At 39.3% G+C, this 70,438-nt stretch overlaps 6 protein-coding genes and 1 pseudogene across 11 annotated transcripts in view; 1 reads left to right on the plus strand and 6 right to left on the minus strand.

Annotated features, from left to right (window-relative positions):
- The window catches only part of zgc:174895, an 8,235-nt gene extending 7,530 nt beyond the window's left edge, over nt 1–705 (minus strand). For 2 of the 4 annotated variants that reach the window (XM_063492758.1, XM_063492756.1), the window contains exons 1-2: nt 604–705; nt 227–271 (exon numbers count right to left, since the gene is read on the minus strand). Coding sequence is in view for 3 of the 4 variants with exons in the window: in XM_063492756.1 (XP_063348826.1) it covers nt 227–236 (10 nt within the window). In the remaining variant the exon portion in view is untranslated. The remainder of the gene's footprint in view (nt 1–226; nt 272–603) is intronic. The other 2 variants (XM_063492757.1, XM_063492755.1) reach the window with 1 other exon arrangement.
- A 2,393-nt stretch (nt 706–3,098) lies between these two features.
- proca1 (protein interacting with cyclin A1) lies at nt 3,099–6,439 on the plus strand. Its single transcript, XM_063493512.1, has 4 exons — nt 3,099–3,745; nt 3,831–3,963; nt 4,308–4,442; nt 4,547–6,439. Exons 1-4 carry the CDS (start codon nt 3,244–3,246, stop codon nt 6,249–6,251), a joined length of 2,475 nt encoding a protein of 824 aa, XP_063349582.1. The 5' UTR covers nt 3,099–3,243; the 3' UTR covers nt 6,252–6,439.
- Nucleotides 6,440–11,127: 4,688 nt separating this feature from the next.
- LOC134641421 (dehydrogenase/reductase SDR family member 11-like) lies at nt 11,128–13,265 on the minus strand (annotated as a pseudogene).
- Nucleotides 13,266–15,298: 2,033 nt separating this feature from the next.
- On the minus strand, nt 15,299–20,932 carry LOC134641267 (dehydrogenase/reductase SDR family member 11-like). The gene is made up of 7 exons (XM_063493610.1): nt 20,683–20,932; nt 19,555–19,764; nt 19,308–19,402; nt 16,136–16,265; nt 15,935–16,027; nt 15,589–15,654; nt 15,299–15,490 (listed from the first exon to the last, which is right to left on the minus strand). The coding sequence occupies exons 1-7, from the start codon at nt 20,812–20,814 to the stop codon at nt 15,452–15,454; spliced, it is 765 nt and encodes a 254-aa protein (XP_063349680.1). The 5' UTR covers nt 20,815–20,932; the 3' UTR covers nt 15,299–15,451.
- A 2,991-nt stretch (nt 20,933–23,923) lies between these two features.
- On the minus strand, nt 23,924–37,052 carry LOC134640526 (dehydrogenase/reductase SDR family member 11-like). Of its 2 annotated transcripts, XM_063492386.1 has the most exons (13): nt 36,920–37,052; nt 32,259–32,468; nt 32,020–32,114; nt 31,203–31,332; nt 30,991–31,083; nt 30,843–30,908; nt 26,882–27,037; nt 25,883–26,092; nt 25,435–25,529; nt 24,627–24,756; nt 24,369–24,461; nt 24,219–24,284; nt 23,924–24,104 (listed from the first exon to the last, which is right to left on the minus strand). In XM_063492386.1, the coding sequence occupies exons 1-13, from the start codon at nt 37,049–37,051 to the stop codon at nt 24,066–24,068; spliced, it is 1,515 nt and encodes a 504-aa protein (XP_063348456.1). In that variant the 5' UTR covers nt 37,052; the 3' UTR covers nt 23,924–24,065. The 2 variants fall into 2 exon arrangements, with proteins under 2 accessions (XP_063348456.1, XP_063348457.1); XM_063492387.1 differs by lacking the exons at nt 23,924–24,104; nt 24,219–24,284; nt 24,369–24,461; ... (2 more) ...; nt 25,883–26,092; nt 26,882–27,037 and adding an exon at nt 29,798–30,727.
- A 188-nt stretch (nt 37,053–37,240) lies between these two features.
- On the minus strand, nt 37,241–52,002 carry LOC134640527 (dehydrogenase/reductase SDR family member 11-like). Of its 2 annotated transcripts, none has more exons than XM_063492388.1 (7): nt 51,755–51,996; nt 45,497–45,706; nt 45,118–45,212; nt 42,163–42,292; nt 41,934–42,026; nt 41,782–41,847; nt 37,241–37,345 (listed from the first exon to the last, which is right to left on the minus strand). In XM_063492388.1, the coding sequence occupies exons 1-7, from the start codon at nt 51,884–51,886 to the stop codon at nt 37,328–37,330; spliced, it is 744 nt and encodes a 247-aa protein (XP_063348458.1). In that variant the 5' UTR covers nt 51,887–51,996; the 3' UTR covers nt 37,241–37,327. The 2 variants fall into 2 exon arrangements, with proteins under 2 accessions (XP_063348458.1, XP_063348459.1); XM_063492389.1 differs by lacking the exon at nt 37,241–37,345 and adding an exon at nt 37,752–41,667 and having other exon boundaries at nt 51,755–52,002.
- A 795-nt stretch (nt 52,003–52,797) lies between these two features.
- On the minus strand, nt 52,798–58,145 carry LOC134641125 (dehydrogenase/reductase SDR family member 11-like). The gene is made up of 7 exons (XM_063493356.1): nt 57,900–58,145; nt 56,646–56,855; nt 56,438–56,532; nt 55,338–55,467; nt 55,145–55,237; nt 54,996–55,061; nt 52,798–54,123 (listed from the first exon to the last, which is right to left on the minus strand). Exons 1-7 carry the CDS (start codon nt 58,029–58,031, stop codon nt 54,094–54,096), a joined length of 756 nt encoding a protein of 251 aa, XP_063349426.1. The 5' UTR covers nt 58,032–58,145; the 3' UTR covers nt 52,798–54,093.
- Nucleotides 58,146–70,438: the final 12,293 nt, after the last annotated feature.

Genomic DNA, 70,438 nt, shown 5'->3' on the forward strand with positions numbered 1-70,438 from the left:
TACCATTTTTCCACCCATGCACTCCTCTACACCACTGATGGTACTGACTACACACACAACATAGTTTGTGCAAAGTTTCTTTTTTCTGTTTTATTTACTTAAAATAGTTTGGATGACATCCCTATGCATCTCTGGGGTTTTTTCATTTAAGTTAATGCTGTTAATTGCATTGCTTCATTTCAAATCCATATTGGTGGTATTGAAAGTTATGAAAACAAACAAATACCTGTGGGCATGACTGTAGTTATGCGTTGCCAGTCTATCGGGAAACCTAGAAAATATAAGAAAACACCTACACTTTGTTTATTTATTTATTTTCCCAGCTCTGAAACAGACAGAGTCTGAATGAGCTGTTCTGGTTTGCAGCCTGCTGCAGCAGCAAAAGCAGAGAAATACCAGCTTCAGCTTGCATCGTCATTGCTGTCTACAGCTGCCTTTCATTTCCATTTCCTGTTTATCGCTACTATATATAAATATATATTCTAACATTGGTGTAACTGCACTTATTCTTATCTTCTGGAGACACTGCTGGTCTGCAGCTGATCTGTCGGTGGCTGTCAGAAAGTGGAGTGTAACTTATCAATATGTTTCATCCAGACTCACCTTTTCTGTTTCACTCTGCCTTGTTACTTGACTCCACATGAACGCACAGTGAACAGCGGGACTATTAGGCTCTTTATTTTTCCCAAACCCCTCCTGCAGCGACAACATTAATTCATGAGAACACCCCCGCCCCACTCAACACTTGGTCGAATGTTGCCTCTGGTGATTTTACATCACTTCTCTCCACCTTCCAGAAATCCGATTTCAGTGCCTTGAGTGGGCTGGATCTCCGCCTCTAGAGCTCAGAGTAAGACCAGCCATGTGATATAACACTGGGCTGATTAGAAACTTGCCCTGCCAAGACCTTTTTCCCTCCCTGTGAGGAAAACTCAGTTGTAGAAATATGCTGTGCATCATTCTCTTAGTTTGGGAAAATATTAAGAGGGTTTTTGTTGATATCAGACATGAATAAACAATAATTTCACACATGAAATTTGTTCCCTTATTGAGGTGATCACATAATGTGAATAAACAGTGCAACTACTGATATATTATTAGTCAAATGAAAGTTTTTACTCATCTGTCAGATATACTATATCATATTGTGTGAAGGATTATAAGATATATGACTAAATTTTTGAACCACTAAAAAAAAAATATACTGTATTAAAGTGGAAATATCAGGGAAAAATACCCATCCCGTCTTTTGTCCCAAATTTAAAAGTAACTCTATTATGTTATTCATTGCTTTCCTGTCACACATACTTTATCCTGTTATAATGACTGAGACTCACATTAAATATGCCTAAAGCTTCACGTAATGAGTTAGAACAATCTGATTTGATTTTTAGGCCTCAGGGCGCTGGTTGGAATACAAGGCTGTAAAAGTTCAGTTAAGTCATATGATGTCAGAACATTGAAACTCTTAAGAATAAGTAATAAAATTGGACAGAAATGGACTGGAAGCCAGGAGCGGCACAGGTGTGATTTGATCATGATGTTTCTTTCCTGCAGCTTCAGCATTTTGCACAGCCTGCAGGGGACAATGTAACAACTGACCAGAGTCAACAAAGTGACAGCAGTCTAATCGAGGGGTAATAGAAGCATGAATTACTCTACTATTAATGTGAAGGGGCATGTGTTTGTTTCACCTAGAGGACAGCATATGCACAGGTAACCCCAATCAGCCAAAGGCTCAGCTTTCAGACTGCTCTAAACACAGTTTCCGACTATTTGTTTCAGATCTTGGCTCTGTACGATGGAGAAGGAGAAGAGATACCTTTAATGTGATTAATGGTTTGATACGGGGCGATTGTGGCTCAAGAGTTAGGAGTTCGCCTTGTAATCGGAAGGTTGCCAGTTCGAGTCCCGGCTCCGACAGTCTCGGTCGTTGTATCCTTGGGCAAGACACTTCACCCGTTGCCTACTGGTGGTGGTCAGAGGGCCCGGCGGCGCCAGTGTTCGGCAGCCTCGCCCCTGTCAGTGCTCCCCAGGGTGGCTGTGGCTACATGTAGCTTGCCATCACCAGTGTGTGAATGTGTGTGTGAATGTGTGTGTGAATGGGTGGATGACTGAACGTGTAAAGCGCTTTGGGGTCCTTAGGAACTAGTAAAGCGCTATACAAATACAGACCATTTACCATATAAGCTAAGATTGTTCTTCTAAGATGGTGTTTGGCTTGAGGGGCAATTCCTTGGACTAAGATAATGAGGATTATTTTTGGATGTTCAGTCATGCAATGCTATAGTAATATCAAGGAACAGAAACATGGAGCTGGGATGGAAAATAGTGGGTTTATTTTTTTAAGGAAAACTGGCATCTTACATTATTATAGCGAACCCAGACTGTGCTACAGTACACTCGTACTTCTTTGATAATCTGCTCTTGGGGGAATGTAATTTTTATTTTTTGTTTTGTTTTTGTAGTTCTTCATTACTGGAGAAAAAAATACAAAAGCTTCTTGAAGCTCTACATTTGGCTTTATTTGAATGATTGGCAACTCGTGTCAGCTTCTCGGGAAAACCGGAAGCCAAGCAGTCATCTGATACCTCCATTATTTCAATGAGTTTTTTTCTTTTCTGTGTCGGCCGTCAGACTCTGGGGCCCTTCAGTCACTCGGTGCAGAATGCTTGCGACAGAGGCAACCTTTTTCCACATTCCTGCTTAAATGAGTTTTGTTCCTACACTGTAATTTAGGTCATCACCAAATCAGCGCTTGTTTTGTGGTATTTGAATAATGTCCAGTGTGCTTGGTCGGCACAGTCACCCCATGCCTGTTACCATGGGAAGCGGGCGTGAGCTAGAACCTCCTCCGTGCATTTTCCCAAAGTCTCAGCCTCCTAGGGGGGTGCTGAGCGGGGAGGGGTGGGAGGTTACTTGCGGTCATTTCTTTCTCTGCAGTTAGAGGTGCAGGTTTACGCGCCGCACACCCACTAATTAACCCTCCGTAGGTTAAGTGAGATAATTAAGGTGGTGGGGGGCGGAGGGTGGGGTGATACCTGTTCACTGTGTCTAACAGATAGAGATACTCTGCCAGGGCTACAGAGGTTAATCCTGCTGACTCCTCCCAGTCATTCATCGTAGCAATAATCGTACCACTTTAGGTTCGCCTTAAAACTGGGTGGGCTGCTCGAGAGCGCCGGGAAATCGCGAGGAGCTGTCTCCGTTACGCGTGGTGCTGAAAGTGCCACTCGCCGCATCATGTGGTCGGTCTTCTTCGTCTTTTTGTCTTATCTGGACTCAAACGTCGTCAATGGCGACCTCCTGAGTGGCGCTTTGGACGCAGAAAAGGAGGGCAAAGAAATGTTCTCCACGCTCAACGGCACCGTGTGCGCAAAAATGTCCACGGTGGGGGAGAATTTCCTCTACCAGGTGTCAGACGGAGCCGAGGTGGTGCGCTCGGTAGTCAGTCCTGCCGGGAAACTATTGAACTGCTCCGTGATAGTGGAACAGATGCAGGTGAAATCTTTCATGCACGAGTGCAGGTTGGGGCTGAAGAGACAGAGTGGCGGGCGGCAGGTGGAGGGGAGTTTTGCGCGCATGGATGAAGCCAAGTTGATGTGCAGGATGTTTAAGAAGAGGGTGGAAAATGAGGATTCGACTGTGCAGGTGCAGGTTCTGAAGAGATCCAAGAGAGGCTTTACTTATCCAGGGACCCTGTGGTGCGGAGCCGGGAACATGGCTGATAGCTATGACCAGCTGGGTAGGTTGAAAAGTTTTTATTCAAGCTGTCTGACTCCCGAGTGCAATACCTGAAATATATAATGACGCTGACCTCTCTTTTACAGGAGAGTTTGCAGGCACTGACAACTGCTGTCGTATTCATGACCACTGCCCTCATGTCATCCACGCCTTCTCCTCAAACTACGGTTACACCAATTTCAAGTGGCACTCCATCTGTCACTGTGACTGCGATAATGCGTGAGTAAAAGCTTTATTTCAGTGATGCTCTTCTTCATTTCAGCAATGAAGAAGAAAAACTGGAGAGTGCAACTTAATTAGGAGCAGTTAACACATTAAATGTTTGGCAGGTCTGTATGTAGAATAGCTGATAAATTATGTTGCCAGATGTTAATATTACTCTATTGACTGTTAGTTTAAGGCATTATGGTCTCTTAAACTAAAACCTTCCTGGCTAATTTTAGATAGTAATGCCAGCCCAGTAGATACATTGCTGTATTAACAATATATAGTACTTGCTTGTCATTTAGTCAGTTGTAGTTCTCTTATAGAGAACTCAAATGATCACTTTACTCTCTCTGCAGGTTGAAAGACTGTTTGAGGAAAGTCAACGATACATCTTCCCGAGTTGTTGGTCAGGCATTTTTTAATGTCATCGGTGTCCCTTGCTTTGAGTTTGCTTATGAAGAGCAGTGCGTAGAGCGTCACTGGTATGGTCTGTAAGTATTCGTGTAAACCTTTAAGTAGATTTTAAACATACTGAGCCATTTTACTTTCCTAATACGCGACACATTGCCTCCCCTCTCTGTTTTCTCTCTCATAGGTGCAAACGATACAAGAAGCTCCCTGTTGCTGTGATGAGAGAGGCGGTGCCGTATGACTTTGGAGGCATTGACATCATTGATGAGCTGACAGTAGCTCCTCCCAAGTCAAAAGGTTCTAAGAAAAGCAATGAAGAAGAGAAACTGGAGAGTGCAACTCAGTCTACGATGTTGGGTCCTGAGGAGCCGTCGCTCAGAAACGTTGTCACTGCCGCCGAGGATTTCCTCAAGGTTCTCGCTACTGTCTCCACGTCGCAAAGCTCCAGTACCAACTCTGATAAGGTAGAGGAGCAAAGTTCAGAGAAGAAGAAGAGGAAGAACACAGGGAAGAAGAAGAAAACCAACAAAAAGAAAAAAGGAAATGGAAAGGGGAGGAAGAGAAAAGTGAAAACAGAGGCAGGTGTGAAAGCAGAGGAAGGAGCTGCTGTTTCACCCTCTGGCAGCAAAACAGAAGTCAAGCCTCTGAGTAACTTCATCAATGAGTCACAAAGATATGATCAGTCAAGCAGGAGCACAAAAAGAGTCGATGAGAGCGAATTTGAGCTCAGAGGAAAAGACGAACCCCTTAATGAAGTCATGAAAGATGAACCAGCCTTGGATAAGGAGACGGTTTCAATTACATCACCTACAACAGTCCAGAAGAGGCCAGCAGAGTCGATCACTGCTGTGCTGACAGAAGAAGTCACTCCCTCAATAAGCACTACTGTTCCACATAAAGCTAAAACAAGAAGGCAAAGAAAGGAGAAGAGAAAGAAGGGCAAAGAAACAACTCTTCTTTCTTCTCCCAAAGATCTTGTAGAAAACAAAACAGAAAACTTAAGCCTTGTCCCCACCATCATTACCATAACCCCACCAGCGCAGCCTGAGCAACAAAACTTTGGGAGCGACACTGAGAAGCGACCTGTTGTCAGCATTGCCAATGCCCCCATTGTTATCTCCAAAGTCAAAAGGAACAGGTCAAAGGAGAAAACAGACACAGAGGGGAGAAAGAAAAGGAGGAAAGCCAGCTCTGCTTCCCCCATTGTTCCTGTTGCCCTGCAAAATTCCTCTCTGGACAATCTGAAAGTGATCCCTCTCACTGGGGTTCACACCACACCATCGATCCCCACCGCAGAGTACCAGCTTTCCCACAGGCTGGACGTTTACGCAGGGAGGGTCAAAGTTACAGCTTTGAACACTTCCTTTAGTATTTTGAAAAGGCAACAGTTGAAAGAAAGAGGGCTGAGAAACAGCAAGAGGAAAGCCAGTGTGCCTTCTTCATGGGAAATCCCACGTTCTCACAACAAGTTTGAAAATGTGCTCCCTATTCTCACGACTCCAGACACTCGTGTTCCTCTCAACAGCCATGAAACCACTGCTGCAGAAGAAGAAACACAAACTCAGAGTGAATGGAGGCTTTTTGCCACAGCTGCGCCCACTGTCGACACAAAACGGCAGCGGCAAGCAGCCAGACAGCAGAGAAAACCAAGAAAGAAAGCTGCAGCTCTCAGTGATGCATTTTCTGATGCTAAACAAACTGAACCAGTCACATTTTTAAGCATGCCATCCAAAGCTGCCACTACAGCCGAGCTTAGATCTAAAAACCCCTTTGCTACCACCTTAGCACCACCTGACATGAGTCCACTTCAGTTATCTATTGAGAGAGCTAAAGCACAATTCATCAGGAAGAAGAAAAGGAAAATGAGACTGTCTAACCGACAACAATGAGCCGTGTGGTTCAGGCACAGCAGGATAGATGGAAAAACACACAAACACAGCTTTAATTACTTAGATTAGCTCCTGATGACCAGACATGCTTTACAGTTAGAATATTTACATATCACTGTACACTCTTTTCTGGCTTTAATTGCTGGAATCGACATAATCATATTTAATTGTAATATGAGAATCAAGTTTTGCAATACTTTATCCTGCATGTCAATAATAAAATTATTGGTTGATTATGAATGTGTGGCAGTGCTTCACTTTATTTATTCATTAACCTCCTAAGACCCGAACTCTTCCACGGCATGCATTTTTAATTTCTCTTTGATATTTGGGCTGATTGGGACCCGATGAATGTAAAAACAAAGAATTACCAGATTTTTTTTTTTACCTGATTTTTGTTTCCAAGAAAAAATGAGAGCCACAAATGAGGATATTCGTTTAAAATTTCGATAGAACAGTAGCAGTATAATGTCCTCGTAAGTGGATATCAGGCCCTTGTAGAGCAAAATTGAGTATTTTGGTCTAAATAACACAAAATGTGATGTCCACATATGTGGAAGCCAGGTCCTAGGAGGTTAAATAAAAATATTAAATAACAGTATTCTATTTTAACATAAAATAATAATTCAAAATGTTTTCTAGCAAAAGCATTTTCCAGCAACCACTTGCCATCCTGTCAGGGAATACAACAGTACAACTCCCTAGCAATTAGTGGTTGCCAAGCGGTTGCCAACTGGTCTTCAGGACAGTATGAATAGGCTCTAAAGCAACTTTGTTCTGACTGGCATCCCCCTGTCCTTTGTGCTAACAGTCAACGCTTTGCCCCTAAAATGAGTATATTAGGGATATACACTCTACACTGTGATATCAGAAAGGGATAAAAGTAGTGTTTAATACGAGCATCTACCAGTGTAAAAGTATATATGTCTGACAGCAAAATTAGCAAAGATGTAACAGAAGCTACCAACTTTAATGAGAAGCTAGCACCAGTGAATGTTAGCTTAAAACCACAACTTAGAATATAATACGCAGAGATTAAATTTATTCAAATCTGATGTGCTATTTGGTGAGATTTAGCTTAGCTGCTCGGAGGATATGATTACCACTGACTGTACAAAACTAATGGATTACAGTCGACCCCCGATATTTGTGGGGGTTAGGGACCACAACCGCCTGCAAATAGATGAGATCTGCAAATACTTGAAACCCCATCTAAAATGTTTATAACTGCTTATTTTAATAGTTCAAACACCAAATATATCTTATACTATCACCCTAATGAAAATAATTACTTTAGATATGCTTTCTATGCTTTTCAAAAAATCAGTGAATAGGTAAATTTTCCATGAATAATTTTATTCATTCCACAGAAAAATCTGGGAATAGGTGATTCTGCAGATACCGAACCACGAATAGCTGGAGGTCGACTTTACTGCCCTTGGACAACACCAGGCTATACTAAGCTAACAAGCTAACAGGCTGCTAGCCATACCATCTTATTTAACCTTAGGAGAATGCTAGAAAACTGCAGCTCTAACTCCCAAAGAAACAAAGCAATGTGAATGCTCCACATGGCAACAAATAGTTTTTCAAACTTTGTAAAAAATGATTTAAATTTGAATAACATACCAAGAGCTATTCTTATCTAGCTAATAAAATCTAATCTTCATTTTGTAATTTTGCATGCACACCTTATCTCAGCTGGAGACATTTAATCAGAAGGAGAAAGCTGAAAGGCTTAAGGTTGACCTTTTTAACCTGACTCTCCTGAGTTTCTGCTGGCTCAGAAATAGCCTTTAAGGTAGCGGTCCCCAACCGTTTTTGCACCATGGATCGGTTTATATCGGACAATATTTTCACGGACCGGCCTTTAAGGTGTTACGGATAAATACAACAAAAATAAAACCAGTATGAGTACAAAAAAAGATTTATTCATAACACACGGGAAAAGACCCAGGGAAACCGAGTTAACGCTAAAAATGATTTTTAAAAAGTAACGCTAAAAACCAGATAAAAACCCTGAAAACCATGAATTTCACACCCGAGCTTGAACTCTCGCGGCCTGGTACCAAACAACTCAAGTATTATACTATCGCCCATCCTGTCCATGGCCCGGGGGTTCGGGACCGCTGCTTTAAGTGGTGGCAGAACCATATACAGTTAGCATACAGAACTGGAAGTAGGTTTCAACAGAAACATGTGCATTTTCCTGTTAGCTGAACATTTGACAGTTGTATGTTGTCAGGGATAGGGTGAAAAATTCCTCAGTGCAGAAAAATCCCTGCTTTTCTTTCTATACTGCAAAAAAATCTGTCAAGAAAAAGCTTAATATATACATGCATGCTCTTTTCTCCAAGGTGACTGAGGACTTTGGTCAAGCTGCCTCCCCGTGTGTGGTTTAAGGCAGGGTCACATTCTCAACACTGATTAGAACCTCATTATTTTCACCTCTTACCATTGAGGGTTGTAGAAGCAAATCCTACAGATCAGCTGACTGTCACATGCTTGCATAAGAGGACTTTATCTGGATGGTTCTGGACATGCAACGTATTTCAAATTAGACCTCAATCACTCATTCATTTAAAATGTGCTCTTAGAGGAAGAATATTCACATATAATATGGACATCTACATATCTTGCAAACAGTGGGAGTGGTGTAACAGTGCAGATTTTTATGCTACAGCTCAAGTTCCCAGGACTTCTTGGAAGCCATCCAAATATTCAAAGGAGCTTTCAGATGCAGTCCACAGTTGAAATGGGCAGAGCGACTAACACAGTTGGATGTGTGATAAAGCCATTTCTCACAGCGGGGGAAGAAAAAGTTGCAGGAATTTTCCAGTTCATCAAGTTTATGAGTTTTTTGGGTTTATGTTAGTATTTCAAAATGCATTACAGGTTGTTACTTGCACGCACAGATTAAAAAAATATCACTGAAGGCTAATTTTTTTTTTATATAGTAAAATTTTCACATCATTAAAAAATATATATTTTAAAGACGTTGGCATTATACATAAAAATGTACCCTCACGAATATTTCTGATTAGTAAATGCAACCGACTCCATAAGCTCTTCTTGATACTAGACACTTTGCATTTCTTTCAGACTTTCAGACTTTCCCAAGGGGTCAACTATATATTTCAAGGGTTGTAAGTAACATGTGCAACAGGGTCTCACAGAAGAAAGCTCACATTTTGTGACAGAAAAGATCTTTGTTTTGTTTTTTTGCAGTCTTGTGAATTTCTGGATAATTTCCTCCATGTAGGCCTCCAAAATCATTAAAATTTTCGAGCATAAACATTGTGTAGAAATAAAGATATTCATGAAAACGTGATGTTTTTATGATTTTCTTTTTTCTTTCATATTTTAGTTATATTTACATGTTTGGAAAAAAAATCAAACGAATAAAACAGTCACACATCAAACAGACAAACTGAGAGATAACCTGGTCTTCACTGTTAGTACATCCATCAGATCTCCTTTTTCAATATTTGCTGTTTTTCATATTTTGTCTTTTAACTTTTAACACTACAATCCCATTTAAAATAAACTCACTGATTAAATCTTCTTGGTGTTTGATATCATGCAGCTAGTGTACAGTCACAGAACAGTGAAAGTGAACCAGAACAATACATGCACTGTCCTTGCATGCAAACAAAGAACTCAACCTCACCGTAAAGCTGTAATTGTACAATGAAAAGACCGAAAAAAGAAAGATTTGCTGCCCACAGCGCAGGTCATGTGTTGACCCGCGCTGTAACCTCTGGTTACTATTGTGGCGATGGCTTTGAATATCCAGGGAGGCGGTCAAGCAGAAAATCAATAGAACAATGTGTGGTTTGGGGGAAGACATGATAATGAAAGAACATCGTGTTCTGTGGATTTGTTTGGCTGAAGAAGCCAATAATCCACTGTGTTCACACATGTGGAGGATTGACAGAAAATGACCTGGCTCACATTGCTGATGGCAGAAGAACTCCGGCCTATTTCTCAAAGAAGCTGGCACTCTGATACAGACATTGTATTCATTTGTGGTTGCTCTGCATTGCTCTGTGTATTTTTTTGGTAGTACGCCTCTATAGTTGCTTTGTGTCTGTTTATTGTATTAAGTCTCAATGTGGTCATTTTGGGTCTCTTTGTTTTGTGTTTCTCTGTATTGACTTGCTGACAGTCCCTTCATGCACAGCAGAGTGAAGTGCCAAATAGTGGGACAACTTCCTGACTTACACTTTTTGTTTAGGTGCAAGGACCTGCAGCTGCATTGTGCATATATACAAATGTATGTCCAGTGTAACTGAACATATATATACACTGACATGAGAAAGGTGGTGGTCTGAGGCCGGGAGTCCTTAGCTAACCTTTGCTTTCCTCCGAACTGAGAGTCCTTCTGGCAGCTCTCCATGGACTGAAGTACAGATTTAGATTAAAGCAGGCTTGCCTTTCATCAGAAAATCTTCCATGCTGTGTTATTCAGTAAAGCTTAATCCTACATCCATGTTGACATTTTAACACACAGGTCAAATATCTTTTGTCCGGTAGTTTGTCCTTTATTTTTTATAAACTTACATACTCAGAGACCAAGAGAGCATTATCAGCATTAATTTAATCTAGTTTATTTTAATCTGACAGATTCTCTGAGCGAATCTTCTAGCAGTAAATGTTAACCTGCACCTTTTATGACCCCTAGTGGTCAAAACACAAAGGGGTGGAAGCCCATTGTCCCACAAGGAAAATAAGCCAGCCAGTTTTCTCTCTTTTTATTTTATATATTAGTAGAAAATTTCAGTACAAACATCATAAGCAAAACTGTTTTGTGAACAGATCATAAATCATCATTCCCATAAATGTACTGAAGAAGTGCATAATTTCAGGGAGGTCATGTGGTTCAACTCTAAACCTGCTCGGTACCTTGCATCCGAACATCTCCAATCTGAAGGGAGAACAGTGTTTTAATATAAAACAAAAACTTCTGATATTTATACAGAAAAAGAGTAAGGCATAAAAATAAGAGAAAAATCACCTGAACATGAGGAGGGGCACTGAGCACATACGTAACAGCATTGGCAACATCTGTTACTTCCAGAGGCTGTCAGAGAAGTGAAACATGATTAATGACTTATTATTTGAGTTACCACATCAACAGTACATGAGGTGTAGGAATAATTATTTTACCTTGTATGCAGAGTATGCACCAGCTGCTTTATTAGGATTGTTTTTGTAGAACCGTGACAAAAATTCTGTCTCCACCAAACCGGGAGAAATACACTGCAAAAAAGAGTGGATACTGTGTGTGAGTGTCTCATCACAGTAATGTTGGTTTTAAAGTGACTTTTGGAGCTGCCTACAGTGTTTTTAAAGCCTTACTGTGGCTCGGATGTGGCTGTTTTCTGCACGCAGCGCCTGCCGCAGGCCCTCTGTCAAGGCGGTTACAGCATACTTTGTGGCGGTGTAGAAATGTAGATCAGGATTGGTAATTACACGATGTCCGCACATGCTGCAACAGATTTATAAACTGTTAACCAGGTGAGCATTAAACAGCATGCACTAATGTGCAAGTAAAGTAACTCTTTTAAAGTGATGTCTCAATGATGTAAGAAACACGAGGCCTACAAAGCTGTTTTGTTGATAGTTAACTGGAAATATTCAGGTTCTGGATTGCTGATTGGCCACCATAAAATGCAGATGTCACTTTGGGTTTTAAGAGATTCTTAAGGACATCTTTAAATACTGCATGGGATTTTTGCTTATTAATTATGAAGACTAATACACCTTTTCCCCAATGAGATCTTTAAATTGGGTGTCAGTTATTTTGCTTCCTAAATGTTGTAATACTAATATGATGATAAAATCCTGAGCTGCAGACCTTTTTTACTGCACGAGTGACACTTGTCATTAGACTTAAGAGTCTATAATAAGTGGAATTAGACATCTGCATAGATTCTGTTCCTGGCTCTGCTTTTAAAATCAAGGCTGCACTGGGAGATTTTGGCACAGTTAAGAAGTAAATCCATCCCTTCATCTATGTCCTTCTGCTTGTCCAGGTTCAGGTTGCAAAGCAGCAATCTGAGCAGAGATGCCCAGACCCCACTCTCCTTCCACTGTCTGGCTCTTTCCTCAGTTGAAGTCAGCAGCACTGCTGCAAAACCTGAGTTGTGCGTTGTGGTGAGCCTGACTAGACAGAGTCAGTATGTTTGAATCTTGTGCACTAGCCCCATCTGAGAAGTGACATTCCATGCCTATAGCCAATTTTGGCAAACGGTGATCAGACCGTCAGGGTCTCTGCCCCTGACCAGAATTGAACCACTATGGCTTCTACTGTTGATGTAGCTCTTTTGGGCCCCCATAAGCTAAGGTCCAGTCACCGGGTAGTTTCCCTCTTCTAAAATGTGATTTTGTGGTAAAAGAAAACATAATAATATTAATAATAATAATGATACAGGTTGATATCAACAGTAAAAATATCGAACCCGTTTATGTTTACGATGTGTCCATCATCCACATTTCTCTCTTTCATCAACTGATACGCTTCGCGTGTGCAGATACTGAGAGCAAGAACATGTACCTGCAAGAAAAAAAATCAGAAAACAAAATATCAGGAATCAGCACATTCTGGATGTTGCACTTACTCATTGCTTCTTGCACACAGTGGGTGAAAAACGGTTATAAACAGCTTTAAAAACTATTAATGAGTCAGTTTAAGAGCTGGAGTCACTGTGAGGTTAATGCACACTGATCAGCTACAATATTAAAACCAGTGAGAGATGATGACATGTATCACTTTTTTACAGTTCAAAGTTGTGCTGGGACATTATTCCTGTGAATGTTACTTTCACTAAAACGTTACAACAAATATTTTACTTCTAAAATAACTCTGAGCTCTTACATCCATCATGTTCTTCCAGCCACTGGTTTTGCCGTTTAGCAGCAATTCTGGGTGAGCCAAACCAGCATTGTTGATGCACACACCACACCTTTGTGCTGCCCTTTGATTGCTGCGAACATGGACAGAATCTCCTCCTCTTTGGTCAAGTCACACTTGAAAGGAACCAAAACACCAGGATGGCTGGCACTCTGACACTCTGCTGCCAGTTTCTGAAACCAGAATAGAAAGCGATGACAGACTTCAGAATCCACTTTGTGTTTTTAAGGTGTATGAATCTACTATTCAAACATATTAAGTTACTGTAAATACACGGATTTGACTTTCCAGTTTGCATCTCATCCACAAACAGTAGTTTGCCTGTGTTTGGATGTTCTGTGAACCCTGTGAACATGACTATGAACGCCCCGAGCGCTTAAAAACAGTGGTCACAGTGCTGTGTTCACGTCATCAGCAAACCGTAGGGAAACAGTTAAATCAGTTCTTTTGTTACTTCTCTTGAAAACTATAATACAATACATTTACTCATATCCATCAAATGAAAACTAATTTAATCTCAATTGACCTATCTAGAACTGTAAAAGACCAACAGGACCATAAGAGCCTTCATCAAGAATTCAATGGGGAAGTGGCGAACAACGCTACAGGCCAACCTCAAGCCAAATACACAAATCTCCATCAAGTGCTGCTCGGCATAGGCCTGAACCCCCCTCAGCCAAATCATTAACAAGACTGGCTACAGATAACGTCTGAAGCAAAGGAGCAAATGTCAGCGACTTCCTTTACATGGATGACATCAAGCTTTATGTCATGAGTGAATGACACACCGATTCACTGATCCACACTACTAGGATCTACAGCAATGACAACAGAATGCCATTCTGGCTGGAGAAGTGTAGTCGGATGGTAACAAAGACAGGAAATGAACAACATTTTTGACTTAGGAAAAAGTATTAAGAGATGGCGTCATTCATTTAAAAAAAAAAAAAGTATCTTCATGTTTATGTCTGATTAGTAAATTAACACAGCTGGTAACACTGCATTTCTTTGTAACTGTCAGACTTTCTCACAGGAATAGAGAGGAAGCCGAGATGTCCCAGTTTTAAATGAATGCAGCTTACGTTTGTGGAACTGTGCGAAGCTGACAGCGTGATATTTGTCTCAAAGCCCCCACATGGGTATGCGTTGTGATCTGTACTTCTCAGGTGATTGATACACAGGGATTTAAGGCTTTATAAGTAAAGTGTAGAAATGATGATGATACGTGTAGTTTCAGACATTTCTGTGCGCAGAAAGGTTTTTGAAAGAGGAAGTTATACGATTCGTGACGCTGAACGTATTTGTTCAGGTTTTGATGTGATATATTTGTTATAAAGACTTACCTGTAGTAAATTTGCTTTGTATCTGTGCGTGGATTGGGCCACGCATTTGTGAGTCCTCAAAAGTTACATATCACTGCACACATGACTACGTGAAAAGACATATTTGCAAGACTTGAAATCCGTTAATCACAAACACTTGTCATGAGTCAGGCTTGTGACCTCTAGTGCTCAAAACAGAAAGCTTATCCTCCCTCTACATCGAAACATTACTTCGGACATATAAGTCCATTTTAGTACAAAGGAAAATAGAAAAGTACAAACAACACAAAAAACAGGATAATCAGTGGAAAAAACACATGTCAGCAATTGTTCCAATGTTTCCAAAAACAAGAAGATTAATTTTTTTCAGAGTAGGCTCAGTTAGAGTCATCGTGACCACAAGTAGGAAAAATACTAGTCAAAAAAAGACTTGGCTGCATAATCCATCTGGTGAGGTCTGGTGTTGTTATAGTTTAGTTAAGTTGGAATATGCTAAGACATGAATCAAGGTGTGAAAAAAGTATTTTAGTTAACCGAAATCTGAAGCTACTTTTCACTCTTCCCTCGTCACAAAGAGTCACCACAGTTTTTGTTTTTACACACGGTGAGTTAACTTTGTTAACTAATATTCTCAGACTTTACTTTCCCATGAATTAGTCAGGTATTATATATTAACTTTACATTTTATTACTATTGTTGGAGGAATGAAATATATGTTTGAGATATTTTTACACCTACAATTGTATGTTTTCCACCATACACTGCTCTTTAAATCAGTTTTCCTTCAGTGAAATAAGAACACTCACACATTTCCCCCAGAAAAACATTTTATTTTATAAATCAGTGAAAACTTTCAGGACAAACATCATAAACAAAACTGTTTCATGACCAGATCATAACTCATCATTTTCATAAGTGTAGTAAGGAAGTAGGTTAATTCAGGGGGATCATGTAGGTCAACCTTAAGCTTGCTCCGTACCTTGCATCTGAACATCTCCAATCTGAAAGAAAGATGGTTTTTTATATATTATTACAAGCAAAGTGCTGATGTTTAAACAGCAAATCAGGAAAACCAATAATTAAAATAAGAGGAAATCACCTGAACATGAGCAGGAGCACCGAGCACGTATGTAACAGCATTGGCAACATCTATTGCTTCCAGAGGCTGTCAGAGAAGTTGAACATGATTAATAGCTTTAAAAATATCTTTATTTTGGGCCTTTTCTTCTTTATTTTTATAGATCAGTAGAGCAGACAGAAAAGCAGGGAAGGAATAACATGCAGAAAGTGGCCCAGGCCAGATCAAACCTGAGCCCCTATAGTGGCCTTTTGGCATATGGGTCGCCTGCTTGACCCAGTGAGCTAGACTGGCATCCAAATGAAATACATTTTATCTGCTCTGCTCCGTATTAGCAGTGCATGAATAGTAGGAATAATAATTTTACCTTATATGCAGAATATGCACCAGATGCTTTATCAGGACTGTTGCTGTAGAGCCGGAGAGCAAATTCTGTCTCCACTAAACCAGGAGAAATACACTGCAAAAAAGAGCTGATAATGAAGGATCTTCACAAACTACTACATGTGTGTATCTGAAAACTGTAATATTGGTGTTTCAGGCACTTTTAGATTGGTTACAGTCTTACTGTGGCTCGGATATGGCTGTTTTCTGCACGCAGCTCCTGCCTCAGTCCCTCCGTCAGGGCGGTTACAGCATACTTTGTGGCAGTGTAGAAATGCAGAACAGCTTTGGGAACTACACGATGTCCGCACATGCTGCAACAGATTTATGAGGCATTAACCAGGTGAGCATAAAATAACACTTACTAATCTGGTATTTTTTTGAAGTCATGTCTAAATGATGTAAGAAACTCTGCTGCCCACAAAACTGTATATAAGGTTGCAACAGTTATTTTATCCTGATGTTTTGCAGTTTCTCTTTGACTTTGTTAATAGTTAACTGGACCCACAACCAGTCATGGCTGACTCATTCTACCAGAAGTTTCTTCCTGTTAAAAGGAAGTTTTTCTTTCCTACTGTCGCCAAAGTATTTACTCACAGGGGGTCGTCTGATTGCCAGGGTTTCTGTGTATTATTGTAGAATCTTTACTTTACAGTATTAAGCGCCTTGAATTGACTGTTGTCGTGATTTGGTTCTATATAAATATAATTAAAATGAATTGAAATATTCAGTTACTAGACTGATGGTTGCCAGTAGGCCACTTAAGCTAAGGCCCAGCCACTAGGCACTCTCCTTCTGTAAAATGAGACTTTGTGGTACAATGAAGATAATGGTAATAGGGCTGCCACAAACGATTATTTTGATAGTCGACTAGTCACCGATTATTTTTGCGATTAGTCGACTAATCAGATCATGCATCCATTGGACGTAAAACGTACAGCTTATTGCACCAGCATGCATCTGCTCTTATATAACTATCATTAGCTTACAGCTTTAAGTGTTTAAAGTATGTGCTAACTAAAAATAAAGACAAGATGATAGTTTATTAAATTTTAATGAAATTTGCAGATTGTTTCGGTGAAGTTTAATAAACTCCTTGCTATCTAAAATGTAACGGGACACCGGAGTATAATCTCGAGCATCTCACACTTCTGATAACCAGTTGTCTGCTTGACGTTTATTCAGCTGTGTAAAAACTATAACTTTAATCTCAGGCAAACCGATTTACTCAGGAACAATGTTCCCTCTAAGCTGCGCACGTGCGCAATTGCGCACTGCTGGCACGGTCTCTGCACACAGAAAATCTGCGTTGCACACAAAAAAAAATCTAACCTGAATTGAAATTAAAATTAAAACTTTAACAGTTCTGTTTTGCAGTGTTAGTCAGTCAGTGACTGGCTGCTCCCGTATGGGATTAGAACGATGCCACCTTATCCCATAGCCCAGCCAATAATGCGATTCAGATTCGTATATACGCAGCCAATCAACGTCGTTGACAGGCTATGACAGCGTCCTTATGTGCCGACACCGGTGTTTTAGCGAGCAAAGCGGTGTGGCTGATGTGGAGTGAAGCCACGTTAACGACAACGTGTCCAACCATTGGAGATGTGAGCAGGACATCTGCAATGTTTGGTTTTCTTCCTGAATACTATCATTGTTTATATTTACTGCTGGAAGAAACGGTAAAAACGGCGTTTTATAAGGAAAAAGGCTCGAAAGCCTGTGAGCAAAAGCAAACCCCCACAACCCTCTCTCTTTCCTATTCGTCCAAAAAAAGTACCATGTCGACCAATCAAAAAATGATATGGCAACGTGGCATCTAGTTGTTAAGAAACGGGAGGAAGTTTTAGGAGTGACGGCGGTGTTTTGAGATGTGAGAGATTTGAGACGTTTAGCGCAAATCTTGTGTAGTTAGTGTGTAGTGTAGTCAATAGTTTTGTTGTGTGTGTCAGAACAATGAGGCAACTGCTGAATGTTACAGGTGTTACAGGAGTGATACATCTGCTGTTGTCAGGCCTGAAGGTATCAGGCTGTTGTTCTCCTTTATCTCATAGTGGACAGAAATTATGTTTTGGAGTGGCACAAATAATTTGTGTGGCATCAAGTTTGATGCAGAACAGCTGATTGTTCTGTAAATAGTTTGAAATGTTTATTTAAAAATGCATTGGCTGCATTTAAAAAAAAATAGCTGCAAAAAACTTTGTTGTTTCCCAAACTGAGTAACTTTTTTGAAGAACTATATAATTAATTGCCCAACATTGGGTCATTATTTACTGTATTTTGCAGACAGAGTTACAGGACTCTCTCCCAGACCACAGACTCAGACTCATAATACAAGTCAGAGCTTTATAAAAAAAAAATAAAAATAAAGAAAGTTGTGTTTTCAAAATTGGAGTTCAAGTTATTTTTACTTCCAATAGTGTTAACATACTACACAGGTCATGAACAAGATTTTTTTTTTTTTTTTACATTTTCATTGTAAATGGGCTAAAGCAGTTTAAAAGTAGTCTAACATAAATGTAAATGCCGTAATTTGATAATTTTAATAAACCATGTAACTTGGATGGATTAGATGCTGGCGTGACCACAGTGCACACATCTGATGTCGCTCACAGTGGTCCAAGGGACCGCTCAGGGAGTTTGTGTGTTCGCTCAGACACATGAAAAATTAGAGGGAACATTGCTCAGGAACAAATAAAATACTAAAAAAAAAAAGCCAAACAATAACATTTTTAAGTTATCTAAGAGACTTATGTATGTTTAACCTGAGTAGCGAAAGACGGCGGTGGGTTTGAAAACGATTTGCCGGGAGTCCGGTGTTCTCAGCGGCTCTAGTGAGCCTTGCCCCCGGCTAGCTATCGAGCTAGTGGGTAACAGACGTCTCCGAAAACTTCGGAGCGCTTTTGAAAATATGTGGTGTCTTGATAAACTGAGCAGATATTTGAGGTTTACACAGCTACATTCTCGCCTGAAAATATGTTAAACGTTTATTTTGTGACCCAGAAAGAATAATAAGAGTAATATTAAAACTACCTAGCTGCCGCCATTGTTGACAACTGAGCTGGGCTGCGTTATGAATTCTGGGACAGAACTACTTCTTCTTCTTCGGGGTTTAACGGCAGCTGGCATCCTTGTACATGCAGTGCTGCCATCTTCTGTTTCAGTCCGTTATTACACTCTTAAATCCTACTACTTATTCCTGCGTCTTTTGTGATCTTACAAAGCTTCAAACGACGCGTCGACTATTAAATCAGTCGTCGACGATTTTGATAGTCGACGTAATCGTGACTAGTCGACTAATCGTGGCAGCCCTAAATGGTAATAACAATATTACAAGTTTGTGAAAAATTGCACACCTGTTTATGTTTATGATGTGGCCATCGTCAACATTTCTCTCTTTCATTGACTGATAAGCTTCACGTGTGCAGATACTCAGAGCAAGAACGTTCACCTGTAAGTAACCAAGAAAATAAATAAAACGTAAAGAAAATATCTGAAATCAACAAATGTGAATTACTTTTTACAATGCAATGATCTGCAATGCGAAACGTTCTTGCAGATCAAAACAAGTATTTTATTTCTACAATATCTCTGAGCTCTTACATCCATCATGTTCTTCCAGCCGCTGCTTTTGCCATTTAGCAGCGTCTCTGGATGAGCCAAGCCAGCATTGTTGATGCACACGTCCACGCCTTTGTGCTGCTCTTTGATCGCTGCAAACATGGCCAGAATCTCCTCCTCTTTGGTCAAGTCACACTTGAAAGGCACCAAAACACCAGGGTAGCCGGCGCTCTGACACTCTGCTGCCAGTTTCTGAAACCAGAATAGAAAAAGCTGACAGACTTCAGAATCCCATTTGTGTTTTTAATGTGTACAAATCTACTATTCAAACATGTATATTAAGTTACTGTAAATACATTGATTTGAGTTTTCAGTTTGCATATCAAAGCTCAGTGACCCATGCGTATCATCCACAAACAGTAGTTTGCCTGTGTTTGGATGTTCTGCCCGTTTTTGAGTTTTGCTTATTTCACTGACCTAATAATCATTTTGTAACAGCAGGCACATGATGATGTGATGATGCCTGCAAAAGCATTTTCTCTGGTTTTGTCTTGAGGTATGATTCAAACAGTTCATGCATTTCATCAATGAAATAAAAATAAGTTCAGAAAGTCAAGTTCTTCATTTATTATACGCTAAATGGATGGTTGTGGCTAATCTTTGAAAACAGCATTTTCTATCAAAGCTCAAAAAAACCCCAAACAAACAAAAAAAACAGTGAGTACCAAATCGAAAATGCTGACTTGTGTGTTAGGATGGTCTGCCAGCTTAAAGAATAGTTAAACATAGGCAATTCAAGAAAAAGAGGGCAAAAGGCGAATTTCATTGTTGTGTTTAACATTTTGATTTATGAAAACTACAATTCAGATGAGAGTCACGTGTCCAACTTCCTACTTTCTGTGCCATATTAAACTTAACGTTCCGTGCAGTGGCTGTTAACAAAACACTTGTGCAGTTAAATAATAATGTAATATGTGCTGTAACTACATGCTTTCGTCAGTTTATAATAGTTTAATGCTTCCTGCTCGCCCAGCCTCTCTTTTGTAAGTCTGAAAGCTTTATTTATTTATTTGCATTACGGCAACTTTAACATAAAAATTTACTCCGTGATAGAGCTAGTTTACATTAAATTACTCTCTGCAGGATCTGAGTTTCCACTTCAGAACAAACCTGTATTTTCCCGAAGTCCCTGGCGCAGCCCATTACTTTCATACCGAGCCGGACCAGTTCCACGGCTATAGTCGCCCCAATCCCGACCGAGGCTCCGGTCACCAGAGCCACTCTGCCCCGCCAGCGCTCCATGACAGCCCGTTAATCTGCTACACGGACGAAAGCACCTCAAGTATGATGCCAGGGAGTCTGAAAAAAACGGACCCCGGAGCTCCAACTGTCTTGTACTCGTGAACACGCGATGCTTTTAAACACATCATATGCTTGTGTGCTGCGTTCAAGTTATCAGCAAACTGTAGGAAAACAGTTGAATCGGTTCTTTTGTTTATTCAAGTAAAAACTATACTATGATATGCTTACTTGCATTCATGAAAATAAAACCTAATTCTATCGCATTTTATGGAGACATATGTCAGAACTCCCTGCACACACAGAATGAGTTAGACCTGTTTATTTTTTAAATTTATGATTCATATACAAGGAATAGACGGGCAAGGACTTAAATATTAAATTGAATGATTTTGTATGGTGTAGAAGTAAATTCATATTTCATTTGATTTACAGGGATGTGTTTATGATGTTTACAGATGTAATTATGTACACATTTCCATTTATATTTAATATTTACATGTTTTGGTATTTACACGATTACATGCTTATAATGTTTACATATTCACTTTCAAAACAGTTATGATTTCTTGAATCTAGCTAGTTGGTTTTCCCATATTTATCCAAGTCGAGGACTTTCTAACTTCTGACTAGTTAGAGAAGTCACTCGGTGAATGTTGTGTTAAACAAAGTGTGCAGTTAAGAACGTTATCTGTCTTCATCTTTCTGTTTATAGAACAAACCCTCACATTACACCATTATGCCAGCCGACCCAATGACAGAGGTTATGTCATTGGGTGCTCGGTGCTATAACATCAGTAGAAGACAGCTGCTATGAAAACTGGAGATACAGATGCTACACCACAGTGGGAACAATAGTGAGCAGTATGGATGTAATAAGCCAACCCTGGTAGAAGACAGCAGCAAAACTGAACTAGATGATGTATAGTCACCCTAATGACAGATGCATTTGCTGAACTGAGGATGAACACTGGAACACTGCAAGCCTGTTGCTCTTAACACCATTTACACTAGTAGTATTACTGTAATCATTGAGCATTGAGATGTTAACCTAAAAATGGTATCAATAAGGAATTTCAAAACAATGAGCAGAGAAAAATAGTACAATCAAAAAAGGATAAAAACAACAGCGACATCCAGCACATGGTTCGTTACCACTCAGTCAAAGATTCGTTGGAGTCTTAAATTCCACGACTGCTCAGGAGCTCAGCTTCTCTTGATTCCAAACCATGGGTCCTCAGCTGAGCAGCACTACTTCCACCACTGTACCAGCTCCCTCACCTTACCACTTCCAGGGTTGCCCCATCAGCTTGGGGAGGCTCTAGCTTCTTGCCTAGTAATCGTTGCAGTGAGCTGCGTCTGATCAGGTTGGACCCCTCCCCCTCGCCAGCAGCCAGCAGGCAATGGCGGACAACTCCAACTTTAGCTTCTATTTCCAAACTCCATATCCAATCAGACCCACCTCGATTTCCACCCTGTCCACTCTTGGGCTCTTCTGTCCAGTCCCAAGCTCTGCAGAGCCCCAACTCGTGGCCTCTCATATCTGGAGCCCTCTCCTTTCAGTACTCAGCTCATCTCTCCAAATATCTCGGCTCCCCTAGTTCTGCACAGGCCTCCTTAATTAACAAACTCCACACCATAACTGCTAATTGACCCAGGGCAACCCATACCACAGGACTCAAGTTAATTAGACAATCTTGGTTAGGGAAACATGATCAGTCAGAATATTCTCCCAAAAACATGAAATAATTAAAACAGTAAGAATTTACACCACAAAACAAAACTTTAACAAAAATGAAACCAAACCCATGCAACACAATAATTTAAAACACAATAAAAAATAAATTAAAAACATGCAAATCACAGCACATCAGCGATCTGCCTCATAACTTAAAATCAAGGGTGCATGTAGAGAAAGACCCCTGTGGAAGCCAAAATCAGGGAAGGATGTTAGTTGGTTAACTGATGTGCAGAAGGACATCATGAGAGACAGAGCTTGGATGAATGAGAGGTCATCAAGGTGTCTCTAACGGAGGTTCAAAAAACAGTCAAATGGACCACTGAGGAGCTGAAGTGATGTTCAAGGGGAAGAAATGTTTATTTTTATCTGAATCATCATTATGGTCAAGATTGAAATCTTAATGCTAAATGAATGTTAAAATACATATGAAACCTGACAGTGTAATAGTAATAACATTGAATTAACATTAATTCAGAGTTTTCTTGTTATAGTTAATCTATTTATAGTTAACCAGGTGACAACAATGATGTTGAAAAGTCATGGATTTATAGTTGACCGGAAATTAAAGCTATTATCAGTTGAACAGTTCCATCACAACCCTCTTAAAGTGGTACATCTCATCTGTCCATGTTGAAAAGTAACTGATCTATGGTTGACTGGAAAATTATATTGAAATGCCATTGATTTATAGTTCAGAAGTCGTGGCTTTTTAGTTGACTGGGAAGTTAAAGTGGTGCATTCCATCTGTCCACTATTGAAAAATCACGGATTTCTGGTGACCTGGAGACAATCCTGTATTAGTCGACATTACTGCACCCCAGAGATCTCTGTGAGTTCATCAGGTAAGCATGTAGAAATGTATTTTTAACCAATTATATTTCATATATATTGTTGAACACTCAGTACAGTGATTCATACTGTAGATGTGTAACTGTGTAACTATGAGACACTTCAGAAATGTCATTAATTGAAGTTACCCGGGAGGAGCGTTATTGCATTATAATTGCATTATGACACAAATCATCAGTGCATGGGTCATTTAGCAAGTTACTAAATCTCTAACAACAACATTCAAAATATGTTACTTTAATTATTAGGATTTTATTTAGTTTTTTTGTGAAAAGCTTCACTGAGCACATCAGACATTCTGTGTATTCTGAGACATTCAATATGTTTAAGTAACTCTGTTAACTAATATTCTCAGGACTTTACTTTCCCATGTATTAGTCAGGTATTATATATTAACTTTACGTTTTATTACTATTGTTGGCAGAGTGAAATATATTTTTGAGATCATTTTAAACTGAAAATTGAATGTTTTCTACCATAAACTGTTGTTTATATCAGGTTTCCTTCAGTAAAATAAGAACACTCAGCAAGCCCCCCACCATCATTTTATTTTATACATCAGTGAAAATTTTCAGTACAAACATCATAAACCAAACTGTTTAGAAATGTAGTAAATTAAAATAAAGTAAAGTAGGTTCATTCAGGGGGATCATGTAGGTCAACCCTAAGCTTGCTCCGTGCCTTTCATCAGAACATCTCCAATCTGAAAGAAAGATGTTCTTATATATTATTATACACGAAGTGTTGACAATTAAACAGTAGATGAGGAAAAACAATAAGTCAGAATAAAAAAAGCATTAAAATTAGAGAAAATCACCTGAACATGAGGAGGAGCTCTGAGCACGTAGGTAACAGCATTGGCAACATCTATTGCTTCCAGAGGCTGTCAGAGAAGTGAAAAATGATTAATAGTTTTATCTGAGTAACCATATCAGCAGTACACGAACAGTACGAATAATAATGTTACCTTATATGCAGAGTATGCACCAGCTGCTTTATCTGGATTGTCTTTGTAGAACCGTGATGCAAATTCAGTCTCCACTAAACCAGGAGAAATGCTCTGCAAAAAAAAAGAGTGGATAATGAAGGAATTTCAAGAAGCGCCCTGTGCATATTATAACAGGTAATATTGCTGTCTCAGACACTTTGTGCATGTGTTTCTTAGAAGCTTATATTGGTGTTAAAGGCAGTCTTGGAGCTGGGTGCAGTGTTTTTAAAGCCTTACTGTGGCTCGGATGTGGCTCTTTTCTGCACGCAGCTCCTGTCTCAGGCCCTCCGTCAGGGCGGTTACAGCATACTTTGTGGCGGTGTAGAAATGTAGATCAGGAATGGGAATCACACTATGCCCACACAAGCTGCAACAGAAGACAGTTCAGAAGAAGTCGTAACCTGGTCAGCATTTATCAACATGCACTCATCTGTAGGTTGTTCTTTTAGAGACACGATCTGGAGTTTCTCATTGGCTTTTTTTTAATTTCCAGAGAGAAATACCTGGTGCTGACAGGTTTAATCAGCATTGTTTGCTTTCCTTTTTTTGGTTTGAATGCAACAGATAATCATTTGCTCCTTGTAATTGGGATAGAGCCATTGCCATTGTTATTACCTTCTTCCTTGCTTTTTCTATTGTTTGCTGTGAAAACAGTTTTCTGTGTAGTGTTGACAACTTTTATTGGATGCTTCCTAGACTTTCTTAGGTGAACCAGTCATTGCTAACTTATTAGAATTTATAGCACCACTTTGGTTGCCAGGTCACTCTGATAAAATGGGACTTCATGGTAAAATAAACATAATGATGCTAATACTGGACGTTGCTATGTGTCATGGCACTGATAGGGAGCATTGGCGTGTTTGGCTTGAATGTAAGGGAAAGCCCTGCCCTCCAGCTTTAACAAAAGGTCCACTGTGAGGTCCATTGTGTTGTCATAATCAGAGTCTGACTGGTGATTAAAGATTATAAGATATAATCTTTGTTTAATAATTAAACCAATTTCACAAGCATACCCGTCACAAAGCATTAGTAAATAAAACTGCACCTGTTGATGTTTATGATGTGGCCATCATCCACGTTTCTCTCTTTCATTGACTGATAAGCTTCACGGGTGCAGATGCTCAGTGCAAGAACGTTCACCTGTAAGGAGCGAAGCAGAGAAATAAACAGTAAAGAAAATGTATCTGGAATCAACACCTCCAAATGGCACATCTACTTATTGCATCTCACCCACAGTGGGTACAAAAATGCATTAAGACCACTGATCGGTGACCACATGCATCATGTTGTTACATTTTAATGGTCTGTTGGGAAAACATTCATGTGAATCTTACATTCAATTCAATTTTATTTGTATAGCGCCAAATCACAACAGCAGTCGCCTCAAGGTGCTTCTATATTGTACAGTAGGTTGTACAATAATAGATACAGAGAAAAACCCACAGAAATCACACTAAAATATTTGTAGACCAAACCAAGATCAGAGCTCTTACATCCATCATGTTCTTCCAGCTGCTGGTTCTGCCATTTAGCAGAGGTTCTGGATGAGATAAGCCAGCATTGTTGATGCACACGTCCACGCCTTTGTGCTGCTCTTTGATCGCTGCAAACATGGCCAGAATCTCCTCCTCTTTGGTCAAGTCACACTTGAAAGGAACCAAAACACCAGGATGACCGGCGCTCTGACACTCTGCTGCCAGTTTCTGAAACCAAGAAGAAAAAGATGACAGACTTTAGAATCCATTTTGTGTTTTTAATGTGTATGAATTTGTCATTCAAATATTTTTTTGTCACAGTCCTGGGTCTGCGACCCAGTGTTTTGGTTTAAGTTTTATTCCTTGAATTATTGTTCTCTGTTATATTATGTCTATAGTTCATGGTTTCTGTTCTTGTTCTGTGCTTCATGTTTCCTTGTGTGCTTTGTCTGGGCCTTCCCAGTGTGAACATCTCACAATGGGCATATTTCATTGGCCTAATAATCACTATATTACAGCAGAGTATGATTATATGATGATACCCACAAAAGACATTTTATCGTGTGTCTTGAGGTATTCCTCAAACTGTGAACTGAACATTCGGTACACTTTACACAAGTAAATCAAAAGAACTGTACAAAGGCAAATCAATGAGTGTAATGAGAGTTTAAAAAAAATACAGGAAAAAAGTCGGAAACTTTCCGACTTTTTTCCTGTATTTTTCTTTCTTTCTTTTGCGTAAGTTGTTAACAATAGAGTCACCGAGTTTGATTTACAGAGCTATAATACAGGATGTGCTGGCCAGCCTCTCTATGTTGTGTAAGTCTGACAAAGCTGGAAATGTTACGCAAAACAGTAACTTTAACATCACAATTTACCTCTCTGCTTGAGTCACTTATATACACAAATACCCGGTATGCGAGATAAAAGCATACCGGGTATTTGCCGACGCAGTCCAGCCCTGTATAGAGGTTAAATTACTCTATGCGTAAACTGAGTTTTCACTTCAAAACAAACCTGGATTTTTCCGACGTCCCTGGCGCAGCCCACCACTTTCATTCCGAGCCGGACCAGCTCTACGGCCACAGCCGCTCCAATCCCAGCCGAGGCTCCGGTCACCAGAGCCACTCTGCCCCTCCAGCGCTCCATCACAGCACGAACACCGGTAGCCTGCTACACGCACGAAAAGCACAACAAGTATGAAGAGTCTGCTGCAGAGTGACCGGAGCTTCAGCTGTAATACATCGGTGAATCCGTGTGCTGCGTTAAAGTCAGGTTCAAACTGTAGGAAAAAAGAGTTTTTCCGTCGTTATAAAATACTTGTGCTGATACTATACACTCGTAACAAAAAATATTAAATTAGATTAAACTATTTCTGTCTGTTTCAGCTCTTCCTGCACATATCTGCATAAGTAAATACCACTTTGAAATCCACAGAACAGTTCGTAGCTGTTGCTTCACTTTCATTTGCAATGTACACTAGTCTCTATTTATTTATTTTTGTCATGGTTTCCCTTGTCACAGTGTATTTCTCTCCAAAAAACCCCCAGACAGATTAAGACACAGACGGGGCGCTTAGAGGATGCTGAGATTAAATCTATGCATCAACAGATGCAGTGTAACAACAGTTTAAGTTTAATATTTAAGAGACAAAAAAAAGACTTTGAAGTCATTATTTTGTTACTTTTTAAATCAAATTTGTTAACCTGGATGGTTCCTACTAATAACTGTCCAGCATTTTAAGAAGGGTTTTCCTGTCACAGAAGATTCAAGAGGAGAGAAGCAAACAGATTAAAAAACGACTCAAACCAAACTCTTCATTCCACAGATGGAATATTTCCAAGCACAATGAACAGACACAAACACATCAGAGTCCTGAGGCCTGCGCTTGAGCAGGTTATGTTGATGCTAAGTAATAAATGGGTATGAAATCCTACTGATTGATCGGCTCCTTCTTGGAAAACGTAACATTTCTTGGAAAATCCCTCAGACGTCATTGTTCAGGTAGCTGGAGATCTAAAGTTTTTATTCTATTTTTTTTTATAAAGCAGTGGAGTAGGTTGATTCTTAGATTCTTTAGATTCTTAAAATGGCTACAGTTGTTCCCGGTGGGATTAAATGGGTTATGATCCGAAAACAGGGGTACTAGGTAGTTTAGAGGTAGTTTAGATTAAGATGGTTTAAAGTTATTTGTAATACAGTTGACAAACTTCCTCATTTGGACATTCAGGAAGCATTTGAGAATTCAACTACTTTTGTTTGTAATTCTGTGTGGAAGTGACGGGCCATCGGACTCTAACTGCCAGCTACCTCTATCTGAATCATTAATGTACACATCATTAAATCACGTTCAATTCCTTTTTAATGATCGTTCCTTATTGAACTTATGTTATTTGGCCACAAGAGGGTTGTGTTTACCACCAGATTCTTCATTGTGGCCAATAATGGTTTATAAGGCATTTCTATTGCTTGGGACACAGACTTATTCTGAGAAAGTTTCTTCATATATAAACTGGACATGTCAGATATCAGTTATTCTGATTACTTTAGCTGACATTTCAATATAATTGATCTGCTCTCTGATACTGAAGATTAATATTTGTATTTTCCTTTTATTTTTATTTGTAAAACAACACAGTCAGTCATGCCCATGTATACCATTTATCATGCTACTGCTAAATCAGCAGAACAGCATCCAAAAGATATTCTCTATAACACCGTTGAGACTGTGCTAGGAGACACAGCAAACCTTTTTTTGGTGGCATGTATGGGTGCAGTAACCTGAGGGAGCTGGGCTATATCTGTCCAACTTGAATGGACAGGATTTGCTGTCTTAAACTCCCAACAGTGACAAATACACAAGCAAAAAGCAAAACTAGAGAAAAATCATCCAGGAGGGATCAGGAGAGAGCAATGCTCTCTGGTAAAACTGTTTGCAAAACCATTTCGTTTACAGGGGTTGTCTTGTTGTTGCCATCTCTTCAGGGCACCATGGTTACTGTCATGTGCACAAAAGTGGATTAAATGGATTCACAACAGATTATGCTTCCTAGATGGGGTCAGTGATATGTTAAAGAAATCGCTCATTAAGGTCTAGTAGCTCACAAATGTCAGCAGAGTGTGACAGAGTGTTTTATAAAAACAAATATAAAATCGAATTAATATTTAAACCACGCTGTAAAAAAGAATTACGTAGAAAAACAGAAAATGTCCTGGTAATTTTCTGTTTTGACTTCGCTGCACTCAAATGAAGTCCAGAGTCACCAGATTTCAATCCAACGGGATGTGGGAACTTAAAAGATTCACATTACGGATGTGCATCTAAAAAATCTGCAGCAACTGTGTGACCAAAATCTGGGGAGGAATGTTTCAAGCACCTTGTTGACTCTCTGCCATTTAGAGTTTAAGCAGATCTGAAGGCAAAAGGGGTCCAACTTTGTAATAGCAAGCTGTATCTAATAAAGCGGCTGGCGACTGTTTTTCAGGCAACACTTTAACAAAATTAATATTTTATTACAGCAGTTAATTATGTTGATCGTTTTCATGAACAAGTGTTGATGGCTTTATCTTCTCTCCTTTCATAAAGCATGACCCAGTGTATCACATGCCAAAGGAGGTAATGAAGAACGCCCCTTTGAATTCAAACAGCTCTTACTGTGGCCGCCACACAGATATTTCTGTCACTTCACTCAGTTTGTGTATGTTCTGGGAAATTCAATATGTTTAAGTAACATAACATAACATTAACATTCTCAGGACTTTTTACATTTACTTTCACATGTATTAGTAATGTGTTATTCATTAACGGTATCCAAATATATCAGCTATTTTTCAGCCCTTTCTGTGCCATACAATGTATAAATTTAATTTCATTTAAATAATACATAATAATTATGTAGATACATAATTTTCTAGTAAAAAACATAACAGAGTGCAACAAAGTTTCCTTGAACACTATTTTATTAGATAAATTAGTGAAATTTTTCAGCACAAACATCATAAAGTTATTTTAGGACCAGATCATAAACTGTCCCCTGTGTTTCGGTCATTACTCACATTACCTGTGAGATGCTACTCTGTAAGTAAGCTACCTTAAGCTATAGTCCCACACACTGACACAAATCCCTAACTTATGTGGATACGCATTTCTTTTAGCGTTTAATTCTAAACGCTGAAAACCAGCTCTAACACTGTTTAAAAAAAGACTGCCACTGTGATTACACTGTAGAAACAGGTAGAGTGGGTAGAAATGGAACCTCCAACCTCATCACTGCATTTGTGAGATGTTTAAGATCAGGCTCTGGCTGCTGGGCTGGGGTTAGCATACACTTAGCTTTAATATCTCTCTGGGCTTTTAACTAGCCTTGTGTTTGCATGATGTCTGTGCAGATATTTGCAAAGAGCTGTTGTTGAGTTAGTTGTATAATGCAGTTGCTTCCATCATGGATGCAGTTTGTGCTTTTACCATTGTGCTCTTGTCAATTCATGCAATACAAGAAATACAAGTAATATCCTTATTTTTACTCCTCAGAAGTTGATTCCCATTTTACAATTTTCCTGCTGCTTACACACGAACTAAAATCAGCTGGTTATAGAGCAAGAGCAAGACATGATTAACAGTTTTTTCTTTCTATTTGGCCATCCTCCAGATGATTGGAAGAACCTTTAAAAGGCCAGTAGTGCTATAATTGTTACAAGTGTGTTGTATTACTGAAAAATGTAATCTGATTACAGCAGCATGTTACACCCAATGCTGGTCGTCAGTTTCATAAAGGAGAAAAATTGGTCTTATTAATTCAGGAGGGTCTCATGGTGCAACTCTTAAGACTTCTGCTCTGTTGCTAGCATCTGAACCTCTCCAATCTGAAAGAAAAGTTATGTTAATGTTACCTTATTATAACGCCACATAATACAGGAAAACAAAAAAGTTCAATAAGACACAATTAAAAGAAAATGAAAACCAGAGTAAATCACAAACCTGAACATGAGGAGGGGCACCGAGCACGTATATAACAGCGTTGACAACATCTTTTGCTTCCAAAGGCTGCAAGAGAAATGAAAATATTATTTTTTTAATCCGAGTAATCATCTAAATAGTACATGAACTGCTGAAATAATAATCTTACCTTATATGCAGAGAAAACGCTGGCTTTTATATCTGGATTGTTGCTATAGAGCCGCAAAGGAAATTCAGTCTTCACTAAGCTGGGAGAAATGCTCTGCAAAAGAGTAGATACTGAAAAGAACTTCAGGAAGCATTGTGCATGTGTGTCATAGAAGCTTATATTGGTGGTAAAGGCAGCCTTGGAGCTGGTTACAATGTCATTTAAAGCCTTACTGTTGCTCGGATATGGGTGTTCTCTGCACGGAGCTCCTGCCTTAGGCCCTCAGTCAGAGCGGTTACAGCAAACTTGGTGGCGGTGTAGAAATGTAGATCAGCATGGGGAATCACATGATGTCCACATACACTAAAACAGCAGGCAATTTGTTAGCTTTTAAACAGATGGGCATTAAACAACATGTATTGATCTTTAAGTTATTCCTTTAAAGCCATGTCTGATTGATTCAAGAAAATCTGTGGCCCACCACAGAGCTGTATCAGGTCTGTAACAATCACTTTGTTTTGATGATTTGATAATGATAATTCCTGAGCTGTGCACCTTTTCCAGCGCAGACATTTTTTCTGTGTGTTCCATTTGAGCCAAGAGGTTTTTGTATTCTCTTGGCTGTTTACTGTTCTGTTCTTGGTCCTTCAGGGCTTCATTTTCTAGCCATAATTCCTGTTTGGTTTTCTGTGATTTTATTATCACCTTAGATTGTGCTTTCTTTCATATTTTTCAGGTATAGTTATCATTTAATACATCTACAGATGAACTAAATCACTTTTTTCTGATTTAGCTCAGCTGTTATCCCTGACACTTTTTCTTATGGACTGTGTGCTGGTTAAGAATAAATGAGGAATCTTTGGTTCCTGCACTCTGCCTCTCTGCATCCTGCATTTGGATGCATCTCTTCAAGATTCTAAAACCATAACAGTAGGTTTTTCTATCATTGTTAATGTAGCAGGAATGTTGTATTATATCTATGTGTAGATGAAAACAACAGTATATGCGACATGTGGGCTCGTCATTGTACATCAGCAAATAAAACTGCACCTGTTTATGTTTATGATGTGCCCATCATCAACATTTCTCTCTTTCATCGACTGATACGCTTCACGTGCGCAGATACTCAATCCAAAAACATTCACCTGCAAAAATCCAAGCAGAAAAAAAACAAACTTTACATTTAATCATCTCTTCTTGTGCACAAGTGTAAATTAACCCCACAGTGTTAATGTACACTGTTAATCAGCTGTAACATTAAAAGCACTGAACATGATGGATGCTCTTACATCCATCATGTTCTTCCAGCCGCTGGTTTTGCCACTTAGCAGTGGCTCTGGGTGAGCCAAGCCAGCGTTGTTGATGCACACGTCCACGCCTTTGTGCTGCTCTTTGATCGCTGCAAACATGGCCAGAATCTCCTCCTCGTTGGTCAAGTCACACTTGAAAGGAACCAAAACACCAGGATGGCCGGCGCTCTGACACTCTGCTGCCAGTTTCTGAAACCAAACAGGAAACAAAAACAGACTTAAGAATCCTATCTGTGTTTTTAATGTATGTAAAAATCGTTCAAATTATAGATTTACATAACTTAATGTAATTAAGTAGATTTAAGTTTTCACTTTGCATATTAACTATAAACAGTAAGTTTACAGATTTGTGTGATCTTAGCTGTTATGCCAACTTGAAGTCTGTCAAGGCTCGCAGGGTGAGCTGTGTGGAATTATTAAAGGACCCAAGATGCAGGTACTTCTGATGTGAGTGAGCTTTATTCTGAGAGGTGGGCGAAAACAAACAGACTAAACCCTAAACTAAAAAACTCACAAAACGAACCCAAAGCCAAAAACAGAGATGCAGGGAGACACGGAGAGAAAACATAAGATGACGGAGGGAGATTACGCAGACCAACCAGCAACTAACAGAGGCAGACACAAGGCTTAAATACACAGAGGGATAACAAGGGAATGAGACACAGAAGGAGGGCACAGCTGGGAGTAATCAGACACGATGGGACAGGGGAAACATAAACTGAACACACTGACATCAGATACGGACCTTCATAGTAAAACAGGAAGCTCACAGAAACTCACAAAGACACAGACTCAGAGACGCGGGCTTAACACAGACCTGACTACACTAGAGGGGAAACACAGAACTATGAGGGGCCGTACAAGCCAAAATTCATTCTTTCACTCTCACACACATACATTCTTCTTTCACACACATATACTTTCACTCTCACATACATATATTCTTCTGTCAGACACACGTATTGTCACTCTCACACACATATATTTTTCTTTCACATACATATACTTTCACTCTCATATAGTTTTATTTTAATTTTTATATTTAGATATTTTTATTCTCATGTTTACACATATTTAACACACACATTGCAATATTGTGCTCTCTTATACATGTATTTTAATGTACATGTTTACAAATTTTCACTCTAACATACATGCATTTTCATTTATGCATTCCTACATTTTGCTCTCATTTACATGCATTCAGTATGCATTTAATCTCACAAATAATATATGTATGTAAGAAGAGAATGCATACATGTCAGAAGAAAATATATGTATGCAAGAGAATAATGTATGTGAATGAAAGAGTATAGTGGAAACGGAAGGAGTTTAATGGAAACGGAAGGCTTCCATTAGACTGGTGTACAGACACCAGTCTGTACCGCTGTGATTGGCTGAGAAGCACGCGCGGGTCACTTTCAAGTGTCTGACAGCATGGAGGGGGGGAGAAGAAACTCGAGTTCTTCAGCAAGCTATCGGGGTGTTAAGAAATATTTTATCATCTCCTGAAACATGTATAAGAGAGCACAATATTGCAATGTGTGTGTTAAATATGTGTAAACATGAGAATAAAAATATCTAAATATAAAAATTAAAATAAAACTATATGAGAGTGAAAGTATATGTATGTGAAAGAAAAATATATGTATGTGAGAGTGAAAGTATATGTGTGTGAAAGAAGAATGTATGTATGTGAGAGTGAAAGTATATGTGTGTGAAAGAAGAATGTATGTATGTGAGAGTGAAAGTATATGTATGTGAAAGAAAAATATATGTATGTGAGAGTGAAAGTATATGTGTGTGAAAGAAGAATGTATGTATGTGAGAGTGAAAGTATATGTATGTGAAAGAAGAATGTATGTATGTGAGAGTGAAAGTATATGTGTGTGAAAGAAGAATGTATGTATGTGAGAGTGAAAGTATATGTATGTGAAAGAAAAATATATGTATGTGAGAGTGAAAGTATATGTGTGTGAAAGAAGAATGTATGTATGTGAGAGTGAAAGTATATGTATGTGAAAGAAAAATATATGTATGTGAGAGTGAAAGTATATGTATGTGAAAGAAAAATATATGTATGTGAGAGTAAAAGTATATGTGTGTGAAAGAAGAATGTATGTGTGTGAGAGTGAAAGTATATGTATGTGAAAGAAAAATATATGTATGTGAGAGTGAAAGTATATGTATGTGAAAGAAAAATATATGTATGTGAGAGTGAAAGTATATGTATGTGAAAGAAAAATATATGTATGTGAGAGTGAAAGTATATGTGTGTGAAAGAAGAATGTATGTATGTGAGAGTGAAAGTATATGTGTGTGAAAGAAGAATGTATGTATGTGAGAGTGAAAGTATATGTATGTGAAAGAAAAATATATGTATGTGAGAGTGAAAGTATATGTATGTGAAAGAAAAATATATGTATGTGAGAGTGAAAGTATATGTGTGTGAAAGAAGAATGTATGTATGTGAGAGTGAAAGTATATGTATGTGAAAGAAAAATATATGTATGTGAGAGTGAAAGTATATGTGTGTGAAAGAAAAATATATGTATGTGAGAGTGAAAGTATATGTGTGTGAAAGAAAAATATATGTATGTGAGAGTGAAAGTATATGTATGTGAAAGAAAAATATATGTATGTGAGAGTGAAAGTATATGTGTGTGAAAGAAGAATGTATGTATGTGAGAGTGAAAGTATATGTATGTGAAAGAAAAATATATGTATGTGAGAGTGAAAGTATATGTGTGTGAAAGAAGAATGTATGTGTGTGAGAGTGAAAGAATGAATTTTGGCTTGTACGGCCCCTCATACAGAACCAAAACGTAAGAATAAACAAAGATACATCAAGAAATCAAAGATTAACAATACAGAACAGAAAACACTGGGTCACAGACCAAGGACCGTGACAAAGTCAACTGAAGAATCATTACCAAAAGTCTTAAAGTTAAAAAAAACTGCACAAATGCTGTTTGAATATAAAGCTGTCGTCATATTCTGTCTGAAAAGATGACAGACTTCAGAATTCCCTTTGTGTGTTTGCTCTGTGTTTCAATCTACCATTTAAACATTTACAGTGAGGAACATAAGTATTTGAACGCCCTGCGATTTTGCAAGTTCTCCCACTTAGAAATCATGGGGTGGTCTGATATTCACATTGTAGGTGCATTCCCTCTGTGAAATACAGCATTTAAAACACAATTCAGGAAATCACATTGTATGATTTTTAAAGAATTTATTTGTATTGCACTGCTGCACATAAGTATTTGAACACCTGGCAATCAGCAAGAATTCTGGCTCTCAAAGACCTGTTACTATGCCTTTAAAAAGTCCACGTCTACTCCACTTATTAATCTAAATTAGTAGCACCTGTCTGAGCTCTTCAAAGACACCTGTCCACCCCACAGTCAGTCAGACTCCAACTACTACCATGGGCAAGACCACAGAGCTGTCAAAAGACATCAGAGACAAACTTGTGGACCTCCACAAGGCTGGAAAGGGCTACGGAGCAATTGCCAAGTAGCAATTGTTAGAAAATGGAAGAGGCTAAAACGACAGTCAGTCTCCCTTGGACTGGGCCTCCATGCAAGATCTCACCTCATGGGGTATCACTGATGATAAGAAAGGTGAGGAATCAGCCCACAACTACACGGGAGGAGCTGGTTAATGACATGAAGAGAGCTGGGACCACAGTTTTAGAGGTCACTGTCAGTAGAACACTACGCCATCATGGTCTCAAATCATGCATTGCACAGAAGGTTAGCCTGCTCAAGTCATCACATGTCCAGGCCCGTCTGAAGTTTGACAGCGACCATCTGGATGATCCAGAGGAGGTGTGGGAGAAAGTCATGTAGTCAGATGAGACCAAAATAGAACTTTTGGTCTAAACTTCACTCGCGGAGGAAAAAGAAGGATGAGTTGCATCCCAAGAACACCATCCCTACTGTGAAGCATTGGGGTGGAAACATCATGCTTTAGGGGAGCTTTTCTGCGAAGGGGACAGGATGACTGCACTGTATTAAGGACAGGATGAATGAGGTCATCATTCAGAATTCTTGCTGACTGCCAGGTGTTCAAAATACTTACGTGCAGCAGTGCAATGCAAGTAAATTCTTTAAAAATCATACAATGTGATTTCCTGAATTGTGTTTTAAATGCTGTCTCTCACAGAGGGAATGTACCTACAATGTGACTTTCAGACCCCTCCATGATTTTTTTTTAAATGGGAGAACTTCCAAAATCGCAGCGTGTTCAAATACTTAGGTTCCCCACTGTACATAAAGTTAGTACAAATACATAGATCTGAATTCTTTAGTTTGCATATAACAGCTCAGTAACAGTACACGCCTAGAATGATCAAAATTCTGTGTGTTTTGCTTGAGGCTCTTTGTGAACAGCTCACAATGAGTATACTATACAGCAGGCACATAATTATGCAGTGATGCCTGCCAAAGACATTTCTGTGGTTTTGAGGTGTGACACAAACTGTGAATTGCACAATCAACACACAGATCTATTTTTCTTGAATATTATCGTAAATCTACCACTGCTGAAAACTTATCCTCATAGCATTAGACATCCAACGATACTTCGTGATAGAGTCACTTTACATTAAATTACTCCCCGCAGAAACTGCAAACCTGTATTTTTCCGACGTCCCTGGCGCAGCCCACGACTTTCATTCCGAGCCGGACCAGCTCTACGGCTGTAGCTGCACCAATTCCAACCGAGGCTCCGGTCACCAGAGCCACTCTGCCCCGCCAGCGCTCCATCACAGCCCGGACACCGGTGTTCGGACACGCACGAAAGAACAAGGAAAGAATCACAAGTATGAAGAGGGCGTGAGTGACGAGTGTCCTGTGATATGAAGCATTTATATAAACAACTCAAACATAACTCCAGGCTCCCTTTGCTCTCAAACAAAGTTCCAATTCTCCGCCCAATCGACCACTTTTCGCCTACTTTGAGAGACACCGAGGCTGCAGCACTGTAGCACAGCTGAACTCCTCCTCCTGAGTGTACTCTGGTGCCACTCTATGTCCCACGCTCTAAAACGCGTCTGTGTGCTGCATTAAAGTCAGGTGCAAACATAGGAAAACAGATAAATCAGCTCTGTTGTTGTAATTAAATACTTCAAGAGAATTCAGATTGCTCAAATTGATCAAAAGCAAGTAAAACTTCGACTTAAATTTAATTTCACTTTTAAGAGTCACATCTAGTATTAGTATTTATTTCAGCACTGGCTAGACATTCCTTTGCATCATCTAATGTGCTTCTACTTTGAAACGGACACAGGAAAAGTTGAGTTTATATATAACGATAAAGATGGATGGATTTGTGCTAATATTTTTAGGATTGTTTTGTTCACTTATTTGCAGGTATTAGTAATGTGGAATGGACATTATAGAAATATATTTGAGCTATTTTACCACTGATTTATGTATCCCCCCCCACCCTCCACCCAATTTCACTATTAAGCTAAATATATTACTATTTTAGCAATACTTTTTTGATACTGAAATATATATTTTCACACTTGAGGTTTAATGTTTTTAACAAACATCCTTGAAATGCAATGAGATAGTAAAGTACAACAAAGTTCTTCCCCAAATAATTATTTGATTAATTCATACCTTAGTAAATGTCTATAACAACTTCATAAAACTGTTTAATGACAAGTTAAAATCATCTTCATAAATGTAGTAAAGAAGTAAAACATTTTCAGTACATTATTTGACAGGGTGTAGTTATATAAGGGCTGCTCTGTCGCTTGCACCAGCTTTATCGGGATTGTCCTTGTAGAGTCATGGAGCAAATTCAGTCTCCACTAAACCAGAAAAAACGCACTGCAAAAAAGAGGGGATACTGAGGAAACTCGCAACAGTTGTGCAGGTGTCTCACAGAAACTGAGATTATGTGATTAATGTATGTGAGAGTGGGAAACTACACGATGTCCAGACTTGTTGCAGAAGAATGCGATTTACACTGCTAACATTTAACTGCTAACCAGATCTAAGGGGCCACCATGACCATGACCCAGCTGCTGGTTTTTCCATTTAGCAGAGGCACTAATTGAACAAAGCCAGCTTTGTATTGTAATGTAATGTATTTTATACTTAAAATGATAAGTAGTCTTAGAGGTGTCTGTGTCAGAAATGCTCCTCAGATCAGCCTTTAGGACTGCATAGGACCTTTGTGTACGTAAAGTTATTGTAAGTAAACAGATTATAGCTTTGAGTTTGTATATCACATAAAACAGATTTCTGTAGCTGAATGACAAGAATGAGGGCAGCTGTTCCCCCCCAAATAGAAGATGGCTGTGGGCTGATCCTGTCCAAGAAAGACAAGATCAAGAGCATTAACTAATCATAATCTTAAATTAAAATATGACATGGGGGCAGTGTTGGGAAGGTTACTTTTAAAATGTATTCCACTACAGATTACATGCCCCAAAATGTATTTTGTAACGTATTCTGTTACGTTACTCAATGAGAGTAACGTATTCTGAATACTTTGGATTACTTAATATATTATCATGCTTTTTTTAAACTAATGAATGTACTATTGCTGTGTGATTTATTACTATTACTGAAGGCTACTCGCCATACCAATACCAACTAGATTTTTAAATCTTAATATAAAATGAGTAACAGTAGGGTGGACATTAGGTAAGGCTGCACTTTTTGCAGCGATCTCGTATAGAAAACTATTCCGCGTGTATATAAAACAGGTCCGCGGCTCTGGCTAGTACGTAGCGTTCCGTGTCGGGCTCGTAGCCGAAAAATAGCTTTACTTTGTTGTCCGGGTCAACTTTGCTTGCAAGAGACAGAGAGAGGCGTTGAAAGGCTGCTCCAGCGGAACTTATTGTTTTGGAGGAAAACACGAACACAGTGTACAGTCGAGTCTTAATAGCTTACTTACAACTGGGCTCGTCAGGCACTCTTTTTGGCTGCAGTGGTTATTATTATATTTACATGCTTCCAGCTCCTGTTTCTGCTCGGTGACAAGTTGTACTTTTCCACTGCCCTTTTTCTCCCTCCCTCGCTCACAGACACATAACGGGTATGGCAGTCCATTCTCCCTGCAGCACGGACTACACTGCCCATGAGGCTACATTCTTTAGGGCTATGCCTGTAACACTCTGCTATTGCCTTCATATTAAATCATTAAAAAAAATATTTCTTCACGTCATTATGAGACGCGAGATTGAGACACAGGCATTTGAGCCTCTTAATGCGTGTTTTATTTGGGTTTCCACCGGTGTGGAATTACCAAAAATAGAGAGCCTAACATATGAAACAGGAAAAGACCGCCGTGTAATCCCTTTATTTCAATAAAGAAACTGTATTCTAAATACCACCCTTTTAAACGGTAACTAACGGAATACAGTTACTTATATTTTGTATTTTAAATAAGTAACGGCGTACATGTATTCCGTTACTCCCCAACACTGCATGGGGGATACAGATTCTGGCAGTGTGGAATGAAATAAGAAACCTGATGTTAGAACAGACACTGTGTTCATTGAAGAGAATGTAAGATAAACAGGTTGTGTGTCTAGTGTGGATGCTAAAAGGGTTGCAAGCCCCAAATGATTCATCCCCCTGCTGTATTTAGGTTTAAAGTAAAATTCTGACTGGAAGTAATCTCAACATTTTGCTGGACATAGTAGTGGTAGACAAGAAGAAAAAGACAGCCATAGTGATAGACGTAGCGATACGGGATGACAACATCATCAGGAAGAAGGCACACGCTAGAGAAGCTAGAGAAGAGCTCGAGAAGATGTAGAGGGTGGAGCTAACAGTGGTCCCAGTGGTAATCGGAGCACTTGGTGCAGTGACCCCCAAGCTAGGCGAGTAGCTCCAGCAGATCCCGGGAACAATATGAGAGACCTCTGTTCAGAAGAGCACAGTCCTAGAAGAGCGCACCTTCAAGCTCCCAGGGTCTGGTAGAGGACCCGAGCTTTAAGGATAGACTACCCGCAGGAGAGAGAGGGGATTTAAAAAAAAAAAAAAAAATGAAGTCTAGTTACAGAGTTTCAAAAAAGATGACATTTGTTTATGCCACAGCATTTTAATCAAGTCCAGGTCTGGACTCGATCATTGCAATACCTTAATTCTTTTCTCTTTCAGTCATTCTGTTGTGGACTCGCTGATCATAAATCAACCCGTTGCGTGACCCAGTTTCAGCCAAGCTTTAAGCAGTCAAACTGATGACCTCACCTTTGTCTCTAGAATATTTTGGTATAGGGAGGGGCTCACAGTCAACTCAATGACTGCAAAGTGCCCAGCTCTTGTGGATGCAAAACAAGTCAAACCATCACCCCTGCACCACTGTGCTGACAGTCGATGTGAGGTGTTTGGTTTTTGCCAAATGTGGTGCTGCGGATTACAGCCAAACATCTCCACTTTGCTCGCTGTCCAAAGGGCATTGCTCCAGAAGTCTTGTGATTGGCTCAGATCTAACTTTGCAGGAGAAAATGACCCAAATGTAGACTGCTGGGATGCACTTGGAATAAACAAAATGTGCGCCTTTATTGTGGCTGACCCAGAATATGAATAACTAAACACACAAGAAACCAGCAGGAAGCACATTAGGAACAAAGCGAGCTGGAACACAGTGTGACACAACAGAGCACACAAGCAAACCGAGGACATGGGAAAACAAAACGGAAGGCAAAGCACAAGAGACAACTCCCAAAGTAAAGCCGAAAGTAACCAACTAGACACGGCGCTGTGACAAAAACACACAGCACAGAGAAACATATGGGAGGCTACAGTCAACTAAAACACAAAGAATCCACCTCTAAGACGACTTATCATTTTAAATATAAAACAGAATGTACAATGCTGGAATACTGACAGAAACAAAAATAATGAAACTCAGGCAATTAGTAATCAAAACCACAGCTTAAGAATAACAATGAGTCAGTAGGTTCACCATTTTATTTAATTATTTACATGTATTTGTGATGTGTCACTTATTAATATTACATAAATATATTTACTATTTATTTTTGCATTTTGTTTTTCTAAAATTTGTACAATTATCTTGCTATACCTCATTAATACTACTAATGCTTAATTTTTCAAGTACATTTATACTTAAGGTTCAGACATGGTTTTTAAACCATTAAGGTTTTATCAAAAATCAGACACCCCTTAATGCAATTAAAAAAAGAAATGCAACAAATTTCCCCTGAAGATTGTTTTTTATTTTATACATTTGTGAAAAATAAAATCACCATAAAATTGTTTCATGATCGTATCAAGTCATTATCTTTTAAAATTTTGTAAAGAAGTGAAATTTGTCATTGTATAGTTTGAGAGGGTCTCGTGGTGCAGCTCTAAGACACCTGCTCTGTCCCTCGCATCTGAATGTCTCCAATCTGAAACAAAAGTTACGTGAACGTTGTCTTATTATGAGTCAAAGTTAAAATGTAAAACAGGAAAGTCTTAATAAGACACAATAACAGGCATAAAAACAAGAGCGAAGCACAAACCTGAACATGAGGAGGGGCACTGAGCACATATACAACAGAACTGGCAACATCTTTTGCTTCCAGAGGCTGTCAGAGAAGTGAAAAGTGACTGAATACTCTTTACTTGAGTAATCATATTAACGATACTTTAATTGTAGGAATGATCCCTTTACCTTATATTCTGAGTATAGACCGGCAGCCTTATCGGGATCATCCTTGAAGAGCCGTTGACCAAATTCAGTCTCCACTAAACCAGGAGAAATGCTCTGCAAAAAAAAAAAAAAAAAAGATCATGAGGGAACTCCTGGAAGTACTGTTTATGTGTCTCATAGCAACTGTTACTAGCATTATGAATTATACTAGCACTTTATGACCTGGTTACGGTGTATTTTAAAGCCTTACCGTGGCTCGGATATGAGTTTTTTCTGCACGCAGTTCCTGCCTCAGGCCCTCAGTCAGAGCGGTTACAGCGAACTTGGTGGCGGTGTAGAAATGCGTAGTTGCACTGGGAAGCACACGATGACCGGACATACTGCAACATCAAACAGATTACAAACCTGAGCAGGTCAGCAGAAACAACATTAAAAGTTCTTCTCTTAAAAGGCAAGTCTGACTGAATGATGCAAGAACTTCTGTGGCACACAGAAGCTGAGGTCCAAAGCTGCAAAAACTGTTCTATACTCAAAGAATTAAGTCCAAAATCTGGATTTAATATTTTGATACCGATTTCCAGTCTAAAATTTCCTTCAGCTTTCATATTAGTTTGGGTTCTGGTTGGCCAAAATAATTGGAGATGTCACTTTATTTAGCACAGTTTTATGAACATTTTAACATTTTATGGTTTATCCTGCAGATGAATAAACACTGGCCTCAGTGAGGTCTTTAAAATCTGGACTCAGTTATTTTGCAAATGTGTAAATGTTGTAATAACAGGCATTTTGTCAAAGCAAAATGATGGCTGTTTCAGTGCAAAAAAGGTTCGATCCCTACAGAAAACAGAAATCGTTCAGGTGTTAGGGCTGTTCGATATAACGATATATATCGGCTGATGATATGAAAACGTCTATCGTTTCATATTACGCTATCGTTTGTTTCATGGTGTCAAAATAAACTGTTTACGGCAATATTTTTTCATCATTTTGATGCTCACTGTAGTGAGCATGCTATATTGCTATATTAATTTCTTAAAGTTCTCTCTTTCTCTTATATTTAAAATAACCACACTACGGACGGACAAGCGACTGTTTTTACATGTTGTTGTTAGCAGCTACGACGGTAAACCCAGTGTGTGGCTCCGTCATCCGCTTGTTTATTTTCCACATAAACCTTTTACAATAAAGCTCAAGATCCTGTTGAGATTTTTCAAAATAAACTGAAATGATGACAAACAGAAAGACCACTCAAAACAAATTGAGGACCTTACTTCTAAACGAGGGGTTACCTCTGTAGCATGGACATGGTTTGGTTATGAAAAGTCTGACATGGACCAGAAAACTGTACTATGCAAATTATGCAGGAAACCGGTCCCCACCTCAGACTCAAACACGGCAAACCTCTTTAACCACCTACGCAAGAATCACGTAAAAGATTATGGAGAGAGCCGTCAGGTGCTTAAAATAAACCTTAGACTCAAACGTTAAAAAACAGGCTTTTCCCAGCAACACGCCATGTAATAAATACTCAAAATGAAAATGGCGGCCGTTACAACTTGTGTCTAAAAATGTATTGCTTCATGCATCGGTCAAAACACTCGACTCCAGGTACACGACGCCTAGCTGAAGACACTTCACGCAAGTCGAGTTCCCCGAGATTCACAGAAATTACAGAAAACGTAAAATTTTTGTGATATATATTGTTGTCAGGATGATAAATGTCTTATATGAGATATGAGAGATATGGGATAGAGATTTTGGTCATTGCACAGCCCTATTAGGTGTTACATAAGAAACGGCGTCTGAGGTAAAATTCTGTCAATTCAAGCCTGCGAAGCTATGTGCTGTGGTGATGCAATGTGAAAAAAGGAGAAACACAACCTGGCTTCTTCAAAAATGATGCCTGCGTTTCATCTGAGTCAAGATTTCTGGATAACTGGAGAAGATTCCTCATTGAAAAGGGTGCCAGACGGGTTTTCTATGAAGCCAGATTAATGGCTTAGCGAACTGAGGCTTGAGCATAAAGGCACAATTTTCTCTCTAACTTGGCCAAATAACCACAGAAAGAGCAGGTTATGTTCTGAGTTTTCATCTAAAAATTGACTGGTAGCACCATGCTTTAGTTGATTTCTTTCTTTTCTTTTTTTTTTTTTAATTCATAGCATGTTTTAAGTGAAATACAGATTCTCTGCTGGGGGAAAATGTTTTATATGTCCAAGTTTTTAAGCTGAACTTTATGAAAACCAATCAAGGAAGCATTGCATTGTCATGGGAATGTACATGTATTAGTTTGCTGATTTGTTATTAACTTTGATTCTGCTGGAAGTGCAGCAGAACGCACACCAAGAATCTTTGTTCAAGCAATCAAATTAGTTTCCCTTTGATATATTGACAACATAAAGAAATTTCCATGTCTCCTGTGTTAGCCTGTGGGACAATAGGCGGCACCAAGAGGGAACTCAATGATAAAATAATTTAATTAAACTGAAATGTTTATTTTACTGCTCTTTGTGCCAAATCCCAACATTTGCAGCAATATGCTTTTGTCTTATATGGAAGTGTTGCATTTTGCTGGTATAGATTTTTTTTTTCTTTAGCAATTTTTAATCACTATTTTAACATTAAATGGTAAATGGCCTGTATTTATATAGCGCTTTACTAGTCCCTAAGGACCCCAAAGCGCTTTACATATCCAGTCATCCACCCATTCACACACACATTCACACACTTCTTACACTTATCGTCAACAAAACGCCTGTTTTTAAGTAAGTGTGCTCAGTGCATGAAGCAGAAAGTCCCACTCAACAGAGAAAGTTGATAATCACCATTGTGACAACCGTTACTTCCATAATGGGGCTTTAGGTTTTGCTGAGCCAGCTAATCTAAAGAAAGCCTGGCTGTGTTGAACTTCATCCGTAATACATCCCTCAGCACAACTGCACTGACAGGCAGCATTGTGTAAACTTATCTGGCTTGAATGTGATGAAGTTCATTATAATGTAAAAGTCCTGCCCTCCTTTCACTTGTTTTCTTTCGATGTTAGAAAATGTCGGCCATTTAAAAATAAAAAATTGTGCAGTGTTGCAAAATTAATATCATATTCACAATCTGAATAGAGAACATGCGAACATGAAAACATATGTGTGTTCTTATTAATTCAGCAGTTTTTCACTTCAGAAGCTTGCACAAGCAAATAAAAATGCACCTGTTTAGGTTTATGATGTGGCCATCATCCACGTTTCTCTCTTTCATTGACTGATACGCCTCACGCGTGCAAATACTCAACCCAAGGATGTTCACCTGCAAGAAAACAAACAGAAATCTTGCACAACAACAAGGGGTACCAAAGGTTTTTAAGCAACTTTGAATTCTGTTTAAAACTGTTTGAAAGTGTTAATGTTTAAACAATACCACAGCAGTAAAATCACTGATGGGTGACCTTTGTCACATTTGTTATTTCAGTTCAATGTTTTACTTGAAAACCACTCACCCTACCCAATTTCCTTCGGGGTCAACCTTCAGGATCAATAAAGTTTTATTGAATTGAATGTCACATCAATGTAAACCAAGATCTGAGCTCTTACATCCATCATGTTCTTCCAGCCGCTGGTTTTGCCACTTAGCAGCGGCTCTGGGTGAGCCAAGCCGGCGTTGTTGATGCACACGTCCACACCTTTGTGCTGCTCTTTGATCGCTGCAAACATGGCCAGAATCTCCTCCTCTTTGCTCAAGTCACACTTGAAAGGCACCAAAACACCAGGGTGACCGGCACTCTGACACTCTGCTGCCAGTTTCTGAAACCAAACAGGAAACACTTCAGAATCCCATCTGTGTTTAATGTATGTAAAAATCGTTCAAATGTTAGATTTATATAAAGTTAGTCCAAATAAATAGATTTGAGTTTTCACTTTGCATATCACCACAAAGAGCAGTGCATACCATCTATAAACAGTAAGCTTACGGATCTGTGTTCAGATGTTATGCCAACTTGAATCTCTGCCATCTGAATAATCATTGGCCAAAGTCTTAAGGTAAAATAAATTGCACAAATGCCATTTTAACATAAAACTGTCGTCATATTCTGTGTTTCTCATATAATATCACTTTCTGTTGAAAGTAGCATGAGTGACAGTTAGTTGGAATTATTTTGTGCGCAAGCTGTTTAACAAGACGACTAAAGTGTTGTAGAGTAGAAAAGCGCTATACAAGAAGCCAGCCTCCAATTCCAGCATTGCAGTCAAGCCAGCCTCCAGTTTGTTTTCTGTTCCCCGTCTATTCAAAGTATTACGGGAATGGATGTGGAAACCGGATTTCAAAATAAAAGCCAACTTCGAGTGAATTATCAGATATTTTGAGAACATGATAACATATAATTTAGGCTTGTTCACTATTAGCGCCCTGTCAATATCAAGGCCATCTTACTTTGGATTTCAAAGTAAAAGCCCTGTGAATTTTCATTTTTGAACTACTCTTTCAATGACTTCAGAATGCTCTTAAAAGCAAAAGTCATATTTCCAAAGAGTAGTTGCATTTTGTATCATCACTATCCAACCACAGCAATTTGAAATTGCCCATATTTCACCGACTCTTTTAATGACTTCAAAATGCTCTAAAATGGAAAATTCCTGTTTCCACAGGGTAATTCCACTTTAGATCAACAGTATACAACCCCACAGTGATACCATGTCAGGATCAAGTCATTCTGATCTTGCCTTCCAAAATAAAGGCCTTTTCAAATTGTCCATAATTGTCCTAACTTTCAGTGATTTCAAAATGCTCTAAAATGGAAAATTCCTGTTTCCACAGGGTAATTCCATTTTAGATCAACAGTATACAACCCCACAGTGATACCATATCAATATCAAGTCATTCTGATTTTGCTTTCAAAAATAAAAGCCTTTTCAAATTGCCCATATACGACCGACTCTTTTAATGATTTCAAAATGCTCTAAAATGGGAAATTGCTGTTTCCACAGGGTAATTCCACTTTAGATCAACAGTATACAACCCCACAGTGATACCATACCAATATCAAGTCATTCTGATGTTGCCTTCCAAAATAAAGGCCTTTTCAAATTGCCCATAATTGACCGACTCTTTTAATGATTTCAAAATGCTCTAAAATGGGAAATTGCTGTTTCCACACGGTAATTCCACTTTAGATCAACAGTATCCAACCCCACAGTGATACCATGTCAAGATCAAGTCACTCTGATTTTGCCTTCCAAAAAAAAAAGCCTTTTCAAATTGCCCGTAGAACCTACTCTTTTAATGATTTCGAAATGCTCTTAAATTGAAATTTGCTATTTCCACAAGATGAATCCATGTTAGGTCAAACGTATCCAACCCCACTATGATACCATATCAATTTTGAGTCAGGCTGATTTTGCTTTCCAGTATAAAAGACTTTTCAAATTGACCATAAAAGATATACTCTTTTAACGATTTCAAAATGCTCTTAAATTAAAATATGCTGATTCCACAGGATAATTCCACTTTAGATCAACAGTATCCAACCCGACAGTAAAACCATGTAAATTTCAAGTTGGTCTGATTTTGCCTCTCAAATTAATGGCCCATCGAATTTGCCCATATGTGATATACTCTTTCAATTATTTCAGAATGTTTTAAAAATGAAAACTGCTGTTTCCACTGGATAATTTCACTCAAGATCGACAGTGTACACTATCACAGGGATATCAAGTCAATTTCAAGTCGCCTTGATTTTGCCTTTCAAAGTAATGGCCTGTTGAAATTGCCCATGTATGACCCACTCTTTCACTGACTTCAGAATCCCATTAAAAGCAAAGTTGCTGTTTCCACAAGATCATTTCACTCTACATTGACAGTATACAACCCCACAGATTTATCACATCAATATCGTAATTATAATTGTTTATTTGGTACTTTTAATAATTAAACGCGGATGCTGTTAACAGGACAATTACTATTTCCACTAAGTAATTGGAGTTCATGCAAACCATACACAACCTCTACAGTGGTAACATCTCAATCTCAAATCAATCTCTTTTGCATTTCAGAGTAAAAGCCTTTAGGAGCTTGTCTTTCCATAACTTCAGAATGGCATTAAATGGAAAGTTCCAGCTTCCACGAATTAATACCAGTTCATGCCAACACACATCATTGCATATAATCTAACAGTGGAGTTGGTGACCATACTTTTTGGTGACTTCAGAATGCTGTTAAATAGAAAATCCCTGTTCCTATGGACTAATTTTTCTCTAAATCAATAATATACTCCCTCAAAGTTGTACACTGTGAAAATCAAGTCTTTCTTATTTTGGATTTAAAAATAATTGCCCTGGAAATGTTTTACAAGCTGTTTTGTAATTTCTTTATTTTCTGGGAAAACTGAGGATCAAAGATATGAAAGGGCAAAGCCACTGATATTCAATAACTAATACAATATCAGTGCCTGGAGCTCAAATGTCAGTAAAAAGGCATGATGGATGCACAGGAATTAATAAAGATCATTACTGGGATTAAGGGGACAGGCAACCAGTCAGCAGCCTTAATATACAGTATATGAGGTTTATAAAATTCTCAAAAGGATTCAGTTTGCAGCTCTCCATTTCCTCTTCCACACCAAGCAATGGTCTTCAAACATCACTAAGCCTTTGATTATTTAATCATGTGTTGATCCTTTTCCTTGACTGTATTTTGTGGCTTTAAACCTGACAAACACCCCCAACTTGACTATGACCTCTGGCCTGGTTATGCTACATACAACTTGAGAAACTAGACCAGGGCAAGGAAGGTTACAGGTGATGGTGGTATCAGCCAGTGTTCTCAGGACTAGCCCAGTAAAATCCACAATCTGTTTCTGAAGCCAGACAAGATGCTTGTGTTATGGAACTTATTTTGTCTGGCTCCTGTATTGATGAAGTCAACACCATCACGGTTTAAGAACCAGCCAAATGCCATCATGCGAGATGAAAGTGCCAGGGAGCCAAATTCTCATTTATCTGAGACTGCAATTTAAAACATCTACTGACTCACACCATGGCCAAGGCAATGTTGTTTTCAGCAAGTATCTGGTTAGACACCATGTTTCGAAAGCCTTTGGTAATTGTGTTATGTTTGAATTTTGAAGCCGAATATTACAGGTCACCATGGCATTATGATTTTAGTTTAGCTAATTGATTCGTGTGATCTAGTGTCATAGATAAATATATAGATAAAAGATAAATAGCAATAGCAATGGACTGGAACAAAATCTCTAGTGTTTCCAAACAATACTGCTTCATGTAAACATGTATAAAATGAAAATGTTGAAAAGGTCCTTAAAAAGAAGTCTAATATTAATTTCTGCAACTGAAGAATTTTATAAATACTGTAGAATCAGTTAGCTTCATCCATCCATTCTCTTCCACTTATACTATCCAGGGATGTGGGGGGTGCTGGAGCATATCCCAGGGAGACGCAGGGTACATATAGCCAGAGGCAAGGTACACCCTGGACAGGTCGCCAGTCTGTTGCAGGGCTAACACACAGAGACAGACAATCATTTGCGCTCACATTCACACCTATGGGCAGTTTGGATTAATCAATTAACCTATCCCCACAAACTGCATGTCTTTGGACTGTGGGAGGAAAATGGAGAGGAAAATGAAAACCAACGCAAACACGGGGAGAACATGCAAACTTCACACAGAAAGACCCCGGCCTGATGGTGGAATTGAACTCAGGACCTTCTTGCTGTGAGGCAACAGTGCTAACCAAGCACATGGTAAAGTAAAATTTTTAGCTGTTAAATCAGCTCTAGTGCATATGATTACAAAGTTAAAAATTTGAATATAGAGAAAACAGAGCTGGTTCGACAGAAACAACACAACTTTGTCAGGTTCGGGAACAGCATTTCTGGAACATTACTGAGCAGCATGGGGGCTTTTCAATTCTCATACAAATAGCAGATGAGCTATGAATTTTTCTCTGTGATCAGAAAAATTATTGTAATTATTGTTTTTGTATGGAAGGCATTGTCTGGCACCTCTGGTTTTTTATAAAAACTGTTCCGACTCCACTGTTATTATAGATTATATGCAATGATATGTGTTGGCATGAACTGGTATTAATTCGTGGAAGCTGGAACTTTCCATTTAATGCCATTCTGAAGTTATGGAAAGACAAGCTCCTAAAGGCTTTTACTCTGAAATGCAAAAGAGATTGATTTGAGATTGAGATGTTACCACTGTAGGGGTTGTGTATGGTTTGCATGAACTCCAATTACTTAGTGGAAATAGTAATTGTCCTGTTAACAGCATCTGCGTTTAATTATTAAAAGTACCAAATAAACAATTATAATTACGATATTGATGTGATAAATCTGTGGGGTTGTATACTGTCAATGTAGAGTGAAATGATCTTGTGGAAACAGCAACTTTGCTTTTAATGGGATTCTGAAGTCAGTGAAAGAGTGGGTCATACATGGGCAATTTCAACGGGCCATTACTTTGAAAGTCAAAATCAAGGCGACTTGAAATTGACTTGATATCCCTGTGATAGTGTACACTGTCGATCTTGAGTGAAATTATCCCGTGGAAACAGCAATTTTCATTTTTAAAACATTCTGAAATAATTGAAAGAGTATATCACATATGGGCAAATTCGATGGGCCATTAATTTGAAAGGCAAAATCAGACCAACTTGAAATTTACATGGTTTTACTGTCGGGTTGGATACTGTTGATCTAAAGTGGAATTATCCTGTGGAATCAGCATATTTTAATTTAAGAGCATTTTGAAATCGTTAAAAGAGTATATCTTTTATGGTCAATTTCAAAAGTCTTTTATACTGGAAAGCAAAATCAGCCTGACTCAAAATTGATATGGTATCATAGTGGGGTTGGATACGTTTGACCTAACATGGATTCATCTTGTGGAAATAGCAAATTTCAATTTAAGAGCATTTTGAAATCATTAAAAGAGTAGGTTCTACGGGCAATTTGAAAAGGCCTTTATTTTGGAAGGCAACATCAGAATGACTTGATCTTGACATGGTATCACTGTGGGGTTGTATACTGTTGATCTAAAGTGGAACTACCCTGTGGAAACAGGAATTTTCCATTTTAGAGCATTTTGAAATCACTGAAAGTTAGGTCAATTATGGACAATTTGAAAAGGCCTTTATTTTGGAAGGCAACATCAGAATGACTTGATATTGATATGGTATCACTGTGGGGTTGTATACTGTTGATCTAAAGTGGAATTACCCTGTGGAAACAGGAATTTTCCATTTTAGAGCATTTTGAAATCGTTAAAAGAGTCGGTGAAATATGGGCCATTTGAAAAGGCTTTTATTTTTGAAAGCAAAATCAGAATAACTTGATATTGATATGGTATCACTGTGGGGTTGTATACTGTTGATCTAAAGTGAAATTACCCTGTGGAAACAAGAACTTTCCATTTTTGAGCATTTTGAATCGTTAGAAGATTAAATCAAATATCTGCAATTTCAAAGGGCCATTATTTTGAAAGGTAAAATCATACTAAAGAAAAAAGCCTAAATTATATGTTATTATGTTCTTAACATATCTGTTAATTCACTCGAAGTTGGCTTTTATTTTGAAATCCGGTTTCCACATCCCTTCCCGTAATACTTTGAATACACAGGGAACAGAAAATAAACTGGAGGCTGGCTTGACTGCAAGTCTCGAACTGGAGGCTGGCTTGACACAAGTAGAACGAGCACAGTTAGCGTTTACCAAAGTGACACGGCTGCAAATTTTCTGCATAAAGCCAACAATAAACAGCAACATTTACTGTGCGGTTTACATTAAATTACTCTTTGCAGAAAGTTTGAGTTTCTATATCAGAGCAAACCTGAATCTTTCCGACGTCCCTGGCACAGCCCACCACTTTCATGCCGAGCCGGACTAACTCTACGGCTATAGCCGCCCCAATCCCGACTGAGGCTCCGGTCACCAGAGCCACTCTGCCCCGCCAGCGCTCCATGACAGCCCGGTAACTGCAACACACACGAAAACACCACAAGTATGAAGAAAGGGACGTTGAGCCTGCAGCACAGTGAGCCCTGGAAATGTCAAGCACCCGCGAACCGCAAACGTCGCACTATCAATACGTCATCCGTCTCGGCGTATGCGGCGTTCACGTAAATCAGTTGCAAACCGCAGAAAGCAGTAGTATCAGTTCTGTCACTGCGATTACATACTTCAACCGATCATAGCCTTACTCACATTTAATTGACAGTATCGCATATCTTTCACTTTACCTGAAGTTAAAACATATCAGCTACTAACAGAACAGACAGACCTTTCACAAATGAAACTCCCACTGCGTATTTGCTCCGTAAACTCAAAGATACGACGTAGAAGCCATGACTCAAAGTCTGTGCAACAGCAAACAAATAGTATGGCTTAAGTGGGAATGTATTCATGAAGTTTTAAGTCTCTGTGACCATAAGCATTACAGTTTATTTTGATAACTGCTTCACAATAATAACAACTGTCTCGCCACTGCTCCTTCAGGTCACCTCATCTGCCAGTAAGAGGCGCTAAAAAGACCGGCTGTTACACTGTGCTTGATTTAAGGTTACACAATATTTCTTAAGGGAGCGGAAACACCTAAACTTACCTTATTGTGCATTAAAGTCCAACTTTACGTTGTTAAAATTATTGTTTTTGTGTATTTACTCAGTGTGAATAAAACACAAACTATGTGGGCATTTTCTTTTTTAACATTTGGCTGGTCAGCCAGGGCTCTCTCGTGGGCTCACAAACATCAGCAAGTTCACCCTCTGAAGATCACAGAAGTTTTTCTGAAAGCTAAGTTATTTCAGGCTGAACTAAAGTGAGTATGTATAATAACAACTCAGAGGAGAACAACATATTTTCCTATAAATTATTTTTAATATATGTTAGTGAAAAATGTCAGTACAAACATTGTAGACAAAGTTATTTCAAGACTAGCTAAAGTCACCACGTTTCTAAAGCTAGCAAACGACTAAAACGTGTCAGCTGTTTATTTCAGGAGGTCACGGTGCAACTTCAAAGAGACCAATAAACTAACACTGATGGTAAAATCCTCTTTTCTCAACACTTGAATACAAATATGGTGAAAACTACTCACAACACATTTCATAAAGACCTCAAGCACAGTGCTTGAGATATGATAATTAAGGCTTGTTTTGCAGCCACAGGACCTCGGCACTTTGCAGTCACGAACTCCTCTGTATACTTAAGTATCCTACAGTGAAATGTGAGACAATCTGTCAACAACACAATGTTACAAAAAGAAAATCAAAATGCTGCAATGACCAGAAGAAAACCTGATTGAAATGCTGAGAGATGTGCAAAAAGGAGTGCCCACAGATCTCAATGGACTGAAGTGACCATCAAGAAGAGTGGGTCAAAATTTCTTTACAACAATGGGACAGATAAAATCATAGAGAAAATTAATTACTTCAAGTTATTGCTACTAAACATGCTTCAACAAGCTTACTTTATTTTTCAAGTATTAATTTTGCATTTTGGCTTAATCTTTGTTAAATAAATAATGACACTGCAAAATCTGAGATGTGTTGCTCACTGCATCCATCCATCCATCCATCTTCTTATCAGGAGCTGGGTTGTGTTAGCAGTAGTCTAAGCAGTCTTGATGCCCGAACCACCTCAACTGGCTTCTTTCGACCAAGTGGTAACAGTAACCTGATCCACAGCTCATCAGATGGACCAGGCAATTTCTCATTATGTTCTGATATGTGAAACGTTACAACTGAAGGAAGGCATAATTTCTTTTTCACATGAATGCAGGCGTGCTTGATCCAACAGCATGAGGACACTTCATCCCTTATTCCACAAAATGTAGACCAGCAAGACCAGGGATAAAGACTCTGAGGAAATGTAGTGGTGGGCAAATGGCTACACCCTGCAGCAAAGACCTGCTTATGCACTTCATGAAAACTGTGAGAGCTGAGCTGCTTTTGCACTCATCTTCCAAAATCGCAGGGGATTATTAATAGAGTAGAATAAGTTGGACTAAAAAGAAACTAAATTAAATGGTTAAATAAGCTATGATTAATCACTGCCATTGACTTTTACAAGCATTAAATGCAAAATGAAACTTTCTTCTTCTTTCAGCTACCCTAATGTGAAGGCAGGACTGGGCCCTTGCTCTGGGGTTGCCAGGAAAACAAACACCTGCTACACACCCTCAAAGTGAATGTCTCCAATCTGAAAGAAAAGTTATGTAAATGTTATTATATTGTGAGTAAACTGCTGATATTTAAAATGCAAAAAGAGCAAAGTTTCAGTAAAAATTCTAAGGAGCTTGGAAAGAAAGACTTGGAGACATTTCACCTCTCATCCAAGAAAATTCTTCAGTTTTAAGAAGAAATGGTGGAGAGTCCAAGATTTTACTCCCTAAGGGAGGCTGTCCTTTAAGAGGGCCGTTGACCCACTATTCATCATGTGCCTCATCACATGAGCCAGGGTGTGAAAAAGGATGTGGGCCATTATAAGCAGAGGTTTCGGGTGAACCTCACAACATGTGCGTGGACTTTAAGGCATCTGGGAGATGATCTCAAAACGGGAGACAGGTCTTGTTCTGTCGAGAAGACTCAGCTGTACATCTGCATCTAAAGAATAAAGGTCACTCTTTTGAAGATGCCAATGTTCACATTTTTGACAGAGAAGACAGATGCGTTGAAAGAGGAGTGATCTATGTGAACCACCATCCTTGAACAGAGGAGGGGGGGGGGGGGGGGGGGGGTCTTAGGACACCAACTGTCTGCCACCTATAATCTAGTTTTCAGATCCCCTCCCAGACGCCTTAACGCCCGCTTATGTCTTGTGTTTGTTGGTCTCAATAAGTAGGGCAATGTCTCATAATGGTTTCACCCGAAACCTCTGCTGATAATGACTCACAGCCTTTTTCACACCTTAGCTCATGCAATGATGCACATGATCAATAGTGGATCTTCAAGAAACTTAAAGAAGTCTAGTCGCTTTCCCTTCTAAGCTCCTTAAATTACCATGACCTGGATGACTGAGAACCTGCAGTGCCTTTAAATGAAAGAGCATGAAAATGAGAGTAAAGCACAAACCTGAACATGAGGAGGGGCACTGAGCACATATGTGACAGCACTGGCCACGTCTATTGCCTTCATAGGCTGTAAGAGAAGTGAAAAGTGATTAAATACTTTCTATCTGAGTAATCCTGTCAACAATACTTGAAGTGTAAGAGTATTTTTACCTTGACTGCAGCATATATACCAGCTGCTTTTTCGGGACTGTCATGGTAGAACCGTGACATAAATTCTGTCTCGACCACACTGGGAGAAATGCACTGCAACGAAGAGTGGATAAAGAGGGAACTTCAGGAAGTATCCTCAGGAAGAAAAAGTGGCGTTAAAATCCTTTGGAGCTGATTAGAGTGAAAGCCTTACTGTAGCTCGGATATGGGTGTTTTCTGCACGCAGCTCCTGCCTCAGGCCCTCAGTCAGTGCGGTCACAGTGTACTTGGTGGCAGAATAGAAATGTGCATCAGCCAACAAAAAGACTTGATGCCCACACAAGCTGCGACAGAAAAAGATTTCTAAGCTGTTAATCAGGTCAGCATCTATCAACTGATTTTGGTCTAATTTCAGCCCTTAGTACTAAAAGAAAAGGGAAAACGAAAGCCCACACATACATGTGAAAAAGAAAATACAATCTTTTTCAGTTTTAAGCCTTTAAATATTAGGACTTAGTACAACAATGACTTGGTCTTTAACATATTTTAAATTAGGTAAATACAGCCTCAGATGAACAACAACTGTTTGTCTTTGCCTCTTTTCAAAGTTAACTGAAAATGTTTTGGTTCTGAATTTCTGGTTGACCAATGAAAGCAATAATATGAAGACTGCTGGTCTTAGATGAGAGACCTGCATGTTGGACAAACTGCTGCTTGCTCTGCTTTTACTGCTCTGAGATCAGTTACCAGGTTTTCTCTTACTATCCACCTTAGTTTTCCAGGAAAATAAATAAATAATGGGCACTGTATTCCACTGGATCTTCCAGGATTTGGTATTGTGCGTGCTGGGTGAATGAAGCAGGGTTTCTGGGAAGGTAAAGGCTGTAGTAGTGTCATTTGACAATAAGCCTGTAATTACCTTTCAGAATATTGCAATTCTTTTTTTAATAAGTGGTACCAGATTCCTGCATGGTCTCTGGGCTACGTTTCTTGCCTGATTCAAAAGACCTTGGCAAGACAAAGGTCTAAATCAGGTCAGACCACACGAGGTCTCTTGTTTGGCTTTAATTAAGCAGATTTCTTTGTCACATTTTTATCTGAACAAAGACCTCATTATTGTTGATACCTCATGTGTCCTTCTACTGTTAGCCAAATGTTTGCTGTCTAAAAAGTCCACTGTGCAGTTATACCAAAGGAAGCTCATAATCAGAATCTGAATGGTGAGCACAGCTGTATTATAAGATATGGGAAAATGGATGATTAAACTAGCAGATCTATATGTCAAAAACTGTCCTTCACTAAATGAAACTGCACCTGTTCATGTTTATGATGTGTCCATCATCCACGTTTCGCTCTTTCATTGACTGATAAGCTTCACGTGCACAGATACTTAGTGCAAGAACGTTCACCTGTAAGGAAACTATTTGCATGAATGTTTCTTTGTTACACAGTAAACCAAAACAATGTTGCAGATTAAACCAAAGTGTTCTTTGTTTTCTTTTTTAAGCTAATGAGCTCTTACATCTATCATGTTCTTCCAGCTGCTGGTTTTGCCACTTAGCAGAGGTTCTGGATGAGATAAGCCAGCATTGTTGATGCACACGTCCACGCCTTTGTACTGCTCTTTAATTGCAGCAAACATAGACAGAATCTCCTCCTCGTTGGTCAAATCGCACTTGAAAGGCACCAAAACACCAGGGTGGCCGGCACTCTGACATTCTGCTGCCAGTTTCTGAAACCAAAAAGGAAACTCATTTCAAACTCCTGGTGTAGTATTGTGCTGCTGTTGACGCCAGTGTAAAATGCTTCAATTGTTGAGTCAGCAGACTGTTGGCAACTTTTAAGCATTATCCACCTAACTTAAAGACAATCTTCATCAGGGTTATTCAAAGCTCCTCTTTGGATGTGGGTACATGGTTAAAATGGTTGGTAAAAATATGTGTTTTGTGATAGACTGCTAGTAACAAAATGATACTAAAGACACAATTTAAAATGGGCTTTTTGTTAAGTTTGATGTTATGTGTAATCACACCACTGGCTCATTTAGGTGCTTTTTTAATGCCTGAATGATTCACAGACCTGTTTTGAGTGCCTTAAAAACCAAAATTATACAAAACCAACCATCAAACAAAACGATTCTGTTGAAAATGGTCAGGATTGGAATTGGAGTTTTTAAAAAGAGAGTCCAAAGAAAACCTTTTAAAGACTTTCAGATAGCCGGGAGAACAACCGTTCCACGTAGGACCACGTAAAAAAAATTAAAAGAAAGCCTGGCACCATGCAAACAAAAAAAATAAAGAAATGCGGTTCAAGACTTTCGCACAGTACTGTAAAATATAATTGAATTTTCCATTTAACCAAAGCAACAAACACACAAAAATGTGCCTTTTTTCAGTGTAGGACTAAACTAGCGTCAGCTGCTAATGAACCTGTTACACAAAATGTGATTTTAGTGCATTATAATGGATGGCGCGTGTAATTACATGATTACGGTAGTTGCTAAAAAAAACAAAAACAAGAAACAAACAAAAACAATTGAAAAACAAACAAACAGCAGACATAGGCTAACCAGCCCCCCCCCCCCCCCCCCCCCCCTTATTTTCTAAGTCTAATACAGCTGAAGAGCTTCTGTATATAAGTAATATTAAACATGTACTTTGTAATACGGTCAGTTTGCGTTTAATCACTTTGCACTTAGTTACAAAGTAACAGTTAGCTACACTTTGCGAAATACGTTAAATCCCTTCAGCAACGGAGTTTTCACTTCAGGACAAACCTCAATTTTCCCGACGTCCCTGGCGCAGCCCACCACTTTCATACCGAGTCGGACTAACTCTACGGCTACAGCCGCCCCAATCCCGACCGAGGCTCCGGTCACCAGAGCCACTCTGCCCCGCCAGCGCTCCATCACAGCCCGGACACCGGTAACCTGCTACACGCACGAAAGCACCACAAGTATAAAGAAGATAACTCCGAGTCTGCAGCACAGTGACCCCGAAGCTCTTAATGTATGTAGCCTATACATGAACGTCCTACGAGCCGAAATACGTCATACGTGTCTTTGCGGCATTCACGCCCCCTGCATGCCTCCCTAAAATTTTCACCAGAATGCTGAACCCCCTTCCCCCATCCCCAAATGACTGATCAACATCGAGGGTCTAGTTTTTCTATATGTATCGTATTCCTTTTTCTATTTTCTTCGGGAGAAAAGTTGAGGGGGATGGTTGACCGAAGTTGGGAGGTTTAATAATTACCTTGTTCCTTGAAGTACGATTTCAGTAACTCATCTGAATGACTCAGAACACATATCAACACTGCCAGGTCAAAGTTCTGGTTTATGTTGTATTAATACAGCTTCCTTTGTTTGAGTTACCCAGGGGGTTGGCTTCTCCTTTCTGGTTGGCAAAGACTGTGCCAAAGGACTGAGGTATTCTGAAGTACATTTTGAAGTACAGTGTATTTGCTGCAGTACGAAAATAATGAACAATCGCACTGTACTTCAGTGTTAAGTCTGGATGAGCATCCTGTTACTGCTTCAAAATATGTTAAAAAGGATGCTGAGAATGCCAGAAACATTTTCCACAAACCTCATCAAAGACCATTTTCTTTGAGAGTGTTGAGAATAGATTCCTTGATATAGGTCAGAGTTAAAGAGAATATAGTTTGTGATTGCTTGCAACATTATAATATTGTGGTTAATGAGTGTAAGAATACAAAATAGAAAATAGGCCTGTTATGGGAACAAAGAACTGAGGTGCAGGCCAGGAGGACAATCAACCCCCACCCCCAGGACAGTAGCAAGAGTTACTGAGGGTGAGGAGCAGACAAAGGGCAAACGGACACTACCATAAAAGCAGATGGGGGTCAGGGTGTCAGCAGCCTTGGCCCACTGTACTACTGTATTTCCATTGTGGGGGTGTTTACTGTAGAGGGGAGGAGACCAGAGGTTATAACTGTAACTGTTGTGTGGAGTTCTTTAGATCAGCCTTTAGCATAGGACTGCAGTGTGCTGATCTCCAGATGCATCTGTAAGAATAATGGGTAATAAAAGAATTGTGTAAAACATGGAAACATTTCAGCGTGATCTCTACCAGGACCAAAAGAATCGCAGAGACCGGCGTTGTCTCAACAGGAGATAAGAGCTGTCTGCTTTTTCACACATCTTCAAAAATCTTAGAGAGTCATTAATAGAGGAGGAAAGACTAGAGTCAGCTTTTCCACAGATCAGTGCAGTTGGCTTTCACAAGCACTGAATATAACCTGCAGTTAAGAAAACTCTTTTGTACTTACTGTGTTTGACTCAAAGGTTTTTTTTTAAAGTGCCAGTAGCCACTGTGTGTGTGTGTGTGTGTGTGTGTGTGTGTGTGTGTGTGTGTGTGTGTGTGTGTCTAAGCCTGATCTATATATTGAAGGTTCTAACAAGTTATCTATAGAACTAGATATGAACATCTCCATTGCAGTAAAACAACAATTAAAACTTAAAAATATCTAGCAATAAATATCTGTTAACCAAAACCAAGTTAACCAAGAGTGGTTATGGCTTTGAGAAGAAGAGAGCTAACGGCTGGATGAGTCTCCTTCGTTTTTCTTTTGCCTTCTAAGAATTCACTCAGTTTTTTTGTTTTTATGTTTCGTAATCAGAGGAAGTGGCCACACTACTTTAATGTGATCCTGGACTGGATGTCTTTTGCCAGAGTGAAAAACTCTTCCAGACCTGCCCTATGCTTTGAGCCAGAATGTCTTTGTTAAATAATCAAATACGTTTTATCTGAGCAATAAAAACAACACTACATGAACTGTATTTACCTTATATCAAATATAAACAGCAGTTCCTTTATCAGGATTGTTGCTGTTTTCATGTTTGTACAATCTAAATGGTGATCACAGCGATATTAATGCACGCTCAGGCAATCCGAAGGTGATTCTGTTTGTCTAAGTTTTGTGTTTCCAGTAGAAGCAGTTTCATCACTCATCCAAGTAACTTCTTCAGTCTCAGCTGAATGGCGATTTTCCCAGCCTCTTAGAAAGAATACTTCAGCTTCATGCTCGTTGATATACAAACAGTCATCATGACTACACATCAGTACTATTCACAGAGATGTGGGGAATGGCTCCAATCTCAGCACAAGATTGTGAAAATGTACACTCAGGCACCTTCTCAACAACAAACATTAGTATACTTTATTTTGCTTAGCAAGACCTTTCATAATATAACCTCATGTGATGTACAGATTCAGTAAAAACACATTTTACAGAAAACTGCAAAATGAAGTAAGACATTAAATGAGCTCTAAATTCTCCAGTTTATCAAGTGCCACTGAGAGTCCTTACCTTTAAATATAACATCTCTTATTTCTCCCGTCCTCTTTCTTACATCTTTCTCCATCTCTGAATGAAACTATCTCACATTCTTTTCTCTCCATGGAAATACAGCAGCGGGATCTTTAGCCAGCAAACACACTGCTTGACAACCTGCACAGAAACAATGTGTGTGTTTGCTGATATTTGTTGAACTGTGAGAAACTACCTGTCACTTATAAATCATTACTCCCTTGGTGTCCACTCCTCCTATGCAACACCAGCTGGATGCAAAAGTGTCATAACTACAACTTATGGAAATCTGCACCACACCAAAAACACTGATCTAGAGCAACGTGCTCCACTTCAAGCCTTCAGTATAGATCTGTAAATGATGCATAAATCATTTTTCTTTCTGTGTCTTTCATCTCTTCATATGTGACAAATAACAGCGATGGAAACACCAACACCAGACACCAGTCTGTCTTTAATGGGCTATAGTTCCTTCCATTTAGATTCAAATCAGTTTGATGTTTGCAGGGGTGTCAGAATATATTAGATCCCCTCAGATTTGTTAAATCTAAAGTCAGAAGCCTGTGTTGAAAAGAGAGAGAGAGAAAGAAAGTCGTCACAAAAATCAATATTTAAGTAAAGTACAGGTACTTTTAACTTTGTTCGTTTACTTTATTGCAAACCAAGCCAAACATTTTTTTTTTCTGAAACATACTTCTTACCTCCATTCCGGTCCTGGTTTTTCCACTTATCGGTGACTGTGGCTAAGCCAGTGTTGGTGCACAAGTGCTTGAAAGTCACATTGATAGGCATGGCAATGAAAATGTGGGCACCACTTTGACATTCTGCTGTGTGTTTCTGAAACCAGAAAGGAAAAGATTACAGACTTCAAGATCCACTTTGTGTTTTTAGTACTGTGTGTGTATGAATCTGACAATCCACTTAGCTGACTGTGAAAGAGTCAGGTGGGAACCTTTCTTAGATTTGACTGACTTTATGTGCATTAACTGACATATCATGGAAATAAATGTAATTTCTTGCATTGCTATGTAGAAATTGCTATTTTAATATAAAACTGTGGTAATATTCTGTATTTCTGGTGGCATATTATTTTGTAGTGAAAACTGAATAGAGATTAAACACTTCAGTTAAACTGTAATTTACACGGGAGTCATGTGACAAAGGTGAACTGTGTTTGCTTGCTGAACAAACAGAAAAGTCTATGCACCATTTATTAACTTTTACCAAGAGTCTGATTTGCACTATTAATAGATGGGGTGCTGCAGTGGTTATACCGGTTAATTAACATTTAGATAAATTGTCTGTCCAAACCTCTCTTTTTTTATATAACCATGACACAGCTAATAAAAAACTGCATTTCAACAACACTGACAGAAAATCATGATATTTAATAACAAATAACAATTAAATATCATGATTTTCGCTGAATAGTGCAATTGCTTCATAATTTTTAAAATAAAAATATATTTAAAGCAATTAAAATAAACAAGCTTGTTGACCTAGAATGGTTAGGCAGAGAGGATCGAATCAGATACCTGTGGGTTCACCTCAGTATAAGCAACAGTCCACCAAAAGATTCACAAACACCAGACTTTAACTGTACAGCTGCATAAACAAACATACACTCATTACTGTATAATTCACAAAATTTGCCTGGTGCATGAAGCACATCTTCCCAAAAACAATAACATCTGTGCTCAGGTGTGTCAGCATAGATACCCCCCACCTACCGCATAGAAAGGCTAACTGGCTAATGCGCAATAGGTGTGCAAAAGGAGAAAAGTACTGACAAGACTGAGGAAGGGAATGAGAAACAGTGGGAATACTGGAATAACAAAAGGAAGCAAAACAAAAAGCAAACAGGCTCCAAAAGTCAGTAAAATCCCCCAAAATAAAACTCGAGACCTTTAGTATAACAATTAAATTACAACAAAAGTAAAAACTTGAGTTCAAAAACATCACAACAATCCTGGACCATAACATTTTGTCAGCATGGTTGGGTTTTGTGTTGACGCTATAGAGTCAAATTCCTCACATGTGTGAAACATAGTTGGCAGTAAAGATATAATTCATTTCAGTCTCCCTTTGCTCTCAAACAGAATCAGTTCTTCTGCATGGAGACATGCGACCAATCTTGCTGTTGTGTTTACAAAAAAACGTTTGCAACAACTATTATTTTACGACATGGTATGTCATCGATCTTGCCATTAGATATCAAATCTGTCTTTATTACATTGATATATGTAGTACCAATGTTACATAACATTGATGTAACATTGGCCCTCTATATTACTAGAGAGAGCCACATGGTGTCACTTGTCAAAGACATTGAAGACACACACTCATGGTGACATCCTCAGAGCCAATTCTGAAACTATAACATGTGAATGAGGAAGCACGTCATATTATGGTTGCTAAGCGTACCAACAGAGGAACTTCACCAGAAGCCTCAGACTAGACTAGACTCAGAAATTAATATCTCAGCAGTAAAAGTATAAAAGTAAGTATAGCTTAAAAACTATCCACCAACTAAGATCTGTTAAGATAAACTGTAACCCACATCATTTCCTTAGGGATTAATAAAGTATGCTGATTCTGATTCTGATAAAAAACAAAAGTATCATTAACTGGCTATGACAATTTATATGGTTTAAAAACAGTGAGGTTCAGTACAGATGATGCAGAGATAGATGGGACAGAAGTCACACTGTGAACATCATCAATGATTTGAAATTGGAGTCACAGCAAAATGCTGATGTTGTAATTCCTAATGGAGAACAAACAGTGAGGTTTAGTACCAGCGATGCAGCTATGTGAAGTCACAGAAGCAGAACATCCCAGTGGTGCTATTACTACAATTCCTTTCAACTCAAAGACCAAACAGTTTATGTCAAGAACCTCACTGGGGTGCTTTGAGCCAAAACTGCCCCAAAAAAGCAATTCTGATGAGCCAAAGAGAGTGAACCCTGCAGGAGAGCATGCAAAGACAATCGCCATCAACTTTGCCAATGAGTTGAACAACTCTGATGATGATGATGTGAGTAATATTTAAGATGAAGAACTGGGTAGTTATGAATATATGTCAGAAACACTGGTAACTAGGAGTCCTCATAAATCCCAACATGATTTCTTCAAACACATTGCTTTTAGAGGGCACTGTGTTTGAAGAAGCTGTTATTAACCCTGTTCATGAACAAAAGAGACTTCTGCCAGAAGATAAGACCAATATAGAAGACCAGAAAAGAATGAAAGCATCCCGTGAGACTGTTAAAATCTTAGATGTCGTAGAGTGTGACAGTAATATACTGTAACTACAGCTTGTATAACTACACAGACAATACATTCCTCCAGCAGCCACACAGCCAGCATCAAATGTGAAACTGTATCTGAGTCACTCCAGCAGAGTGAACCTGCAGGCAGCTGAAGATCACATCAGACTCCTGCCAGCCAAGAACAGAAATATTTTAAATATGAAAAATGATAAATCTCTGATAACTACAACATAATACTTAAAGCTAGAACATTATTATTCATCACTGACTGAAGAAAAAAGAACAATCCAAGGTTTCAGCACAGTAGCCAGGCTAAAAAAAGTCAGAGCTCTGTTGAACAAACCATTCCTTTAACGTTAACTAGTAATGACTTCATATAAAAAGTCATCTTCACATACTAAGGTTAATTATAGAGTTCCATAGGATTATGATCTGGAACCATTTCTGTTTACATTTTGCTCCCCTTAGGCAGTTTCATTAGTAGACATATCATGCATTTTCACTGCTATGACAATGATCTTCCATTTGCAAAAAAACCCTAAAATTAGAAGCATCCTGTCTCAGACACTGAAAAACTAGTAAATACAATTCTTATTTTTAGGCTGGACTACCATAGTTCTTTAATATCAGGATGTTCTAATTTAAAACTCCTCATGTACAAGTCCTTCAGTAATCAGGCCCCATCTTTTCTTAATGACCTTATAATAACATATCGCCCCATTAGAGCACTTTGCTCTGAAACAGTGGGCTTACTTGTGGGGGTATATAAATAAAATAGAGTTTTATTTAGATTGATTGGGAGGCAAAGCCTTCAGCTTTTGGGTCCCTCTTCTGTTGAAAAAGCTACCAGTTTGGATTCAGGAGACAAACTCTCTACTTTTAAGATTAGGCTTAAAACTTTCCCTTTTGATTAAACATATAGTTAGGGTGGATCAGATGATGTAATTATTCAAATAAAAGTAAATTGACCAAGCTAACTGCATGTTGATATTTTGTCATGTCTGGCCAGTGGCTTTTAAAAAAGACATCATCATGACCATGATATTCCTTGGATTTTATATGTAAGCTGACCTGCTTTAGCCAGACTCTAATCCACGAGCCTGACCAGTTCAGATGTGTGCAAATGAGGAGACTTCACTCAGGCAAGTCTGCTGGACCAGACGGAGTGAGTCCCCGCGTCCTCAAGGCCTGTGCCCCCCAGCTGTGTGGAGTCTTTCATAAACTGTTTATGCTGAGTCTGAGTCTGCAGAGGGTACCAGTGATGTGGAAGACATCATGCCTCGTCCCTATTCCAAAGACGCCACGTCCCAGTGGCCCCCAGGATTACAGGCCCGTGGCACTGACCTCCCACATCATGAAGACCCTGGAAAGGCTCATCCTGGACCAGCTGCGACCCATTGTCAGACCACATCTGGATCCCCTTCAATTTGCCTATCAGGCTCGTCTCAGAACAGAGGACGCCATCATCTACCTGCTCAATCGTGTCTACACCCATCTGGACCAGCCAGCGAGCACTGTGAGGGTCATGTTTTTTGACTTTTCCAGTGCTTTCAACACCATCAGGCCGACCCTCCTGGGTGATAAGTTAACAGCGATGCAGGTGGATGCTTCTCTGGTGTCCTGGATTGTTGATTACCTGACAGGAAGACCACAATATGTACGTCTCCCACAGTGTGTGTCTGACAAGGTAATCAGCAGCACAGGGGCACCACAGGGGACTGTCCTCTCCCCCTTCCTCTTCACTCTCTACCAGTGTTGGGCAAGTTACTTTGAAAAAGTAATTAATTATAGTTACTAGTTACTTCTTCAAAAAAGTAACTGAGTTAGTAACTGAGTTACAATATTCTAAAAGTAATTAATTACTTGAAAAGTAACTATTGCGTTAACTACTTTTACTTAACTACTTTTGATTTTCCCTCCACATTTTACCTTTAAAAACTGTCATGACCCTGTGCCTTCTCGGCTGACTCTGTATGGCTACAAGTGTTTTTGTTGTGGTTGCGTCTCTCTCTCCCCTCCAGCGCACTGCGCTCTACCGGGGCGGAGTCATGACGACTCCAGCCCCTGGCTCGGACACCTGCAAGCAATCATCTCATCACCACGCTCACTTCTTAAGGCGGCTGCTGAGAGTGCTTCTTCGCTGGATTATTGTGTAACACTCGTCAGTGTCATTGCAAGTCTGAGCTGTTTCCCGAGTTTCTTTCGTGCTGCAACTTACCTGTTCTTCCTCCCTGTGCCAGATTTCTCGCCAGCCTGAGGACCGCCGTTTGGTGAGCTAAAAGCCGGAGTCCGAGCTAACCTGAGCTTCAGCGAAGGATTGTGTACATAGCCCGTTCCCTTCCCGTGCCTGTATTCCCTGGAGACCCTCTTCCTGTGCCCCCTCACTTGTGTATATATCCGCACTTGGTGTCTGTGTGTAAATAAATTGTGAACTTTAGTGACGGTCTGCCTCCGAGTCTCTCCTGAGCCTGACAAAAACGATTTACTTTGCCTTGTTTGGTATCATTCTTTTCAGCCTCACGTGTCTGAATTTACAGTTATGTTTTCATTTTTTACATACTGTATTAACACAATTGATCTAAAATCAGACAAAAAACATAAAATCAGAGTAGAAAAAGTTATATTTTTTACTGTAACAACCACAAACATGTTTAATGAATCATATTTCATAACTTTAAATGCAAATATAAATTGTCAATTTTAAAATCCTATGCACAAGTTATTTGCATCCATTTACCTTTTACCTTGATTTTTTAAATAACCATTTCAAACTATTTACAGAACAATCAGCTGTTCTTCAATAAGATGCCACAAATTATTTGTGCCACTCCAAAAAAATAATTTCTGTCCACTATAAAGGAGAACATCACAGCCTGATACCTGCAGGTCTGACAGCAGCAGGTGTATCACTCCTGTTTCTACCTGGAGACAGCAGTCGCCTCATTGTTCTGACACACAACACAAAACTATCCACAACACTACATGCTAACTACACAAGACAACACATTAACTACACACTCCAAACACGCTAAACATCACAAATCTCTCACATGTCAACACTCGCTCTCTCTCTTTTTCTGCTCTCTCTCTCTCTCACTCCTAAAACTTCCCCTGTTTTTTTTTTGGTCATAAGCAGAAGAGTGCTTGCTAGCGCTGTCCTTAGGCTAGGTCTAGGGCTGGGTATCGTCACTGATTTCTAGAATCGATTCGTTTCCGATTCACAAGGTCCCGAAACGATTTGATCCACAATTCGATTCAATTCGATTCGATTCAATTCAATTTGATTCGATTCAATTCGATTTGAATCTGGGAAATTTTGACAGTCAGAAATATTATAATTCAGATCAGTACATTTACATATTTTTGTATCTATAAAAAGGAAGCTGACACACGCAAGTCTTTATCAAAGGTGTAAGCGTCACAGCAGATGCCTTTGTGTCAAAGTAGCTGAAGATAAAACACAGAAAAACATGAAGGTGGTTTTCCTGGCCTGGGATTTTATAAAAATATTCTGCAGTACATCAAAAACGAAAGAAAACCATTAATCAGCATATGAACATTACCTCTGACGTTACAGCGGTTTTATTAGAGACATGGCTAAGCGTTTTGTATTTTGCATAATTTTAAAAAGTTAAAATTTGTTCAGTAATGAACGGCAGAAATTAGGTTTTCTTTTCGGAAGTATGTAAAAGGAAAAAAACAGCGGCCGACAGCGCTGTAAACAACGGTAGACTTGTGCGTAACAAGCAAGCGAATAATGCAGAAAACAGATTTTTAGACGGGAAACTGTTCATGAAGTACAGAGAGAGAGAGAGAGAGAGAGCTGTGCATGAAGTGTGATTTTATCCTGGTGGAAGCAAAACAGTAAAAGTAAGAGGGAATTCATGACTATGTTTATGTGAAGCCTAGTTTGGATCTTCTTTTGCTGCTGGTTCAGTCAGTATTGTTTGGAGAGAGATAAAACTAACAGCTTTAGAATCAGCGCAAAAAGGGCGTGAACACAAAGCGCAGGCGCGCAGACAGATCAGAATCAGCGAGCTGTCGGCTTTCAGCCCCGACCGTGTCCGTGCCGTCAGGTGAGAAAGGCGACTATGGCAAGCCATTAGTGCCAAAATTCGCCACTGTTCTAACGCGTTTGGTTAAGAAACGGCGTAAAAAACGCCGTTTAATTTTTCAAAACGCCGAAAAAAACGGCGTTCTGTTTCGACAAACGCCGTTTTTTCCGAATCTCACATGGCGCCCTGAACGCACCATCCGAGTGACGTAAAAAGCGGCGTTCAAAGACAGACGGAAACGCCGTTTTTTACGCCACTCGGATGGTGCGTTCAGGGCGCCATGTGAGAGTCGGAAAAAACGGCGTTTGTCGAAACAGAACGCCGTTTTTTTCGGCGTTTTGAAAAATTAAACGGCGTTTTTTACGCCGTTTCTTAACCAAACGCGTTAGAACAGTGGCGAATTTTGGCACTAATGGCTTGCCATAGACGACATCTCACTGATTCTGATCCGCGGGTCCGCGCTGTGTGTTTATGTCTTTGTGCAGAAGCCTGTCTGCTCTCATTTACTGTCTTAGCTGTTTGGTGGTTGTTGAAATTTTGTGAGGTTTCACCTGAGATTCTGGAATTTCGGGCAAAATAAATTTATATTAAAAAATCGATTCAGGATTTTAATGAATCGATTTCACGTTATCCAAGCCAGAATCGATTTTAATCGATAAATCGATTATAAAAACCCACCCCTAGCTACGTCCACACGTACCCGGGTATTTTTGAAAACGCAGATTTTTGTAAACATGAGGAGGAAAAAACGCCGCGTATATATTGTTTATCATGACTCTGGTTTTATGTGGCCCATCAACACAGTTTAAAAACTGGTATATATCACCTTCTTGCTTTGTCTTTAAGTGGTCGTGTGATTGGCTTACCACGACTACTTTATTCTTCCTCAGTCAAACAGCAGCACTCATGCGATTGTTTTGCCCCCTTAGCTCCAGGTGTTGTGCCAGTGGTTCCCAAACTTTTTTTTGCTGGGCCCCCCTTTGTTTACAAGAAAAATGTTCGCGCCCCCCCAGCCCCCCCACCCCCGCACGCGCGCACGCACACGCGCGCACACATCCTCCAACCACACACACCCATATTTTGCTCCATTGAGGTTTATTTCACACCTCAAACATTTAGTAAAAAATTAAGCAAATACAAGTAATCTGCAATAAATTACAGGTAGTAATAAAATAAACTACTAACTCTTTCACGCTACATCCACACCTACAAGGGGATTTTTGAAAACGCAGCTGTTTCGTCCACACGTAAACGGCGTTTCGAATCACCGAACTCCTTTTTTGCGTCTACGCCTGGAGAGGAATACAGAGTTCATCACGCAATGTCAAAGGTATGTGCCTTTTTTCACGTCACGCTGTGCGCCACGTTATTGTTTACATGAGATGAATTGCAGAATGGCAGATAGAGACAAAATATTGTTAATCTTATCTGCAGGTTTTACAGGCTTACATATACACACGCAGTTACTGTCCCTCCATTTAGAAAGGCAGAGGCGTCACGGTGTAATTATTTTACGTGTAGTTGTTTTTTTTTCATGTGTAATAATATTCAACATTGCTATCAATACATTTTTCAAAAAATGTCTCTCTGTGCAAAATGGGTTCAAAAACATAAACAGCTGTGGGATACTGTTTGTCCATGATTTGGAGAGCCCAGCGCTGCTCCCGACACAGGGAAAACCAATTCTGCAGGGGAGACCTACCTCAGCACTTGTGCAGGTGAAACCAAAGGGCAGATATGCTTCACCATATTTTCTAGTCTTTGGCTTAGAATGAAGTCGGTTTGGAAACATATTCAGCGATGGTTCATCTCCTGCTTTGCGTTTCTGTGGCTGCCCCGTGCTAGCAGTGTCCAAGCGTTTTGTTCCCCCCCTCTTTCATGCCGCGCCCCCCCTGCAATGGCTCTGCGCCCCCCCTAGGGGGCGGGCCCCACACTTTGGGAAGGTCTGTGCTAGACAGTGATCGTGATTACCGTCCGCGGGAGCGAGCTGCTTAAAGCTGTAGCGTCCAGATTACTTACAGCTACTTCCGTGCAACTGATATAAGATGCGGTAAGCTGAACACGGCTTCAACCGTCTGTTTGTTGAAAAATAGTAACGGACCTCGTTTTCTTGTTAGTAACTGTAAAGGCGTTGTAACGATAGGAATAGTAATTAGTTAGATTACTCGTTACTGAAAAAGTAACGCCATTAGTAACGCCATTACTTGTAACGCCGTTATTCCCATCACTGCTCTCTACACCACAGACTTCAGCCACTGCACAGAGACCTGCCATCTTCAGAAGTTTTCTGATGACTCCGCGGTGGTTGGATGCATCAGCAGGGATGATGAGACGGAGTACCGGGCTGTGGTCGACTCCTTTGTCACGTGGTGTGAGCAGAATCATCTGCAGCTCAACGTGGCAAAGACCAAGGAATTGATCGTGGACTTCAGGAAGACCAGGAAACACTTGACCCCTGTTTCAATCCAAGGGGTCAGTGTTGACATTGTGGAGGACTATAAATACCTTGGAGTACACATTGACAATAAACTGGACTGGGCTACAAACACCACAGCACTTTACAGAAAGGGCCAGAGTCGACTCTATTTTTTGAGGCGACTGAGGTCCTTCAACATCTGCCAGAAAATGCTCAGGATTTTCTACGAGTCTGTTGTGGC

This window comes from Pelmatolapia mariae, linkage group LG14, assembly GCF_036321145.2.
Source record: "Pelmatolapia mariae isolate MD_Pm_ZW linkage group LG14, Pm_UMD_F_2, whole genome shotgun sequence".
Classification (NCBI taxonomy): domain Eukaryota; kingdom Metazoa; phylum Chordata; class Actinopteri; order Cichliformes; family Cichlidae; genus Pelmatolapia; species Pelmatolapia mariae.

Coding starts and splice junctions, on each gene's coding strand:
- proca1 (XM_063493512.1), top strand. CDS start 3,244: ATGTGGTCGGTCTTCTTCGTCTTTTTGTCTTATCTGGACTCAAACGTC. Junction 3,746..3,830: donor TGATAGCTATGACCAGCTGG/GTAGGTTGAAAA, acceptor TCTCTTTTACAG/GAGAGTTTGCAGGCACTGAC. Junction 3,964..4,307: donor CACTGTGACTGCGATAATGC/GTGAGTAAAAGC, acceptor CTCTCTCTGCAG/GTTGAAAGACTGTTTGAGGA.
- LOC134641125 (XM_063493356.1), bottom strand. CDS start 58,031: ATGGAGCGCTGGCGGGGCAGAGTGGCTCTGGTGACCGGAGCCTCGGTC. Junction 55,238..55,337: donor ACACCCATATCCGAGCTACA/GTAAGGCTTTCA, acceptor TCTTCGTTGCAG/TGCATTTCTCCCAGTGTGGT. Junction 55,062..55,144: donor GTATATATGCTGCAGTCAAG/GTAAAAATACTC, acceptor CTTCTCTTACAG/CCTATGAAGGCAATAGACGT.
- LOC134640527 (XM_063492389.1), bottom strand. CDS start 51,886: ATGGAGCGCTGGCGGGGCAGAGTGGCTCTGGTGACCGGAGCCTCAGTC. Junction 45,213..45,496: donor GCTGGAAGAACATGATGGAT/GTAAGAGCTCAG, acceptor GTTTTCTTGCAG/GTGAACATCCTTGGGTTGAG. Junction 41,668..41,781: donor GTGCCCCTCCTCATGTTCAG/GTTTGTGCTTCG, acceptor CTTTTGTTTCAG/ATTGGAGACATTCAGATGCG.
- LOC134641267 (XM_063493610.1), bottom strand. CDS start 20,814: ATGGAGCGCTGGCGGGGCAGAGTGGCTCTGGTGACCGGAGCCTCGGTC. Junction 19,403..19,554: donor GCTGGAAGAACATGATGGAT/GTAAGAGCTCAG, acceptor GGTTACTTACAG/GTGAACGTTCTTGCTCTGAG. Junction 15,491..15,588: donor GTGCTCCTGCTCATGTTCAG/GTGATTTCCTCT, acceptor TCTTTCTTTCAG/ATTGGAGATGTTCAGATGCA.
- LOC134640526 (XM_063492386.1), bottom strand. CDS start 37,051: ATGGAGCGCTGGCGGGGCAGAGTGGCTCTGGTGACCGGAGCCTCGGTT. Junction 32,115..32,258: donor GCTGGAAGAACATGATGGAT/GTAAGAGCATCC, acceptor GGATTTTTGCAG/GTGAATGTTTTTGGATTGAG. Junction 24,285..24,368: donor GTGCATACTCTGCATATAAG/GTAACATTATTA, acceptor CTTCTCTGACAG/CCTCTGGAAGCAATAGATGT.